The sequence below is a fragment of the Primulina eburnea genome, chromosome 7, assembly GCF_022965805.1.
Source record: "Primulina eburnea isolate SZY01 chromosome 7, ASM2296580v1, whole genome shotgun sequence".
Lineage (NCBI taxonomy): Eukaryota > Viridiplantae > Streptophyta > Magnoliopsida > Lamiales > Gesneriaceae > Primulina > Primulina eburnea.
Window position 1 is genome coordinate 29,674,661 of NC_133107.1, and position 72,089 is coordinate 29,746,749.

Genomic DNA, 72,089 nt, shown 5'->3' on the forward strand with positions numbered 1-72,089 from the left:
ACTTACATCAAGTTCTAACATCTCCACGAGTTCTTTCCTTTCTTGGTTGATCACTTTTTTCTATTTACTCCATCAGATTTCATCTGTATGCCCTTTTTTTAAAGCATAAGATTTTTTTCCCAAATAACTTCATTTGTCTTCTTACTTTTCTTACTATTGCTCATTCTCATGCTAAAACCGGATTCTCGAGCATATTGGTTATAGAACGAAATTGCAACCTCTAATAATTCTGATTTAATCCCATTTTTTGGCTTTCAACCGTCTCCAACATGAGGGATGTATGACTGATCATCGCTGTTATTTTCTTCCATTTCTATAAAATATGAAAATCACATATATTTATATAATAATTTTTAATCAAAAATAGAAAACAAATAATAAATCACTCAGAATCATAATTGATACAAACCTGACGTCATTGAATGCAAGTGATTACAATTCTTGGAATTCAAACGAAGCACTTGTTTTTAATTTTTGAATTTACTTGCGCATACTAACTTCAAAAATTGACAAATAAACTTATCAATAAAGGAAAAATCATATAGTAATAGTAACTTCTTTTTTTTAAAAATCTAGTGGAGAAAAGGACTCCCAATATTTATGTGATAATCATGATAATAGTAACCATTTCTATTAATTTCTCTCCACATTAGAATATACTGATCATCACCAAAGTCCATTAAATTTTTCGAAAAATATAGTGATCATCATCACCAAAGTCCATCATTTATCAACCGAGTAGGTGAAATTTTTTTAAGCTCTAATTGTTAACATTTCAAAAACTTCTCTGTTGTCCCGAAAAATCATCCGACGATTTTAATGTAATCAATCAAGAAATTTTCAAAGTGATCCTTAATTCTAGAAATACTAAAAAAAACTTTGAATGTGATACGGAGAACAAGGTCACTGGTCAGTGTATCGTCTGGAAAAAGACACGGCTGAGAGTGGCAATGGCAGATGATGGATTTTTTCTTGAAATCCGTTTTTCCTACTCATGTTCCCCTTTGGAGACGAGCTGGCGGTGACGCATCCCTCTTGCACCCATTCACGTGGTTATCTTCTTGTTTACAGGTCACCACTAGTCTTTCTCAGAAGAAAAATCATCTGGTTTGGACACATCTCACTAGGCTCACATTCTTCATCATTTTCACAACCCGACCCGGTGAAATGCCCACGCATTTTGCACCCATTTTTACCTGGTCACATCATTGGCGTCGTCTGTGGAATTTGAGTTCAAGGCGTGGATATGGCTCCTACCAGAAGAACAAACCAAGAAAACTCTCGGGTTCCTGGAGACCCACCTCTCTCTGGTCAAGGTCCTCCAGTCAAGGGTCCTCATCCTACTGTTACCTTGTCACCCGAGGAATTGGCCCGGATTATATTCGACGTCGTCAAGAAGGCCATGGCAAAGGAGGCCCCTTCCCATCATTCTATCCACACCGAACGTGAGCAGGGGCAGGAACGAGGGGGCAGAGTAAAAGATGGAGGAGCGAAGGAAAGAGAGTCGAATGATGGTTCTAAATCCCCCACTGTAGCAGAAGAACTGGAAGAGTTAAGGAGGAAAGTGAAGGTCTTGAAGGGGCAAGTTGGGGCTTGGCACAACACTCGGGTGATGGCTAAGGGATGCCCCTTTTCTGATGTCATCATTCGGGATCCACTGTCAGGGCATTTCAAATCTACAATGATAAAATACTATGACGGGGTTTTGACCTGGAAGAACACCTCACCCGATTCGAGAATATGGCTATGTTGCATTGTTATGAAGATAGCATCAAGTGCAAGGTGTTCTTGACTACTCTGGTCGACTCAGCCTAGAGATGGTTTGAAGGACAGTGCCCTCGGAGCATTCAGTCTTTCGAGGATTTCCAGAAGTTATTCTTACACCATTTTAGAAGCATCAATAAGTACATAAAAACCACTTTTAGCCTGTTCGAGGTAAAGCAGAGCCCTGAAGAAACTCTAAGGGCATACATTAGGAGATTCAATCGAGTCTCTTTGGATGTCCCCTCCTGCGCCCCTGAGACAAAAACCACCGCATTCACAGGGACTACGAGAGGGGCATTTTTTCTCTAATTAACCAAAAAGATGTCCGAGGACTTTGAGGATCTCTGGCCCAAGCAGAAAAGTATATTAGCATGGAAGAAGCTCAAAAGCATAAGCGAGATTCTTTGAAAAGAGATAGGCTATCGGTTGGTCAAACCCAAGAAGAGAGCTCATAAGAGGGTAAATCTGGGGCATTTTTCCCATCATGTGTCTTTGAAGGTTGCATGAGACAGTGATGTCCAGGAGTGTAGCTCAGATAAATCGTGGGATCCAAACCCGAATTCAAAATTTTATAGATCCGAGAAGAGAGGATTCTGCACCCTCTACAAACATGTTCTCAAGATACAAGTGAGTGTCAAATGTTGAAGAAGGAATACAATCGCCCCTCCGAACTAGAGCACAACCCATCAAATAGAAGAATAAGATTGCCACCCTAGTCAAATAAATGTCCAAGGCTAGCTCACATATTGGTTCACGAGGTGCCTCGAGTGGAAGAAGAAACCAGGAGCAAGAATGGAAGAAGGCCTCATGTAATAAAAATGATTTCTGGTGATTCCACGGATGGTTATTCTAATTGGGCTCGGAAGGCTCCAGGAAGGAGAGATTGTTTGGAAGTGAAAGGAAAAAAGATAAGTGAGTTGACCATCAGCTTTGGCTCGATGATCTTTGAGGAGTCAGCATTCCCCACAATGACGCTCTGGTGATCCAAGCCCGCGTTGCTAACTATGAAATAATGAGAATCTTTGTAGATTTGGGCAGCTCTGTTAACGTCATATTCAAGGAAGCTCTGATGCAGATGGATTTGCAGGGGCACCCCTTGGAGTCAGTAGAAACAGCTCCTTTTGGTTTCTCTTGTCATGTCGTGTACCTAGAAGGAGAAATAATTTTGTCATTAACCATGGGCACCTGGGAACTACGAAAAACTGTTATGACTACTTTCATAGTTTTTGATGCCCCGATATCGTACAATATTATCTTGGGTCGGCCAACTATGAATAAATTCAAAGTGGTAGCCTCCCCCTGCCATCAAAAGATCAAATTCCCAGTCGAAAATCGGGTTGGATAAGTAATGGGAGATCAAACATCTTCCTGTAAGTGCTATGGAGAGACGGTCAGGCTGGAGAAGAAGAAGACAAGAAGGGAAGAGGAACGAAATAATAGGGACTGGGAGGAGTTGGAGAAGGGGGAAATGCATTTTGTGGCAGAAGAAGAGCATGAAACTATGGAGATCATGCCAGGAAAGGAAATCCAGGTGGCCCCAGACATTGACTTATCCACCCTGGTTAGTCTATTGAATTGTTTAAAAGTGAACATTAATGTTTTTGCTTGGTCACAACAGGAACTGGTCGGGATTTCACCCTTGGTGGCCGAACATAGGTTGAACATCATCCCGGGAGCCCGACCTATGAAGCAGAAAATTAGACACTTTGTTATGGAAAAAGACAAGGTGATTATGTACAAGTCTGGGAAATTTTGCAAGCCGGGCACATTCAAGAGGTACAGTTCTGTACATGTCTCTCGTATGTGGTATTGGTTCCCAAAACTACGGGGACATGGAAAATGTGCATGGATTTCAGGGATCTCAATAAAGCTTGTCCCAAGGATTGTTATCCTCTCCCCTGGATCGATCAACTGGTGGATTCCACTTCTGGTTTTGAGTTTCTCAGTTCTATAGACGCCTATCAGGGTTACCACCAAATCCCTTTGGCAAAGGCGGATCAAGACAGAGCCAATTTTATTACCTCTAGAGGCACATTTTGTTATGTGGTCATGCCTTTTGGATTGAAAAATGCCGGAGCAACGTATCAGCGCCTAATGAACTAGGTCTTCATGAAGTAGTTAGGCAGGAACATTGAAGTATGTAGATTACATCCTGGCTAAGTACCGAAAGATTTCTTGTTTTATTTCCGACTTGGAAGAGACATTTGCTACGCTTCTACAGTATGGGATTAAGCTCAAACCGGTCAAATGCATTTTCGCGGTAAAAGGTGGTAAGTTTTTGGGTTTCCTAGTTACAGATCGTGGAATTGAAGTGAACTTGAAAAAATCAAGTCGGTACTCGATATGCCTTCCCCTCGATCTATCCAGGAAGTACAAAAGTTAAATGGGAGAATTGCTGCTCTTTCTTGATTAATCTTTCGGTCTGCGCACAAGAGTTATCGCTCAAAAATTTGGCTGGATGAAAAGTGTGAACGAGCATTCAGGGATCTCAAGAATCATCTAGCAGAGCTTCCAATTTTGGTAAACCTGAGCCCGGGGAGAAATTATTTTTTACTTATCCCCCACGGAGTACGCTCTCAATTTGATGCTTATCCAGGAGGAGGGCTCCGACCAGAAGCCTGTATATTATGTAAGTCATGCTCTCAGAGGAGCTGAACCCAGATACAATGAGGTAGAGTAAATATATCTAGCCTTGGTAATGACTGCTCGAAAGTTGAAGCCCTATTTTCTCTCTCATTCAATCATTGTTCTCACCAACAGCCCTCTCTGGCAGGATGGTAAAGTGGACAGTGGATCTAGGGGTGTACGATATTGAATGCAAGCCCCATATTGCCATTAAAGTGCAAGTCCTGTAGATTTCTTTCAGAAATGATTCAGACGGGCGAAGAAAAAGTATGGAGAGTTTCGTGGATGGAGCAGCAAGTCTGGCTGGATGTGGAGTCAGGGTGGTGTTGATAGCACCTCAGGATAGAAAATTAAGTTGACCTTAAGAATCGATTCTCGGGTCACCAACAATGAAGCAAAATAAGAGGCTGTCCTCGCTGGTATAAGAGCTGCCCGGGAGATTGAAGCCTCCCGAGTCATTCTTTACTCTGACTCACGGTTGGTCACTCAGCAAATAAAAGGAGTCTATAAAAAAAAAGATGAAAAGATGCTCGGATATTTGAAACTCATCATAACCCAGGCAACATCCCTAGTTGATTGGACCATTGAACAGATACCTCGAGACGAGAATAGTGAAGCACACACCCTAGAAAAGATGGATGCTTCCTCGTCAGATGTCAGTACCCGGGAGGTATTACATTTCACCCGGCTAGTTCTCTCTATCGATGAAGATGTACCACCAACCAGAGAAAGTTTGGATGACACATTTGATCGAATTCATAACCCATGACAAATTACCTGAAGACTGCGCCCAAGCCCAGAAGATCAAAAAACAGGCTCCCAGGTTTGTTCTTTTGAATAATATTTTGTTTGTACAAGATATCTTACCAAGGGCCTTTGTTAAAATGTTTAGCCAAGGAAGAAGTAGAATATGTCCTCTATAAAATACATGAGGGATGTTGCAGGGAGCATCTCGGGGGAATGGCGTTGGCTCGAAAAGCAATGCTGGCTGGATTCTGATGGCCTAGCATAAGCCAAGACTCTTCATGAGTAGTTCGAGAATGTGAAGGATGTCAGCATCATTCCAAATTTCAGCATAGCCCGACCACTCTGATGAAACCTATTTGGGCATCATGTCTTTTTGGTCAATGGGGCATATATATTGTCGGTCCTTTCATACTAGCTCGGGCTCAAATGAAATTTCTCCTGGTAGCAGTAGATTACTTCTCCAAATGGGTTGAGGCCGTACCTCTGGCTAAAATTACTGAACAAAATGTGTAAAAATTTCTATGGAAGAATATTGTGTGTCGATTTGGGATTCCCAGAAGATTAATCTTAGGCAATGGAAGGCAAGGAAAAAAGATACATCCTGGTGCCAAGTAATGAAGATCACTCAGTCTTTCACCTCAGTTGCCTACCCCCAAGCAAATGGACAGACTGAGGTGACAAACAGAATTTTTGTTCAGGCTTTAAAAACTCGACTGCAAGGAAAAGGCAAAGACTGGGTAGAAGAGCTACCTAGTGTTCTCTAGGCGTACAGGACAAAACCACGAACAGCCACTCAGGAAACTTCTTTCAATATTTTTTATGGTTCTGAGGAAGTATTACCCGTGGAGATTGAGCAATCTTTTGATCGAGTAAAATATTACCCCGGGTAATAATGATAAAACCAGGGCAATGGAGTTAGATTTGTGGGAAGAAAAGAGAAAACGAGCGGTGATCCGGATGGAGTCTTACCGGAGTCGGGTCATGAAGTCATATAATAGGCACGCCCGGGTACAAGATTTTTAGATTGAGGATTTAGTTATGAAGAAAGTAAATCTAGCCGCGAATGTGGGAAAATTAGAAGCTCGCTGGGAGAGTCCATTCAAAATTATTTGAAAAGTTAGTTCTAGAGCATTCTACTTATAAGATGATCAGGGACGCTCTCTTAAGAGACATTGGAATGTTTTTCATTTAAAGAAGTATTATGTTTGATAGATTGTTGTACTGGTATCTAAGATTCAATCAAATGAAAGAATGATTGAGAAAATTGTAGCATAAATCCAAGGATCTGTACCTTGGCCTGGAGCTGCGTACCCCAGATATCCAATAAGTCCAGGGACCCGTACCCTGGCTTAGGGTTTCGTACCCCAGCTATTCAATAAGTCCAGGGATCTGTACCCTGGCATGGGGCTCCGTACCCCAGTTATTCTATAAGTCCAGGGATCTGTACCCTGGCCTGGGGCTTCGTACCCCGGTTATCCAATAAGTCCAAGGATCTGTACCCTGGCCTGGGGCTCCGTACCTCAGCTCTTCTATAAGTCCAAGGATCTGTACCCTGGCCTGGGGCTCCGTATCCTAGCTATTCTATAAGTCCGGGGATTCGTACCCTAGCCTTAAGCTCCGTACCCCGGTTATCCTATAATTCCAGGGATCTATACTCTGGCCAGGGGCTTCGTACTCCGGCAATTCAATAAGTTCAGGGATCCGTACCCTAGCCTGGGACAATGTACCCCAGCTATTCTATAAGTCCATGGATCCGTACCCTGACCTAAGGCTTTGTACCACGGTTATCCAATAATTCCAGGGACCCGTATCCTGGCCCGAAGCTTCGTAGCCTAGTTATCCAAGAAATCCAGGGAACCGGGGCTCTGTACTCCGGTCACCTAGTAATATCGGGTATTCGTACTTTACCTAGGAGGCATTAGGCCCCGGTAATTTTTTTACAACCCGGGAGGCGTGAAGCCCCGGTATTATATTAAACCCCGGTTATTCTCCAACATAGAAAAATTTCTGAGGATTTGACATTCTATGGTAAAAAGGAACCCGTTTATTATTAAGGAATTATATTATTTTCAAATTTTCATTTAAGTTCAAATATATTTTTCAGTCTGGAGTATATCTACAATGGAAAGACAGGCTAAAGAAGATTTCATTAAATGAAAGGCCTAAGGCCAAAATTACATCAAAAGAATCGCAAAAGAAAAAGAAAAATTACAAAGCTATTCTAAATCTATTTAACTCGGGCCTAGATGTCCTTCAGCCTCCTGGTTCTCCTCTTCAGGCTCCTTGGGAAGGGACGCTATGGCTCGATCAAAATTTGGAAAGTCTTCCCAATCCTCCGAGAGAAGCCCGGCCTCTTCAAATTGCTCTTGGCATTTATCAAAGCTGGTTCGGAAGAAAGAGAAAGCCTGATCCTCAACTGTCGTCTTGAACTCAGGAGACTGGAGGAAAAAAGTTCGCCATTTCTCCTGAGAGTATGCAGAGGCCGCCAAGGCCTCTCAGCAGTATCCGCCCAGGACTGTTGCTTCTCTATCTCCTCAGACAAAGAACGATTCTCTGACTCCAAGGCAGAGATACGCCCCTGTAATGTTTCCTCCCGGGCAAGGCTGCCATCAACATCTTCTCTGTTTTCAGCCAGGTCTACTTGAGCCTTTGACATTTGCTGATTAGCTCTGTCCAAGGCAGCACGGAGGCTGATGACCGCTTCTTCATGAGCTTATCAAACCCGGGACAGTTCACCTTGAAGTTGCTCATAAATCTCTCGGGTGGCCCGAGCTCAACAACCTTCCATCGTAACCATTGCGGCTACCTCTTGAAAGGCCGAGATCATCATTTGAACATCCTGTCCAGCAGGAGTTACTTAAAACAAAAAAGAGAGGAGAAGAGAGAAAAAGTTGAACTTACGGAAAGGATCCGATTAGATCCTTCAAAGAGCTTCGGGGTCAGGAGAGAACACTTCAGATAGGCCTCCTCAACAGGAAGAAGCATCTTCTTAAGAAGCCTGGCCCCAGTGGGAGCTCCTTCTAAGAAAAGGTTGCCTCGAACTCCTTGCGGGATGGAGTGGAGGGGCTCGGTGAGAGGTTGGGTCGAAGGCAAAGGATTGGATTGGATTGGATTGGGCTGCTCGGGAGATGCCTTGGTCTCTTTTTTTCATTTTCCTCGAGGAGGATCAATTATAGGCTGGACGCCGCTTTTCTTTTCCTCTGGATGAGAAGAACGTGATCCGTCGAATCCTCCGGGGAATCAGGCCAAGTAATTGCCCCCTCCTTTGGAGTTTCTTGCCCAACCACCTTCGCCTCGGCCACAATAGGCGATCAAGCTTCGATAACTGCTGGCTGGACCAATTTTTTCTTAGTAGCAGCTTTTCGAGCTGCCAGATTTTTCTCTTCGGCCGCCTTCTCAGCTGCCCACCGTCTTGCAAAAGCTTCCTGCATATCTGAGTTTTCTGCGCAAAAGGAAAAAAGATGATAAAGACAACAATAAAGTAAAAAGTAAGAAAATATAAAGGAAGAGGTCGGAGATAAAAATTACCAGGTTGAGTACCCGAGCCAGCTACTTCGTCGATCACCCGATCAATAGGGTCCTCAGCCCAGGTACTCAACCCATAAGCTATTAGGTTTTCTTCGGTGAGGAGGGAAGAAGAAGAAAACTTTTTCCCCACCACAAGTTCTTGGCTTCTAATGTAAGGTTCCTCAAGTTTGAAGCCACGAGGAATCTCGGGCTGGGGGGAAAGAATAGGTAGGAAGCCAGTCAAGCATTGGGGAGAAGGGAGAGAAATGTAGAAGAATTTACCTTACCATCCCTTCGAAAAGGAAGGGATATCATCAAGGAACCGACTCTTCAGCCGAGCAGACAAAGAGAAAGCATTGTCACCAAAATGGCAGATGAAGAATTAATGAAGAATAAGGGGGTTTATGAAAAGATTATGCATCTTGAAAAGGATATAGGCCAAGGCTATAATTCGGAAAGAATTGAGGTGAAATTGATTTATTGGAACCGGAAGAAATGGGCCGCTTCGACGAAAAAAGAAGGGATGGGAAATCTGAGGCCACTACGAAGCTGGTCTTTGAAAATAGTAAAGAAAACCCTCCGTGGGCTAGTTAGCCCGATCGGAGGGACCGGGAATCCGGATGTGGTAAGAAGCAGGAATTGAGCCCATAACTCTGATATCCTCCTCCGTCCCAGGCCATAGAGTACTTTCCATAACAGAGAACCAGAGGGCGCTCGGAACCCCAGAGAGAGGCGGGCTGGGTTGAAACGACCTCGAATATTTTTTTATTTATACTAATCATAAATCATAAAATCGAAAATACTAAATAAAATATCTTAACATTTCTAACAATCATAATGAATTAACAATTTAAATCTCAAGTGCATAAGATAAATCATAAATCAGCAGCTAACCAAAACTTCCTAAATTGACCTTTGAAACGATCAACTAACAATAAAAATAAAGCATAAAAATATCTCTAATAAAATCATTTACAGAATCTTTAAATCCAGCAGCAGGGGGCGCTTCAGAGGCCCGGTAACTTCCCAGTGTGCCAGAAGTGCAATCGCCAGCATCCCGGACAGTGCCTATGGGGACCGGGAAATGTTTTAAATGTGGAGCTATGGACCACATGTTGAAAGAGTGCCCACACTGGAAGCAGCCAACCCAAGGGAGAGTATTCACCATTCATATCCAAGAGGCGAATCCAGACGCTAACCTTTTGACTGGTAATTTATTTAATTCAGTACAGTATTGATTTCTTTGCCTTGCATGTTTAATTTTAATTGGGAATACTAGTGCTTTAGTTGGAATTGTGGGTGTCTTTTGTTGCATGAGGTTTATGGTAGAGTTTTTGGGATATAAGTTAGTTTGTTGTGCTAACGTATCTCAGGGAATATTTTCGTTAAGAGATTAGCCACAACGGCACTGATAGATTCAGGAACCACTCACTCCTTTATCTCAGAGACTTTCGCCAATCATCTGGACATCAAGTCCATTGGCCTAGCCATAAATTTTTTGGTGACAGTCCCATCCGGGGAAGAGCTGTTAGCAACTAGCGTGATCATAGATATCAATCTGGAATTGCAGGGCCATCTAGTATATGCAGATTTGATTCTACTGCCGATGCCAGAGTTAGACATTATTTTAGGAATGGACTGGCTGACGAAGAACAGATTCTGATTGATTTTCAGAAGAGGTCGGTATTGGTTAGACCGCCGGGCATGGAGAAATTTTTTTTTGAACCAGCCAGATGGAGAAGTTTCCCTCGCATGATCTCTTGCATGCAGCCTACGAGACTGGTTTCCAAGGGGTGTCAGGCCTTCTTGGCCAACATTATTTCTGCACCTGACAAACCCACTCCGTCCTTATCAGAGGTGTCCGTAGTCAGAGAATTCCCAGACGTCTTTCCTGATGATGTCACAGGCCTTCCACCAGAGAGAGAGGTGGAGTTTGCAATCGATCTTATGCCAGGCACGGTGCCAATCTCTAAGGCGCCGTACCGATTAGCTCCAGCTGAGATGTTAGAGCTCAAGCAGCAGATTCAGGAGCTTCTCGACAAGGGATTTATCCGCCCTAGTTTCTCATCGTGGGGCGCACCAGTGCTCTTTGTAAAAAAGAAGGATGGGAGTATGAGGCTGTGCATCGATTACCGAGAGCTGAACAAGGTAACAATAAAGAATAAGTACCCACTTCCTAGGATCGAAGACTAGTTTGATCAGTTGCAGGGAGCAACGGTGTTCTCTAAGATAGATCTTCGATCAGGGTATCACCAGCTGAAGGTGAAGGATGCAGACGTTCACAAGACGGCCTTCAAAACCAGGTATGGGCATTACGAGTTCTTAGTAATGCCATTTGGATTGACGAATGCCCCAGTTATTTTCATGGACCTCATGAACCGAGTATTCCAGCCTTACTTAGACCAATTCGTCATAGTTTTCATTGATGATATTCTCATATACTCGAAGAGCCACGAGGAGCATAGCCAGCATTTGAGGAAAGTGTTGCAGGTTATGCAGAGTCGCAAGTTATTTGCGAAGTTCAGTAAGTGCGAGTTTTGGTTGCAGAAAGTAGCGTTTTTGGGTCATATAGTGTCTAGCAGTGGTATTGAAGTGGATCCAGCAAAGGTAACAGCCGTTAAGGAATGGGTTGAGCCAAAGAATGCATCGGAGATCCGCAGTTTTCTGGGTCTAGCCAGTTACTACCGTAAGTTCATTCAGGGATTTTCATCCAGTGCCACTCACCAAGAAAAATGCTAAGTTCGTGAGGAGTGAAGAATGCCAGAAGAGCTTCGACACTTTGAAGAAAGCTCTTATTTCAGCGCCGGTGTTAGCCATGCCATCAGGCCAAGGGAATTTTGTGTTATACACCGATGCATCTAAGATCGGTTTAGGCGTAGTCTTGATGCAGCAGGGTCGGGTGATAGCTTATGCTTCCAGGTAGTTGAAAGTGCATGAGAAGAACTACCCGACGCATGATCTTGAATTAGCCGCAGTTGTCTTTGCGTTGAAGATTTGGAGACACTACTTGTATGGCGAGAAGTGTCAGATTTTCACTGACCACAAAAGTCTGAAATATTTCTTCACACAGAAGGAACTGAACATGAGGCAGAGACGGTGGTTGGAACTGGTGAAAGACTATGATTGCGAGATTAGCTACCTTCCGGGAAAAGATAATGTTGTGGCAGATGCCTTGAGCAGGAAAGTTGCAGTCATAGCTCGGTAATTAGTGCAGAGACCTCTTCAGTCTGAGATTTAGAGGTTGGGTTGGAAGTTTACCGTAAGAGCAGAGCACCAAGGCTGTCTAATCTGGCAGTCCAGTCTTCCCTGCTAGATCGTATACGGGCAGGTCAGCCTTCAGACGAGCAATTGCAGAAATGGAGACTGAAGGATGAAGCCAAGGGCAGTGTTCTTTACGCAGTGGCAGATGGAATTGTGAGATAGAGAGGCAGAATATGGGTGCCTAGTGTTGATTCAATCAGACAGGATATTCTGACAGAGGCACATGCATCTCCATATTCTATCCACCTAGGAGGTACCAAGATGTATAAGGACCTACAGATTCGGTATTGTTGGCCAGGGATGAAGAGAGACATCCGCAGGTTTGTGTCTGAATGCCTCACTTGCCAGCAGGTGAAGGCAGAACATCAGAGGCCAGCGGAATTGGTTAAACCACTCCCCATACCAGAGTGGAAATGAGAGAACATCATGATGGACTTCGTCGTTGGATTGCCTAGATCAGTCAGAGGCTTTAATGCCATTGGGGTTATTGTGGATCAACTCACGAAGTTAGCGCACTTTTTTCCAGTGAAGACGATTTTCTCCATGACGCAGTATGTGGAGCTTTATATCAGGGAGATAGTCCGTTTACATGGGTTCCCAGTTTCGATTGTGTCCGACAGGGACCCGTGGTTTACGTCGTCCTTCTGGAAGAGCTTACATGCAGCCATGGGGACAAAGTTGCTGTTCAGTACAGCTTTTCACCCGCAGACAGATGGCCAGTCTGAGCGAGTGATTCAGATTTTAGAGTATTTGCTGAGAGCCTGCATGATTGATTTTCAGGGGACTTGGGAGTCTAAGATACCACTAGTGGAGTTTACCTACAACAACAGCTTCCAATCATCTATAGGTATGGCTCCCTATGAGGCGTTGTATGGACGGAAGTGCAGATCACCAGTTCATTGGGATGAAGTTGGTGAGAGAGCAGATCTTGGTCCAGAGATAGTTCAGCAGACAGCAGATGTGGTGGTCAAGATTCGAGACAGAATGAAAACTGCCAAAAGCCGTCAGAAGAGCTACGCTGATAAGAGGAGGAGAGATCTCGAGTTTGCCGTTGGTGATCATGTTTTTGTGAAGATTGCACCCATGAAGGGTGTTATGAGATTTGGGCAGAGAGGCAAGCTGAGTCCGAGGTTTATTGGACCGTTCGAGATTTTGGACAGAGTTGGGACATTAGCTTATCGTGTAGCCCTTCCGCCGAATCTGGCCGGGGTACACAATGTGTTCCATGTCTCAATGCTGAGGAAATATCTAGCTAATCCTTCGCATGTTCTGAGCTACGACCCGTTGCAGTTGGTTCCAGACCTGTCTTATGAGGAGAGACCCATCCAGATCTTAGACAGACAGGAGCGCAGACTTCGGAACAAAACAACTAAGCTGGCCAAGGTCCAGTGGCTAAACCAAGCAGTGGAAGAAGCCACTTGGGAGTCAGAGGCACATGTGAGACTTCGCTACCCGGAGTTGTTTGGTAAGACTTTATTTCGAGGACGAAATTTTTATAAGTGGGGGAGGAACTGTAGTGTCCAAATTCAGTACACGTATAACCCATGCATTTAATTAATCATTAAAGTATTTATTAAATTTTAAAATGAGTCTTAGTAGTGCATGATTTATTTAAATGCATTAGTTTAAATTAATTATGTTTATGTGATGCACGTTAAAATGTTTTTTCGAGTTTCATGTTTCACGCGATTATTCGAGGCGGGATCGAGGAAAAAATCGGGGACGATTCTTGGCAATTAAAATGCGGTATTTTTATTTTGAAAGCTAGGATGGGGCATTTTAAATATTTTATTTAGTTTAGCATTTTAAAGCCTTATTTATGTGTTTAGTGATTTAAAAATTTAAAAATTTTAAAATTAGCATTTTGTGTGCGTTATTTTAATTCAGGGATTTTATTAAAGTTTAAAGAGTGTTAGTATTTTAATTAGTTGTTAATTATTTAATTAAGCAATAACTCCCCTAATTTAACTACACAACTCACGCACTCACACACTTTTACACACACTTATTCACACCTATACACACACCTCATCTCTCTTGCACTCTCATTATTATATTTAGAGCAAAAACCTAGGGTTCTAAATTTCAGAGTAGCCGCCCCATCCCCTTCAATTTCCAGCACCTTTTCGTTGAGTTTATTTCGAGATTTTGGCTCCACGTTCGTCCCAGATCAATCCTCGCGCCATCTCCGCTTCGGTATCGTCGTTACGGTATTTTTAAATATCAAAATGCACGTATAATCTCTCTTTTCTGCGTCGATCATGTCATAGTATGTGTTGCATTGTTTTTATGCGTAAAATCCATGTGTGATGTGTAGCAGTTGGAGCAGGAAATTTATCGATGCGTTTTGCAATAGTTTTTAGATCTAAAATCCCGTTTTTCACTGTAATTTGGGTTACTGCGATTTTTCAGTCGAGAATCTGAGAAAACTTTCAACGCAACAAATGTAGAAATTTTTGATACCTTCGATTTGATATAAAATTCGAATTATTTGGATAACAATTGAGTGAGGTATGGCGTTTTTCGTGGGACTGCTCAAACTGGGACTTTTACGTAAATTGTGTTCTTGAAGTTTATTTGTTGCAGGCTTCGTTGGGGATCGACGAGCGATCGTTGCTGCATATAGGTATATTGTTATTGATGTGGGGATGGTTATTGACATTTCGTTTCCTGTCGTTAGGCATTTGGGAGATTGAATAGTCGTTTATAACCGTTTTGTTGCCAAAGATCGTGTTTACGGGTTTATTGTGTACTTGTAATTGCGTGGTTGTTTTGGAGACTTTTGGGAGGTTAGGTGGAGTCGAGTCAGTGCCATTGTATCCTAGGACGGGTCTCGAAGCGTTGTTCACTGTCGGTGTGATCGAATTTGGGGAGATTGAGTTCCTAAGTCATGGAGCACAGTGCACTCGGCGCTCGAGCGGTAATTTCTTACCGCCCGAGCGCCACCCTTCTAGTTGTAGAGTACATTTTCGTAGGCTCGGCGCCCGAGCGGTAATTTCATACCGCCCGAGCGCCACTCCTTCGGTTCAGTGTAGGCGTACAGTAGACCTGGCGCCCGATCGGTAATATATTACCGCCCGAGCGCGGACCCTGTCGCTCTAGCGGTCAAGTTTCACCGCCCGAGCGCCACCCCTTCTGTCCAAATATTTTGTTCTTTCTTCTTTTCAAGTTCTAATAGTGAGTCCATGTCTTTTATGGTTGGTAAATGTTCACACCGCATCTTAGAGTTTGTTTCGGGGTTTGATGTCCTGGTTAGTATGATTAAACGAGGTCAAGTCCCGGGTGATCTAGAATGTCATAAGCTATTTATGCACTTCGGTGGTGAGCTCGAGTACCTACGTCTAAGTTATGCAAGTTAAGTGCTGAAATTCATGTTAGTGTGCAGCAGCGGCCCCAAATGAAATCCAACGAATCCCTCAACGCCAAGTAAGTATGTTGACGTGCAAGAAAATATTTTATTTTTGAGGTATGCTAAATGTCTTGTGAGCAATTTATGAATGGGTTTGGAAGTCGGTGAACGTGGCCGAGGACCTCTCCGCCCCGTTAAATTATGAACGAGTTAGATCGTGGTTGGAAAGCGTTAAATTATGAACGGGGACCAACCAGCCCGTTAAATCATGAACGGGGATCTCATGTATGTGGCAGTGGATACGTCCCTGTCAGCCCAGTACTGTGGTTTGTCTGATCAGGCGTTTATTATGTATGGGTCACTTGCTTTGAAACATGCCTCTACGCAAAATGAAGTCATGTATATTTAAGTATAATCAACTATGCAAGCATGTTTATGAAAGCTTTTAAGTTATGGCACGTCTATGTATGTATGCAAGCTCAAGCTCATTTCAAATCCAAGCTTCAAGTATGTATGTTCTATTTTAAAGTTGCATGCGATTTTATTATGTATTATTTGCTATTCTCAGTTTATACGTGTTGAGTCTTTAGACTCACTAGACTTGATCGATGCAGGTGAGGATGTCTATGAGGAGACAGGAGGTGGGGACCAAGGATCAGGCTTGGACTGAGCGTAAGGCTAGACCCGAGGACCGCCCGTGCTGTTTTAATATTTTTATGCAAGTTTAAAATACTCTGATTTTATGTTGGATGCGAGATGTTTTGAGCAAGCTTTTCTTTTAACAAGATTTTTATTGGTGAATGGATGATGTAGTGACGACCGTATTGACTTTATTTTTGTATTCAATAAATTTTTTAATTTTTCCGCAAATTTTAAGTAGTTCAAGTACGGTTCGTTACAGTTGGTATCAGATCGGTGTTCTTGTACAGGGTTATGCCTACTGCTAGTCGCAAGAAGCTCACGAAGTCACACCTCAAGATTGTAAGTTTTAGAGTTTCAAATTTATGTCATGTAGTAAGCATTAAATTCTGATTTCAGCATGTGCATATTTTCAAGTTGTAGTACGTGCATCTTATGTCATTTATATCATGTTCATACATATGGGGTTTACGTGTTGGGTAAATTGTTGGAACAGTATGCCTCCTAGACATGTGATTGACCGGGAAGCAAGAGACGAGGATAGAGAAGCTCGTGAGGAGGGGAGAGACGCTCCTCCACCTCCACCTCCACCTCCAGACATGCAAGCACAGATGCTTGCATGTATGACGCAGTTCTTCGCGCAATTTGCGTGGAACCAGGCTACAACAGCGGGTATAGGGGAGAGGCCCCAAACGGAATCAGTGTATGAGAGGTTTAGGAGGATGAGTCCTAAGGAGTTTTCGGGATCTACTGACCCGATGGTGGCAGAGGGATGGATTAAGTCCATCGAAGTGATTTTTGAGTACATGGAGTTGCAGGATGCAGACCGAGTCCGTTGTGCCATATTCCTTTTAGCAGGCGATGCCAGACGTTGGTGGGACCGTTCATCGGTGGCAACTAATTTGCCGACTTTGTCTTGGACTGGATTCAAGGAAGCGTTCTTCGCCAAGTACTTCACTGAAGAAGTACGATCCCGTCTTATCAGATAGTTCATGTCGTACGACAGGGAGACAACAGCGTCGCAGACTTCGTCAGGAAGTTCGAGAGGGGTTATTACTTTGTGCCCCTCATAGCTAATGATGCCCAGAGTAAGCTGAGGCACTTCATGGATGGGTTGCGGCCGATCTTGCGCCGTGACGTTCGAGTTGCTGGTCCTACTACTTCGTAGTTGCCCTGTCAAGAGCATTGGCAGCAGAGCAAGATCTAAGGGACATAGAGGCTGACAGGTAGGGCAAGAGGCCCTATAAGGCACCACCACAACACCCGCAACAGCAGCATTAGAGGTCCCAGTTTAAGAGTCCATTTCAGGGGCCGCCAGGGAAGAAACCCTATCAAGTACCGCCGAAAGGAAAGGGTTCAATCCAGCAGCAGGGGGCGCTTCAGAGGCCCGGTAACTTCCCAGTGTGCCAGAAGTGCAATCGCCAGCATCCCGGACAGTGCCTATGGGGATCCGGGAAATGTTTTAAATGTGGAGCTACGGACCACATGTTGAAAGAGTGCCCACACTGGAAGCAGCCAACCCAAGGGAGAGTATTCGCCAAGCATATCCAAGAGGCGAATCCAAACACTACCCTTTTGACTGGTAATTTATTTAATTCAGTACAGTATTGATTTCTTTGCCTTGCATGTTTAATTTTAATTGGGAATACTAGTGCTTTAGTTGGAATTGTGGGTGTCTTTTGTTGCATGAGGTTTATGGTAGAGTTTTTGGGATATAAGTTAGTTTGTTGTGCTAACGTATCTCAGGGAATATTTTCGTTAAGAGATTAGCCACAACGGCACTGATAGATTCAGGAGCCACTCACTCCTTTATCTCAGAGACTTTCGCCAATCATCTGGACATCAAGTCCATTGCCCTAGACATAAATTTTTCGGTGACAGTCCCATCCGAGGAAGAGCTGTTAGCAACTAGCGTGCTCAGAGATATCGATCTGGAATTGCAGGGCCATCTAGCATATGCAGATTTGATTCTACTGCCGTTGCCAGAGTTCGACATTATTTTAGGAATGGACTGGCTGACAAAGAACAGAGTTCTGATTGATTTTCAGAAGAGGTCGGTATTGATTAGACGACCGGGCATGGAGCAATTTCTTTTTTAACAAGCCAGATGGAGAAGTTTCCCTCGCATGATCTCTTGCATGCAGGCTAGGAGACTGATTTCCAAGGGGTGTCAGGCCTTCTTGGCCATCATTATTTCTGCAGCTGACATACCCACTCCCTCTTTATCAGAGGTGTCGGTAGTCAAAGAATTACCAGACGTCTTTCCTGATGATGTCACAGGCCTTCCACCAGAGAGAGAGGTGTATTATGCAATCGATCTTATGCCAGGCCCGGTGCCAATCTCTAAGGCGCCGTACCGATTAGCTCCAGCTGAGATGTTAGAGCTCAAGCAGCAAATTCAGGAGCTTCTCAACAAGGGATTTATCCGCCCTAGTTTCTCACTGTGGGGCGCACCAGTGCTCTTTGTAAAAAAGAAGGATGGGAGTATGAGGCTGTGCATCGATTACCGAGAGCTGAACAAGGTAACGATAAAGAATAAGTACCCACTTCCTAGGATCGAAGACTTGTTTGATCAGTTGCAGGGAGCCACAGTGTTCTCTAAGATAGATCTTCTATCAGGGTATCACCAGCTGAAGGTGAAGGATGCAAACGTTCACAAGACGGCCTTCAAAACAAGGTATGGGCATTACGAGTTCTTAGTAATGCCATTTGGATTGACGAATGCCCCAGCTATTTTAATGGACCTCATGAACCGAGTATTCCAGCCTTACTTAGACCAATTCGTCATAGTTTTCATTGACGATATTCTCATATACTTGAAGAGCCATGAGGAGCATAGCCAGCATTTGAGGACAGTGTTGCAGGTTTTGCAGAGTCGCAAGTTATTTGCGAAGTTCAGTAAGTGCGAGTTTTTGTTGCAGAAAGTAGCGTTTTTGAGTCATATAGTGTCTAGCAGTGGTATTGAAGTGGATCCAGCAAAAGTAGCCGCCGTTAAGGAATGGGTTGAGCCAAAGAATGCATCGGAGATCCGCAGTTTTCTGGGTCTAGCCGGTTACTACCGTAAGTTCATTCAGGGATTTTCATCCAGTGCCACTCACTTCACTCACCAAGAAAAATGCTAAGTTCGGGTGGAGTGAAGAATGCCAGAAGAGCTTCGACACTTTGAAGCAAGCTCTTATTTCAGCAACGGTGTTAGCCATGCCATCAGGCCAAGCGAAGTTTGTGTAATACACCGATGCATATAAGCTCGGTTTAGGCGCAGTCTTGATGCAGCAGGGTCGGGTGTTAACTTATGCTTCCAGGCAGTTGAAAGTGCATGAGAAGAACTACCCGACACATGATTTTTAATTAGCCGCAGTTGTCTTTGCGTTGAAGATTTGGAGACACTACTTGTATGGCGAGAAGTGTCAGATTTTCACTGACCACAAAAGTCTGAAATATTTCTACACACGGAAGGAGCTGAACATGAGGCAGAGACGGTGGTTGGAACTGGTGAAAGACTATGATTGCGAGATTAGCTACAATCGGGGAAAAGATAATGTTGTGGCAGATGCCTTGAGCAAGAAAGTTGCAGTCATAGCTCGGTTATCAGTGCAGAGACCTCTTCAGTCTGAGATTTAGAGGTTGGGTTTGGAAGTTTACCGTAAGAGCAGAGCACCAAGGCTGTCTGGCAGTCCAGTCTTCTCTGCTAGATCGTATACGGGTGATCGAACAAAACTTGCACAGTAAAATCCCCAATAAAAATATGATTTTGTATGCTCAAAATTTATTGCAAGTGCACGATGTCAAGTAATAATATAGTGTACAAGAGTACGAATATCGTTCCACTGAAGACTGTGTTTAACAATTATTATTTTCAGTTATTTAACATTTAGCAACGAAAATTGAGTTGTGTGATTATTCCTACTATACTCAAATAAATATGCAATTAAAATGATTCAACAAGTAATGAATGATAATTTAATCTAAAATGTTGAGTTAAAATTCAATGAGAAATGGATTTGTTGGGAATCTCGGTTCACCTACCCCTCGTTTATTAATTAATTCGTTCTATCGCGATCTACGCTTCCGACAAGATTTCCTAATCTATTGAACATACTCTCTCGAGCTATGTCAAACTAATTCTACTCAATGAAGTAATTAAATATCTTTAATTATTTATCAAGAGAAAATCGCATTTCGATCTATGAAATCCCCTAGTTTTCGACCCTAAGGACTATGACTATTGGCACGTATCCAATTTCATATATCTATATAAATTGTAGATCCGCTGATTATACTACTCGATCCTATCACTCGTTATTCTCTCGAACTCACTCGTGATATGAAAAAGTCGTTAAAGTTTGCTACGCTTTAATGACACAGTAAAACAGTAGTAAAATCAAGAATAACGCACAATCGAAATATAAATTAATTCAAATCAACGTTCGGGGTAGGATCCCCTTTAATCCCAACAAATATTAAAGTTTATCTACTAAAATTCATAATTGAAAATCAACAAAACAAAGTTCAAATGATAAAACTAAATAAAAAATACTAGAGTTGACGAAAAACGCGAAGAATGACGCCCGGAAAGCTTCAAATCTTCAATCCATGCGCAAAGTGCTCTCCAAACTTGCGGCGACTCAAGAACAACGTCTGAATATCTCTCAATTCGTGCCTCCCCCCTACCATATCTTCCCTCTTCAGAATTAAGGAAAGAAATCGTCCATTATTTTTTCCAAAAATACGAATGCGCCCAGGCGGATGTAAGTTTCCGCCCAGGCGGATAACTCTCGCAGATCTTGACTTTTTATTTTTCTTTGGCGCGCCCGGGCGGATGTAAGTTTCCGCCCGGGCGGGTGGTCTTCGCAATTTCATCTTTTTTTCTGTTCTTCGGCGCGCCCGAGCGGGCATGAATGTGCGCCCGGGCGCATGTCTCTCGAATTTCCCGCTTTGATTTTCATTTTTTTCACGAATCTCCTGCATTTTCGTCAACTAAACACATGAGCAACACGAAGATATAAATTACTCTAAAATAACACACAATGCATGCAGTCTAAATGATAAATGCAACACAATGCGACATAACATGGTACGAAAAACACGTAAAATCCACCTCTATCAACCCCCCAATACTAACCTTTTGCTCGCCCTCGAGCAAAACAGGTGACAAGACAAAACTGGAACGTGACACAAAGTAACCCGACAGTGAACTCATAATCATCAACTAGCCTCAGCGAAACTCAACATATTCCCTTGTCGATCAATACAAACATAAAATCTTCGCACTTCCTTAGGTCTAGACATGGTTTCAAATAAAACATGAACGTTTGTGTGTGTTTTGTTAGTCCTAGCAGCGCACATGACAGAGAGATCCATTTCCAACCATTGTAAGAGAATTAAATCAGCCTGTTAGTGTAAATCTTACTCTCCTTTATTCCTCTGCACTCGGTATCCATCAGCATGCAACTATTTTCCTAATTTTTTCTTTTTTTTTCTGAATAGGAATGCAGCAATGAAAGGACTATATTAGAACTTTTCATTTCAGATTCAAATCCATGTTTTACATTTGTAGCCAGGAATAGGATTTCATTCCTTTATTCGGCTCCCTCAACACCTTACATCTCCAACTTTAGCCAGGAATAGGATTTCATTCCTTTATTCGGCTCCCCCACACCTTACATCTCCAACTTTCTCCCTTTTTTTTTCGCTGCTGATAGTTACCTCGATTCAAGAGAATATAGTCAAGCTCAATTCACACCGTCGAACATCTTTGTTCCCCACTTTAGTTTAAAATTTTCACCATCTTATCATGCATGCTGTTAGTTCTAACATTCGTGTAAAGAGAGTTCAATGCTCGAAATAAAACTTCATGTCTCTACCACAGTAAGTGCTAAAGAAATGCGAGTAGACGATCAACATGGCATGTCTCATCACTTCTCTATCATCCTTGGCTAACAAGTACTATATCGAATACTGTCGGCTGACACACAAACATATGCAAAACAACTAAAGCACAATACAACAAAGACGAGACAACACCCATCCACCCCCCAATACTAAAGTCGAGCATTGTCCCCAATGCAACAGACGATAGACTAAGGACAGATAGGCACAACAAAATGAATGGACTATGACCTAAACATGCAACAGAAATAGCAATAAACGAAAAAAAATAAACTGAACGAAACGAAATGCGATAAAGAAAAGAAGGGATAGAAGTGACTCCCCTCTCACTGATCCTCCTCCTCGTGCTCCTCCGGGGGGCGACGCCAGCATCTGGCTCTGGTGCATCGGCATAGTGAAAATGGAACGGCGGCGGGAACGCTGGCATGGGTGGTGGGAGAAGGGCTGGGTCGACACCACTGTCACTCAGCGATAGGCGAAGCATGGCATCAGCAGCCGTCTGGTACGTCTGACTCACGACCTGCCACTGTAGCTGATGGTCTGCAAAGGCAGCGAATTCGTCCATCCGGTCCTGCAGTAGGCGACGGCGAGGTCGCGGGGCCAGTGGTGGGGGCTGCTGTGGCATGGGATCAAAAGTGTAGCCGTCCCAGATGGGGCCAAACTGCGGTAAAGCCTTCCGCCACACTGCTAATTTCTGTAACCAGCTGGCGTCATCGAGTGCCTTGGTCGGTGGTAGCCACTCATCGTCATCCTGAAAAATGACTCCAGCGCTCGCACATAGCTCTGTGATAACGTGGGGAAAGAACAATGCCACATTCGGATTATGAATGCTCAGCTGGATCTGCGAATGGATTATCCTGCCCACATTGAGTGGCAATTGAGTGACCAAAGCATAAAGCAGTAGCCCTCGCTCCCTCTGGACTTCGCTCGTGTGCCCGACTGGCATCAAACGTGTGGCCAGGAATGCATACCACAACGAGGCCGGGATCAGCAGATATTTTTCGGCAAAACAGGTGTGTGAGCCCGGTGTCTTCCACGGAGACCCCGGATAACATATTCGCTGCATCATCAAGTTCAAATCCGGTTCGGCCGCCCATGCCATATAAACTGAGTCGTCTACCGCCGGTGTCTCAAGCACCCTATTAAGCTCCGCTGAACTAAAATCAACCAACCTCCCTCTCACAAAAGCCTTACCGTCACTCCTCTCAGCAGCATTGGCAAAGAATTCCCTCACCACTGGCACCACCGCGGCTTGCGGTTGACGGCAAAATTTACCCCAACTTCTTTTCTCAATTTGATTGTTGATATCTATATATTGCTCAAATTGGAAACCTCATTCACGAAGCGGAGCTCTATGTATTTTTGCATGCTCATATCGTTCCCTAGCCGCAGGATTCACAAATAATTGAGCATTATGAGATGACGAAGAAGAAGCACCGTGACTTACCCGAGCCTTTTTAGGTGCCATTGTGGAAGATTGTAGAAGAGCACAAGTAGTCCGTAGTAGGGGGATGTTTTCCGGAACTTGGTGGCGGTCGGGAACGGAAGGGGCGGCCGGAAAAGAGGCGGCGGCGGCCGAAAATCGCTTGGGTTCGCCGGAGATTTGAGTTCTTGAACGGAAAAATCGCGTCTTGACACTCGGTGAAGGTAAAGGTGCACGATTGTACCTGAAATTGGGTGAGAATAGATGAATTGAGTGAGATGGAGAGGGTAGGGGCGAACAAAATCGGAAAGGGGGCGAGGGTTTGGAATGGGGAGAGGAAAAAAAACAGCAGATTTTTAAATCTGCGCGATCCGCCCGGGCGGAAGCTTCACGACATTTTTTTAAAAAAAATTGCGCCCGGGCGGATGTAAATTCCCGCCCGGGCAAAAGCTTCACGGCTGTTTTTTTTTTTTTAAAAAAAATAATAATAAGAGCACAACTGAAAATCGAAATAAATGCAAGGAAGGGAAAAGAGGTAGTTCTCAATTTATAGTCGAGAGCTGGACTGTCGGTCCATTTCAGTTTAGATTGTCTTGGAACCGGGTGATTCCAAGTTGCGGCTCAATTGTGCCACCCATGTAGTGCTTCAATCGTTGTGCATTGACCGTAAAGGTCCCATCCTTTCCATCTTTCAATTCTACAGCTCCCGATGAGTAAACTTTGGAAATCACGAATGGACCAGACCATCGTGACTTCAATTTTCCGGGAAACAGTCGCAACCAGGAGTTGCAGAGTAGGACACTTTCACCCTCTTTAAATTCTCTTTCGATGATCCGCCTATCATGAGCCTTCTTTGTCTTTTCTTTGTATGACAGTGCTAGGTCATAGGCCAGATTCCGGAATTCCTCCAACTGATCTAGTTGAAGCAAACGCTGTTCACCTGCATCAGTAAAATTAAAGTTCAGTGCTTTTGTGGCCCAGTATGCGCGATGCTCTAACTCTACAGGTAGATGACATGCTTTACCAAACAAAAGCCTATACGGTGTAGTGCCTATAGGTGTTTTAAAAGCAGTCCTATATGCCCAAAGAGCATCATCTAATCTCACCGACCAATCCTTCCTACTGACACCTACCACTTTCTCCAAAATTCGCTTTATCTCACGGTTAGACACTTCCACTTGACCACTCGTCTGGGGGTGATAGGGGGTAGATATCTTATGTGTGACACCATATTTGCTCAAAAGTTTTTCAAAGAGTTTGTTGCAAAAATGAGTGCCACCATCACTAATTAATGATTGCTCGGGGTGTTCCAAATCGGTTAAAAATGTTTTTCTTCAAAAATTTCAAGACCACTTGAGCATCATTAGTGGCGTACGCTTCCGCCTCTACCCACTTAGACACATAATCCACCGCAACCAAGATGTATTTTTTCGTGAAAGAACTAGGAAACGGTCCCATGAAGTCTATCCCCTACACATCAAAAACCTCACACTCAATGATATTATTTAAAGGCATTTCATGACGGTTAGAGATGTTACCTGACCTCTGTCATTTATCACAATGTAGCACATAAGAACGAGCATCTTTAAAGAGAGTTGGCCAATAAAATCCACATTCAAGTACCTTGGATGCCGTCCTTGTTGGTCCGAAATGACCACCTACCTCACGGTCATGGCAATGGTTGAGAATTTGATCAAACTTTTCCTCCGCAACACACCGTCTTATCATGGAATATGCACAAATTTTAAACAAAAATGGTTCATCCCAAAAATAGTATTCACGTCAGAAAAGAATTTCTTTCGTTGGTGAAACGATAGGTTTGGTGGAGGTGTGCCTGTGACAAGAAAGTTACCGAAATTTGCATACCATGGACAATGTTTCATCTCAAACAGTTGCTCGCCAGGAAACCAATCATTAATAGCTTGATCTACACAGCCATTACTAACAAGCTCTAGTCTAGATAAATGATCCGCCACCACATTCTCAACACCTTTCTTATCTTTTATTTCCAAATCAAACTTTTGTAACAGTAAGATCCACCGAAGTAAGCGTGGCTTTGCATCTTTTTTAGCAAGCAAATATTTCAGTGCAGAGTGGTCTATGTAAATAATGACTTTTGACAAAACAAGATATGCATTAAATTTATCAAGTGCAAACACTACTGCAAGTAACTCTTTTTCAGTGGTGGCATAATTTAATTGTGCTTCATCTAGAGTCTTACTTGCATAGTATATAGTGTGGAATACCTTGTTCCGTCTTTGGCCGAGGACAGCACCAACCGCAGCATCACTGGCATTGCACATGATCTCGAAGGGCAGATCCCAATCCGGTGCCACCAAGACAGGAGCCATCACCAAGCGCTCCTTTAAATCCTCGTATGCCTGCAAACAATTAGAATTAAAATCAAAGGGCATATCTTTCATAATTAGAGAAGATAGAGGTTTGGCAACTTTAGAAAATTCTTTGATGAACCGCCGATAGAAATCGGCGTGGCCTAAAAAACTTCTAACTCCCTTTACTGAGGCTGGTGGTGGTAGGTTCTTTATGACTTCAATTTTTGCCTTGTCCACCTCAATTCCTTGCTCCGAAACCTTGTGCCCTAAAACAATTCTCTCTTGTACCATGAAATGGCACTTTTCCCAATTGAGCACCAAGTTCGTCTCCTCGCATCTTCTCAACACGGATCTCAAATTCTGCAAGCACTCATCCAACGTTGTACCAAAGATAGAAAAATCATCCATAAATATTTCAAAAAAGGTTTCAATCATATCATGGAATATAGCACTCATACAGCGCTGAAATGTAGCAGGTGCATTACAAAGACCAAAAGGCATTCGGCGAAAAGCAAACGTGCCATAAGGACAAGTGAAAGTGGTTTTCTCTTGGTCCTCAGGTGCAATTGTGATTTGATTATACCCCGAATACCCATCTAGAAAATAATAAAATTCATGCCCCGCTAATCTCTCCAACATTTGATCAATAAAGGGAAGGGGGAAATGGTCCTTACGGGTGGCATCATTCAACTTCCTATAGTCAATACAAACTCTCCACCCCGTAACAGTTCTCGTGGGAATAAGTTCATTCTTTTCATTGGTGATCACCGTAATCCCACCTTTCTTAGGCACACATTGAACCGGACTTACCCAAGCACTATCGGAAATGGGGTAGATAATACCTGAATCGAAAAGCTTAATAGTTTCAGCTTTCACTACCTCTTGCATCTTTGGATTTAGTCGTCTTTGAGGTTGCACGAGAGGTGAGTACTTTTCTTCCATCAAGATTTTATGCATGCATATCGAAGGACTGATTCCCTTGATGTCTGCCACCTTCCAAGCGAATGCACTTTTGTGCTCTTTGAGAACTTGAAACAATTTGTCCTCCATAGCATCTGTCAAAGCAGCAGAAATAATGACAGGCAACGTGTTATTCTTACCTAGGAATACGTACTTTAAGTGCGGAGGTAAGGGTTTGAGTTCAAGCGTCGGTGGCTCCTCGATGCTCGACTTTGGAGGGATCAAATCTCTGCGCTCTCCTAGATCTTCCAGTTTCATCCTCATCGGCCTTCTCCATGGATGGTTGTCATTGAAGTATGCTACTATTTCATCTTTTTCTTCATCCAATTCCTCTTCTCCCAATTTAGTAGTGATGGTGGCCTCCAAAGGGTCCCTAAAAACATCCTGCACATAGTGAGACACAAGAGAGTCAAAAGCATCAATTCTAAAACAACTATCAGAATGCAGTGTGTGCTTAAGTGCATTAAAAACATCAAAAGTAATGTCTTCCTCGCCCACTCTCAATCTCAACTTCCCTTCTTGTACATCAATTAGTGCCTTGCCAGTTGCAAAGAACGGTCTCCCCAAGATCAGAGGCATCTCTGTATCCTCCTCCATGTCGAGAACCACGAAATCCGCAGGAAAAATGAATTTGTCCACTTTCACTAGCACATCCTCAATCACTCCGCGGGGGTACTTGACAGATCTGTCAGCCAGTTGCAAGGACATCCTCGTCGGCTTAGGCTCTCCCAACCCAAGTTTTCTAAACACAGACAATGGCATAAGATTAATACTTGCACCAAAATCACATAATGCCTTATGAAAAACAACATCACCAATCATGCAAGGAATAGAGAAACTCCCTGGGTCTTTGAGTTTCGGTGGGATTTTGATTTGCACCAAAGCGGAGCAATTTTCAGTTAAGTTCACTGTCATGTGATCCTCCAACTTCCTCTTATTGGCTAAAATATCCTTAAAAAATTTAGCATAACTAGGCATTTGCATTAAAGCATTGGCGAAGGGAATATTGATATGCAATTTTTTTAAACACCTCGAGAAACTTACCGAATTGTGCATCTAGTTTTGCTTTTTTCAATGCTGCGGGGAAAGGTGGAGGAATAAAAATTTTAGGTTGTGTAGTGGGTGCTAGTGTAGAGTTAGAAGACTTACCTTTAGATGTCGCAGTTTGCTCATCTACGGTTTGAGTTTTCTCTTTTTCCCTTGACTCCAAAACTTTCCCACTCTTCAACTCGATGGCCTTCACTTGCTCTTTTGGATTAGTCTCTGTGTTACTTGACAAGGTGCCTGGCTCTCTACTTGCTATCATCTTTGCTAACTGACCAATCTGATTTTCAAGCCCCTTTATCGACACATCCTGATTTTGAAGTCTAGTTTCAGTGGATGAAATAAACTTAGACATCATTTGCTCCAAGTTGGAATTTTCTTCTCTAGGAGGATCGGATCTGTACATCGGTTGTTTCCCATATTGTTGTCCTCCTTGCGGTCTATTCTGACTGTTTTGACCGCCCCATGAGAAGTTGGGATGTTGCCTCCACCCAGGATTGTATGTGTTCGAATAAGGGTCATGCCTTGGGCGGTTTTGGACTCCCACTTGGTTCACTGGTGCCTCATTTTGCACATAGAATGGATTGTCATCTTGACAGTCCTTCGCATAGTGTTCCCCTCCACACTTTTCATAGAATATCTCTTGAAGACGCATCGCCGTGCCACCCACATTCAGGCCGTCTATTTTCCTGTTTAAAGCATCAAGTTATGCAGTAATAGCAGAAAAATCAATTACCTGGTGCACTCCTGCACTCTTCCGCTGGTAGTTTCTTTCAGATTGAGGATGATAGCTGCTAGCAGCCATCTCCTCTAACAATTCATATCCTTCCTCCGCGGTCTTTCTCAACAGGTTTCCACAAGCAGCCGCATCTTTCATAGTACGGTTAGGAGTAAGCAAACCATAATAAAATGTTTGAACGACTAACCCAAGTGGTAACTTGTGATGTGGGCATCTTCGTAGTAGATCCTTGAAGCGTTCTCATGCCTCATATAGAGATTCCTGATCAAATTGAGCAAATGTTGTAATGTCTGCCCGCAGCTGCATGGTCTTGGAGGGAGGGAGGGAAGTATTTGATGAGAAAAGCTTTCGCCATGTCGTCCCACGTAGCGATCGAACCTACAGGCAAACAATTTAACCATGCTTTAGCTTTATCACGTAAGGAGAAAGGAAATAAACGCAACCTAACAGCATCATCAGAAACTCCATTGAATTTAAAAGTATCGCAAATTTCAAGAAAATCCGCGATGTGCGTGTTTGGGTCATCCATTGCAGTTCCTCCAAATTGGACCGTGTTCTGAATCATCTGGATTATGGCTGGCTTGATTTCGAAGTGATTTGCCCACACGATAGGCCTCACAATGCTAGGGCGTGCACCCTCCAAAGAAGGCTGGGCATACTCCAGCATTGGTATGCGACGCGGTATCTCAACTTGTCTATTGTCACGCTGTTCCTCTCCACGTTCTTGCTCGTGTCTTTCCATCAGTTCTTTAAGTCTTTGTTGTTGTCTTCGCCTTCGGAAAGTTCTTTCAATTTCAGGATCAAACTCAAGCTCCACGTCAAGTGACTTTGGCATGCACTAGAAGGGATATCTGTAATAAAATATGGAGTGTTAGCTCAAGACAAATAAAATAATGCTAAAGAAAATAACCAAAAAAAAAATAAAATTGTAGATTAACAGTCCCCGACAACGGCGCCAAAAACTTGATCGAACAAAACTTGCACAGTAAAATCCCCAATAAAAATATGATTTTATATGCTCAAAATTAATCGCAAGTGCACGATGTCAAGTAATAATATAGTGTACAAGAGTACGAATATCGTTCCACTGAAGACTGTGTTTAACAATTATTATTTTCAGTTATTTAACATTTAGCAACGAAAATTGAGTTGTGTGATTATTCCTACTATACTCAAATAAATATGAAATTAAAATGATTCAACAAGTAATGAATGAGAATTTAATATAAAATGTTGAGTTAAAATTCAATGAGAAATGGATTTGTTGGGAATCTCGGTTCACCTACCCCTCGTTTATTAATTAATTCGTTCGATCGCGATCTACGCTTCCGACAAGATTTCCTAATCTATTGAACATACTCTCTCGAGCTATGTCAAACTAATTCTACTCAATGAAGTAATTAAATATCTTTAATTATTTATCAAGAGAAAATCGCATTTCGATCTATGAAATCCCCTAGTTTTCGACCCTAAGGACTATGACTATTGGCACGTATCCAATTTCATATATCTATGTAAATTGTAGATCCGCGGATTATACTACTCGATCCTATCACTCGTTCTTCTCTCGAACTCACTCGTGATATGAAAACGTCGTTAAAGTTAGCTACGCTTTAATGACACAGTAAAACAGTAGTAAAATCAAGAATAACGCACAATCGAAATATAAATTAATTCAAATCAACGTTCGGGGTAGGATCCCCTTTAATCCCAACAAATATTAAATTTAAGCTACTAAAATTCATAATTGAAAATCAACAAAACAAAGTTCAAATGATAAAACTAAATAAGAAATACTAGAGTTGACGAAAAACGCGAAGAACGACGCCCGGAAAGCTTCAAATCTTCAATCCATGCGCAAAGTGCTCTCCAAACTTGCGGCGGCTCAAGAACAACGTCTGAATATCTCTCAATTCGTGCCTCCCCCCCACCATATCTTCCCTTTTCAGAATTAAGGGAAGAAATCGTCCATTATTTTTTCCAAAAATACGAATGCGCCCGGGCGGATGTAAGTTTCCGCCCGGGCGGATAACTCTCGCAGATCTTGCCTTTTTATTTTTCTTTGGCGCACCCGGGCGGATGTAAGTTTCCGACCGGGCGGGTGGTCTTCGCAAATTCATCTTTTTTTCTGTTCTTGGGCGCGCCCGGGCGGGCATGAATGTGTGCCCGGGCGCATGTCTCTCGAATTTCCCGCTTTGATTTTCATTTTTTTCACGAATCTCCTGCATTTTCTTCAACTAAACACATGAGCAACACGAAGATATAAATTACTCTAAAATAACACACAATGCATGCAGTCTAAGTGATAAATGCAACACAATGCGACATAACATGGTACGAAAAACACGTAAAATCCACCTCTATCAACGGGCAGGTCAGCCTTCAGACGAGCAATTTCAGAAATGGAGACTGAAGGATGAAGCCAAGGGCAGTGTTCTTTACGCAGTGGCAGATGGCATTGTGAGATACAGAGGCAGAATATGGGTGCCTAGTGTTGATTCGATCAGACAGGATATTCTGACAGAGGCACATACATCTCCATATTCTATCCAGCCAGGAGGTACAAAGATGTATAAGGACCTACAGATTCTGTATTGGTGGCCAGGGATGAATAGAGACATCTGCAGGTTTGTGTCTCAATGCCTCACTTGCCAGCAGGTGAAGGCAGAACATCAGAGGCCAGTGGGATTGGTTAAACCACTCCCCATCCCAGAGTGGAAATGGGAGAACATCACAATGGACTTCGTCGTTGGATTGCCTAGATCAGTCAGAGGCTTTAATGCCATTTGGGTTATTGTGGATCGACTCACGAAGTCAGCGCACTTTTTTCCAGTGAAGACGACTTTCTCCATGACGCAGTATGCGGAGCTTTATATCAGGGAGATAGTCCGTTTACATGGGTTCCTAGTTTCGATTGTGTCTGACAGGGACCCGAGGTTTACGTCGTCCTTCTGGAAGAGCTTACATGCAGCCATGGGGACAAAGTTGCTGTTCAGTACAGCTTTTCACCCGCAGAAAAATGGCCAGTCTGAGCGAGTGATTTAGATTTTAGAGGATTTGCTGAGAGCCTGCATGATTGATTTTCAGGGGACTTGGGAGTCTAAGATACCACTAGTGGAGTTTACCTACAACAAACAGCTTCCAATCATCTATAGGTATGGATCCCTATGAGGCGTTGTATGGACGGAAGTGCAGATCACCAGTTCATTGGGACGAATTCAGTGAGAGAGCAGATCTTGGTCCAGAGATAGTTCAGCAGACAGCAGATGTGGTGGTCAAGATTCGAGACAGAATGAAGACTGCCCAAAGCCGTCAGAAGAGCTACGCTGATAAGAGGAGGAGAGATCTCGAGTTTGCCGTTGGTGATCACGTTTTTGTGAAGATTGCACCCATGAAGGGTGTTATGAGATTTGGGAAGAGAGGCAAGCTGAGTCCGAGGTTTGTTGGACCGTTCAAGATTTTGGAAAGAGTTGGGACATTAGCTTATCGTGTAGCCTTTCCGCCGAATCTGGCCGGGGTACACAATGTATTCCATGTCTCAATGCTGAGGAAATATCTAGCTAATCCTTCGCATGTTCTGAGCTACGAGCCGTTGCAGTTGGCTCCAGACCTGTCTTATGAGGAGAGAACCATCCAGATCTTAGACAGACAGGAGCACAGACTTCGGAACAAAACAACTAAGCTGGTCAAGGTCCAGTGGCTAAACCAAGCAGTGGAAGAAGCCACTTAGGATTCAGAGGCAGATGTGAGACTTCGCTACCCGAAGTTGTTTGGTAAGACTTAATTTCGAGGACGAAATTTTTATAAGTGGGGAGGAACTGTAGTGCCCAAAATCAGTACACATATAACCCATGCATTTAATTAATTCATTAAAGTATTTATTAAATTTTAAAATGAGTCTTAGTAGTGCATGATTTATTTAAATGCATTAGTTTAAATTAATTATGTTTATGTGATGCACGTTAAAATGTTTTTTCGAGTTTCATGTTTCAGGCGATTATTCGAGGCGGGATCGAGGAACAAAACCGGGGACAATTCTTGGCAATTAAAATGCGGTATTTTTATTTTGAAAGCTAGGAAGGGCATTCTAAATAATTTATTTAGTTTAGCATTTTAAAGCCTTATTTATGTGTTTAGTAATTTAAGAGTTTAAAACTTTTAAAATTAGCATTTTGTGTGCGTTATTTTAATTGAAGGATTTTATTAAAGTTTAAAGAGTGTTATTATTTTAATTAGTTGTTAATTATTTAATTAAGCAATAATTCTCCTAATTTAACTACACAACTCACGCACTCACACACTTTTACACACACTTATTCACGCCTATACACACACCTCTTCTCCCTTGCACTCTCATTATTATATTTAGAGCAAAAACCTAGGGTTCTAAATTTCAGAGTAGCCGCCCTATCCCTTCAATTTCCAGCACCTTTTCGTTGAGTTTATTTCGAGATTCTAGCTCCACGTTCGTCCCAGATCAATCCTCGTGCCATCTCGGCTTCGGTATCGTCGTTACGGTATTTTTAAATATCAATATGCACGTATAATCTCTCTTTTCTGCGTCGATCATGTCATAGTATGTGTTGCGTTGTTTTTATGCGTAAAATCCATGTGAGATGTGTAGTAGTTGGAGCAGGAAATTAATCGATGCGTTTTGCAATAGGTTTTAGATCTAAAATCCCGTTTTTCACTTTAATTTGGGTTACTGCGATTTTTCAGTCGAGAATCTGAGAAAACTTTCAAAGCAAAAAATGTAGAACTTTTTGGTACCTTCAATTTGATATAAAATTCGAATTATTTGGATAATAATTGAGTGAGTTATGGGGTTTTTCGTGGGACTGCTCAAACTGGGACTTTTACGTAAATTGTGTTCCTGAAGTTTATTTGTTGCAGGCTTCGTTGGGGATCGATAGGCGATCGTTGCTGCGTATAGGTATATTGTTATTGATGTGGGGATGGTTATTGACATTTTGTTTCGTGTCGTTAGGCATTTGGGAGATTGAATAGTCGTTTATAACAGTTTTGTTGCCAAAGATCGTGTTTACGGGTTTATTGTGTACTTGTAATTGCGTGGTTGTTTTGGAGACTTTTGGGAGGTTAGGTGGAGTCGAGTCAGTGCCATAGTATCCTAGGACAGGTCTCGAAGCATTGTTCACTGTCGGTGTGATCGAATTTGGGGAGATTAAGTTTCTAAGTCGTGGAGCACAGTGCACTCGGCGCTCGAGCGGTAATTTCTTACCGCCCGAGCGCCACCCTTTCTGTTCTAGAGTTCATTTTCGTAGGCTCGGTGCCCCGAGTGGTAATTTCTTACCGCTCGAGCGCCACTCCTTCGGTTCAGTGTACGCGTACAGTAGACCTGGCGCCCGAGCGGTAATATATTACCGCCCGAGCGCGGACCCTGTCGCTCGGGCGATCATGTTTCACTGCCCGAGCGCCACCCCTTCCGTCCAAATATTTTGTTCTTTCTTCTTTTCAAGTTCTAATAGTGAGTTCATGTCTTTTATGGTTGGGAAATGTTCACACCGCATCTTAGAGTTTGTTTCGGGGTTTGATGTCCTGGTTAGTATGATTAAACGAGGTCAAGTCCCGGGTGATCTAGAATGTCATAAGCTATTTATGCACTTCGGTGGTGAGCTCGAGTACCTACGTCTAAGTTATGCAAGTTAAGTGTTGAAATTCATGTTAGTGTGCAGCAGCGGCCCCAAATGAAATCCAACGAATCCCTCAACGCCAAGTAAGTATGTTGACGTTCAAGAAAATGTTTTATTTTTTAGGTATGCTAAATGTCTTGTGACCAATTTATGAATGGGTTTGGAAGTCGGTGAACGTGGCCGAGGACCTCTCCACTCCGTTAAATTATGAACGGGTTAGATCGTGGTTGGAAAACGTTAAATTATGAACGGGGACCAACCAGCCCGTTAAATCATGAATGGGGATCTCATGTATGTGGCAGTGGATACGTCCCTGTCAGCCCAGTACTGTGGTTTGTCTGATCAGACGTATATTATGTATGGGTCACTTGCTTTGAAACATGTCTCTACGCAAAATGAAGTCATGTATGTTTAAGTATGATCAAGTATGCAAGCATGTTTATGAAAGCTTTTAAGTTATGGCACGTCTATGTATGTATGCAAGCTCAAGCTCATTTCAAATCTAAACTTCAAGTATGTATGTTCTATTTTAAAGTTGCATGCGATTTTATTATGTATTACTTGCTATTCTCAGTTTATACGTGTTGAGTCTTTAGACTCACTAGACTTGATCTATGCAGGCGAGGATGTCTATGAGGAGACAGGACGTGGGGACCAAGGAGCAGGCATGGACTGAGCGGAAGACTAGACCCGAGGACCGCCCACGCTGTTTTAATATTTTTATGCAAGTTTAAAATACTCTGATTTTATGTTGGATGCGAGATGTTTTGAGCAAGCTTTTCTTTTAACAAGATTTTTATTGGTGAATGGATGATGTAGTGACGACCGTATTGACTTTATTTTTGTATTCAAGAAATTTTTTAATTTTTCCGCAAATTTTAAGTAGTTCAAGTACGGTTCGTTACATGAGACCTCGGCACCTTATCTTAAATCCGGGATGCATGAGGCCCTAACGCTTTTATAGCAAGAATTAATTATCTTTCCGGTGGAGTCCAAGCTTGACTAATCAGGACAACGACTATGAATCTAGCCCGACTCTTTAGAGAGGGAGTGCTGATACCCCTGGGGACGCTCTGGTCAGGTTATGATAATTTTTGGGCTAATCCGAAAAATATCTGGGCAAGTATATGCTCGAACCATTATCTCCCCGGGCTACTAGCAGTCGTGCATATACCTTCAAGCTACGAGCAGCCGGGCTTCGAGACAAGTTACGGGTGAGGGCTTTCTACCCAGGTTACCTTGATAGTAGCACCGCACTCGAGTGCACAAGTATGTGATACCTTATCTTGGTAATCATTACTGTCAAAAACACGTGGATTTGACAAGGCAATAGGCTCAGAAAATTTGATGTCAGAAAGTAGGGTATGAGCAACCATCTTACCATAATTAGTAAGTGGGCACTGAAAACAAAGTCATCATTGACTTTCTTGCTATAAATCTCAGGTTTGCTCAAATTTGAAACAATCATTCACACATATATATCTTGCCCACGTCATTTTACTCTAAAAAATATACATCATTTCTACAGCATTTCTCTTTGCTACATGGCTTTTTCCTCACCCACCTACTAACTTTAGTATCGGAGTGGCCACGATAGACATCCTTCTGGCACCCATTCACGTGGTTATCTTTGTATTTACATGTCATTACTGGTCTTTCTTGGAAGAAAAAGTCTCTAGTTTGGAAACATCTCGCTAGACTTTCATTCCTCATCATTTTCACAACCCGACCCGATGAAATTGTCCATGCATCTCGCACCCATTTTTATCCAGTCGCATCAATATATATTGTTGAAGTAAGTGTCTCGAAAGCTTGGGCCGTCGTTGGCAAACATGAGTCGGTATAATAATTGTGGAATACAAAGTCAATGGTTGATACTCGTTACAAGTCTCGATAGGTCGAGGACTCCTGTGGGATACACACACTTCACGGCAAAAACACCTCAAGGCAATTAGACTTGATTGCGAATCTTGCGAAGATTCTTGTCGATTATAGCTTGTATTGAATTCTAAAGGAATTAAATAACAGTTGATTGTTTCTCCCCTGGACATAGATATTAACAAGATCGAACCACGTAAATCTTTCTTGTATCTATAGATTTATACTTACAAACACAATACAATAACTATAAACCCATAAGAATTTTGCGTGTTTTAGTACATATATTATATATATTTATTTTATTTTAGTATGTTTTGAAAAAACCAAAAGCCGAAGTTCCGATGAACACATTAAATTCAAGGAAAGTAGAGTAGGTGCATTGAATTAGATTGTGTACAATTTGGGCTCACAGAATATATATGGTACAATTCATTGAATTTGTGATCAATCTCATTCGGGGCGATTTCATTTATTCATATATTATACGACCTCTATATAATCTAAATTCATTAATAATTATTTTTAATACATCGGTTTATGTCCATGCGTTTATTCTCAAAGGTGTTTTGGCAACGCATCTCTATTGCTGAAATGAACGTCTTAGTACTTACTATGATAACGTCGAGTGCCAAAATCACTGAATGTGTAAGGTTTTTACGAGAAGATTTTAAAAAATTTACCTCTTCGAAAGTGTTTTGAAAATTTAAGCACATGATCCCAAAAAGTGGTATATTAGGCAATTAGCAAAATAATTTTGGTCGAATATTTTCTAAAGAAAATGACCTTTTCGTGTTTCAAATACACTTGGGGAACGTCATTTTTCAAAAATGAATTTTGACCAATGTAATTCTCTCACAAATTTCTCGTGTTCTTTTTTATCTTAACGAGGTCATTTTTCAAAAAACTACGGTGCGAATTTTACTTTTCAAATTGATTATATTTTCCAAATTTTTTTAGGTGACGTTGATATGACACTACGAAGAACATATAACTCATTTGGTAAAGAAAATCGACAACATTTCTCGATTCTCTATCGAATTTATACCAATTACAAGAACTCGATCGAATCATTGATTACTTGTTACTTTAATTTATTAAAAAAAATTAATATGTCACGCGTACAAACATTCAATAAATTAAATTTCCGTAATTGTTCTAACCCTCAACCCAACTGCTCAAGGTATAGAAGAGTTGATTTAATAAAAATTTAAAAAAAAATAAATTTTTTTAAAAATTATTAAATTGTTTTAGTCACCCTCACCAAAGAAAATAAGAAAATAAATAAATGGAAAATGATGGAAGTTGTACCATGCTAGATATAAATTAGACATATTATATTAAAACTAGTACTATATCTCTTGTAAGACGGTTTCACGAATCTTTATCTGTGAAACTAGTCAACTCTACCAATATTCACAATAAAAAGTAATACTCTTAACATAAAAAATAATATTTTTTCATGGATGACCCAAATAAAATATTCGACCCACGAAATTGATCCGTGAAACTGTATCACAAAATTTTTTTTCTCTTTGTAGAACTAGTCACAAAATATGAGATATTTGCATTAAGTCAACCGGAATCATATATACAGTTGTTTCTTCTGTTATTTTCTCCTTGGAAAAGGACATATCTTATTTCCATTTTTATGGACTTTTAATAAATATTTTTCTATCACCGACAGAATGGTATTATTCCATTGCAATAGTCGAAGGTAGATATTTACCCATGAGCATGTCACCGTCACAAAGTTTCAGACAAGAAAAGTCAAATAATATTAATTTAACTCAAAATCTCCAAATTCTCAATTTTCAGTTGCAAAAAATTCCAATTTTTATGGCTACTTACCAAATGATCAAGCTTCATTGATTTAGCTCAAATCGTTCACTTTGATAAAAAAATTTATCCACCCAAATACGTATTAATTTTGCATTGATTTCCTATCTATTGGCCCGACACTTTGTTTGCAGAATTACAAGCATGCGAGAGATCAAGTATACGAAAATTATATAAATGCCTTCATTTATATATAGGTGGTATATCTATTATGCACAGTTATATAAGCATTGAAAGGAATATTTTATTCTTTATTTATTTTTGTTAAAATTGTTAATATCAATTTAAGATTTTGTCTTTCTAGATTAATATATCTTGCTTGATTTATTTCTAGATTTTAATATTTTGCTTGATTTATTTTCTAGATGATAAGATCTTGGTTGATTTATCTCTTGATATTATAGGATTGTTTTTAATATTATTTTTATCTCCAATATATTTTATCCTTGTTAAAAAGAGTTTTATATCTAATGAAAATCTTGTTTCCATATTTTCTAGGACTCTTTTTCAATGTCAAGCATTAAATATAAATAAGGGAGCTTCACAACCGTACAAGGGTTCTTAGAGAGATAATGGGCTTTTGAGAGAAAAGAAGTTTTGAGAGAGAAAAGATTTTCGTGAGGTTCCAGAAAGAGAAAAGGCTTTTGTGTGAGAGAAGATGCCTTAGAGAGAGAAGAGCTTTGGAGAGAGAGTGAAGCTAGACTCTTCATGGAGATCTTTTTGTGATCTTTTGAGTGATCTTTTGGAGAGTCACCTTTCGTGGTTTTGAAGAGTGTTTTTTTGTGTCTTCGTGAGCTTTCTCGTGTGTGATCTCTGCATGGTTTTCATGGACTTAGTGCATAGTCCTTTTACAGAGATTACTAAAGAATATTTTAATGTTGAAGACTTTGTGTGATTGAATCAAAGACTTTGTTGTCGCTGATTTGTGTTGTCAACACTCGAAAAACAACACTGACGCAGAGTGTTGATCGAAGAGTGGTTTCATTTGGTTTTAAGCAATACGTTTTTATTTTATGCATCTAGTTTTAGTATTGGTTTATTTTTATGCATGTTAATTCCTTGGAGTGTCAAGGAATTTAGTTTTGTTATTTTCACTAGTATTGTTTTGGTGTAAACGATTTACATATTTTTCTAGTGAATTTTTGCCATTAGGCATCGCACAAGTATTCGTACTTGTGCATGATTTAAAACTGGTGTTTATTTATTAAAATCATATTTGTGTGTTAATAATTAATTTCCGCTGCCGTGTTGTGTGCTGGTGTTGACAACACCCGAGCACAACACTAACTACTGATATACACAAATCTATGTATTTCATGTACAACAATTCCTTACAAATGGTATCAGAGCCAACGCTTGATACACTAAGTGATTGATTCTAGTTTATTGTTGTTTTTGTTTGCAGGAAATTTTATAGGATCTCAATGGATGTATTGTCTACAAACACTGCTGTTTTGAAAGAAAAATGCTGGCTGCAATTCAACCCCCACGGTGTTGCCTCTGGTGCTGCAACACGGGGCCACAACACCACCTCAAAATCCTTGTGTCTCAATGCTAAATTTCACAATGACTTAGGTAATCATGAAATCCAGGATACTGATTCTGATGAACTCACATTTGAATGTGTGCAAGCTATGTATGAGGAGCTCTACGAAGATTGGATCAAAAGAAATGAAACAAATTCTATTCTCTCAAAGGAAAATACTGAGTTAAAAGTAGCATGTCTCGACTGAAAGTCTTGTTGAGTAAGAAGGACCTCGAACTGTGCAAAGTCGAGGATGATAATGAGAAGACCTCAAAGACTATTGCTAAATTTAGCTCAAGTTCATCAAAACTTGACTCAATGCTAACTATGGGAAAGGACAACAGAACTGGTCTTGGATATGTTGAAAGCACACATGAACATGTGAAACCTCCCATGAAGACTCTGCCAATCTCAAAGCAAGCCTCGGAACCATTGCTGAAACAAAACAGAGCTTCCTCTTCTCATTTGAAAGTTGACCCGCCAGTGAAGATGCCACAAACCAAGAAGCCAGTGTCAACTTCTAAATCAAAGCAAAGAAAACGACATTTAGTTTGCCACTAATGTTATAAGCCAGGTCACATCAAACCTTTCTGTTTTAAACTGAAAAATGACTATATGAACTGGCATGAAAATCTGGTGTTGCCCAACACCAGACGCAACACAACAATCAAGAAACCTCCTGTGAAGAAAGTTTGGGTACCAAAAGCTGTTATTCATTGCAATGTCATTTATACTTCTTTAAAAACACACATTGCAGGTGCATGGTACTTTGACAGTTGGTGCTCACACCACATGACATGATCTAAATAACACCTTACGGATTATGCTGAAGTAAAAAGTGGGTGTGTAACATATGGTGGTGGTGCCAAAGGAAAAATTGTAGGCAAACGAACCCTAAATGTTGATGGGCTTCCTGAACTTCATAATGTTCTACACGTTGAAGGACTTAACTCAAACCTAATAAGCATAAGTCAACTTTGTGATGATGATTTACATGTTAAGTTCAATAGAAATAATTGTGAAGTTTTTAATGGTGCCAATGTTTGTGTAATGTCAGGTACTCGTTCAGCTGACAATTGTTATCAATTGGGAGAAGGTGATGGTTGCCGAAGTGCCAAGGTGAGTGATTTATACGTATGGCATCAAAAACTAGGACATGTGAGTTTCAAGACTTTGAAGAATCTGAGTAAGTTTGATGCTGTGAGAGGTATCCCAAATTTGAGTTCAAGTAATGATTATGTCTATGACCCATGTCAGAAAGGTAAACAAACCCGTGTTGCGCACCCGGTGTTGCAACACTTTGAGACAACACGGTGCCTTGAACTCTTGCATATGGATCTAATGGGTCCGATGGAAGTTGAGAGCTTGGGTAATAAGAAATATTCATTTGTTTGTGTTGATGCTTTTTCGCATTTTACTTGGGTAAGTTTTATTAGAGAAAAATCTGATACATTTGATGCTTTTAAGAATTTGCATGCTAGGATAACAAATCTGTATGATGTGAGGGTGGTTAAAATAAGAACCGATCATGGTGAGGAGTTCGAAAACTCTCATTTTATTTCTTTGCGCCATAAGAAAGGTATCACTCATGAATATTCATCTCCGAAGACCCCTCAAAAAATCGGCATAGCTGAAAGGAAAAATCGAACCTTCCAAGAAATGGCTCGGGTCATGCTTAGTTCTAAGAATGTGTCAAAATGTTTTTGGGCCGAAACTTTAAATACGGCATGTCACATTTCAAACCGTGTTTATTTAAGGAGTGGTTCTACAATGACTTCATATGAGATTATCATGGGTAGAAAACCAAACCTTAAATATTTTCATATTTTTGGATGTTAGGTTATGTATTGAATGATAGAAATCTTCTAGCTAAATTTGATTCCAAAAGTGATAAATGTCTTTTTCTTGTATATTCTACTAATGGTCGTGCTTATCGTGCATTTAATCTGAGAACTAGGACTACAATGGAATCAATTAACGTTGTGTTTGATGATCTTGCAGATCTGACAGTTAAAACACCGGAGGACGATGTAGAAGAATTGTTATATATAAGTGAGCCACTGACCAAAAACAGTGTTGAGTCTGGTGTTGAGACAGTGAGGCAACACCAAGCACAACACCGCCTATGAACTGAACAAAAACTGTGGATAATGATAACAATGATAATGATGATGTGGTGATCAATTGTGAAAAAGAAATTCCCAGCAAGATTCAGAAGAATCATCCATCATCACAAATCATTGGTGAATTACATGATCATGTGCAAACAAGAAAGAAAGAAAAGGTGGACTACCACAAAATGATTGGTTTAATCTGCATGAGCTCCACGTTTTCTCAGGTAAGTCACTCGTGTTTTTTGTCTCAAATTGAACCCAAGAATATTAATGATGCACTAAAAGATGAATTATGGGTCAATACAATGCATGAAGAACTGGAACAATTTGTGCGCAATGATGTATGGGATTTAGTTCCTAGACCTTCGAATACCTATATTATTGGAACAAAATGGATTTTAAAAAATAAAACAGATGAATCCGTTAACATTATTCGAAATAAAAGCTCGGTTGGAATCTCAAGGGTATACGCAGGTTGAGGGAGTGGATTTTGATGAAACCTTCACTCATGTAGCCTGAATTGACTCAGTCCGACTGCTACTTGTTGTTGCTTGCCATATGCATATTAAATTGTATCAAATGGATGTAAAGAGTGCCTTCTTGAATGACATTTTGAATGAGAAAGCCTATGTTAGTCAACCTAAGGGATTTGAAGATCCTCACCACTCGGACCATGTCTACAAACTGAAGAAGGCCCTGTATGGACTGAAACAGGCTCCACGGGCATGGTATGGTAGGTTAGCTGACTATCTAATAAACTTGGGCTTCAAACGAGGTGAGGTTGACAAAAACCTTTTCATTCAAAAACTGAAATATGATATTTTGATCTATCAAGTGTATGTAGATGATATTATTTTTGGCTCTTCATCTCAAATGCTTGTGAATAACTTTGTGGATTGCATGTCATCACAATTCGAAATGAGCATGGTAGGAGAACTAACTTTCTTCCTTGGATTGCAAGTTAAACAACTGCATGGTAGTATATTGTGACAACTCTAGTTGTAGTGCCCAAATTCAGTACACGTATAACTCGTGCATTCATTTGATTATTAAATCATTTAATTAATTTTAAATGAGTTTTAGCCATGCATAATTTATGAAAATGCATTATTTTAAATTAATTACGTTTATGTGATGCACGTTATAATGTTTTTCGAGTTTCGTGTTTTAGGCGATTATTCGAAGCGGGATCGAGGAAAAGACCGGTGACGATGTTGGCAATTTTAATGTGGTATTTTATTTTAAGTTAAGGTGGGCATTTTAAATAATTTATTTAGCTTAGCATTTTAAAGCTTTATTTATGTATTTAGCAATTTAAGAGTTTAGAACTTTTAAAATTAGTGTGTAATTATTTTAAATAAGGAGTTTGATTAAAGTAGTGTGTGTTAACTTTTAATTAGTATTTTAATTAGTTAATTTAGCACTAATTTATCCCTAAGTAAAACACAGACACACGTTTTATACACCCACACACACTTACATGTTTTTACACACACTAGAAACCTTTAACACACACACACACACACACACCTATTCATTCACATTTTTATTATTTTTAAAAGTGAAAACCTAGGGTTCTTGAGTAGGTCAGCAGCCGCCCCCTCCCTCTGAATTTCCAGCATTGTTTCGTCGAGTTTTCTTCAAAGAAAATCGTTCCACGATCGTCCCGGATCAATCCTCACACCATCTCCGCTTCGGTATCGTCGTTACGGTATTTTTAAATATCAAAAGGCACGTATATTCTGTTCTTGATGCATCGATCATGTCATATTATGCGTGCGTTGTTATTTATGCGGAAAACCATGTGTATGTGGTGTGGAAGTTTGAGCAATCATGTTTAAATCGCTTTTGAAACCCTTTTAAGATCTGAAATTTACGTTTTTAATATTCTGGTTAAAACTGCGACTTTTCTGTCGGGATTTTTAGAAAACTTTCAACTAGAAAATTGTAGAACTTTTTGATGCCTTCGATTTGATATAAAATTAGAGATTTTTAAATGAAAATTGAGTGAGTTATGACGTTTTTCGTGGAACTGCTCAAACTGCGACTTTTACGAAAATTGTGTTCTTGAAGTTTTTATGTTGTAGGCTTTGTTGGGGATCGACGGGTGATCGTTGCTGCATCTAGGTATGATTAGTATGATGTTGGGATGGTAATTGATACGTTGTTTAGTGTCGATGGGTACTCGAGCACTTTAGTAGTCGTAGGAATCGAGTTGGTGTCAATTACCACGTTTTTGACTCGTATATACCATAGGGTGAACATCGTTGCTTGGGATGTTGCACGGAAGCGATTTGATGTTATAGTATGCTAGGATGGGTCTCGGTGTGTCGATTCATAGTCCGTGCAACCGAGTCTAGAAAGTTGAGCGAAGCATGTACATAATTTCCGTAAGTTCGCGATCAGAGTAGGTACACGGACCCTGACACGGGGTCCGTGCCTTTGTTTCTCCTTGGTGTCTTTTTCCAGAGTTTACACGGACCCCCACACGGACCCTGACACGGGGTCCGTGTCCACCCTTCTTTCCGAACCTTTTCACCCGAGCCTACACGGACCCCTACACGGATGTAGGCACGGGGTCCGTGTCCTTCATATTTTGGGAATAAAATTATAACATGTTTGAGGTTCGATGTCTTGTTCTAGTGCAAAGATTTACAAGGTCGAGCCATGGGAATTTTAGAACGTCCTAGGTAAATGAACTAACTCGTAAGTAAGCATGATTACCTACGTCTAAGTTATGCAAGTTACGTATGTGAGTTCATGTTAGTATGTGCAGCAACGGCCCCGATCGAAGTCCAACGAATCCCTCAACGCCAAGTAAGTATGTATGACGTGCAAGAAAATATTTTAAGTTTTTGGGGTAGGCTAAATGTCTTGTGACCAAATTATGAATGGGTTTGAAAGTCGGTGAACGTGGCCGAGGACCTCTCCACCCTGTTAAATTATGAACGGGTTAGATCGTGGTTGAGAAGCGTTAAATTATGAACGGGGACCAACCAGCCCGTTAAATTATGAACGGGGATCTCATGTATGTGGCAGTGGATACGTCCCTGTCAGCCCAGTACTGTGGTTTGTCTGATCAGGCGTTTATTATGTATGGGTCACTTGCTTTGAAACATGCCCTACGAAAATGATGAAGTTACGTATGTTCAAGTACGCAGTATGTTTATGAAAGTTTATGTTGATGGCACGTCTAGTTATGTACGTACGTATGTACAAGTTTATTATGCAAGTTCAAGCCTCAAGTTATGTATGTCCTATTTTTAAAGTTGCATGCGATTTTATTACGTAGTACTCGTTATCCCAGTTTATACGTGTTGAGTCTTTAGACTCACTAGACTTGATCGATGCAGGTGACTATGTTGGGGAGACAGGAGGTGGCGACCAAGGGGCAGGCTTGGACTGAGTGGAAGGCTAGACCCGAGGACCGCAATGCTTACGTTTTATGCAAAGTTTCAAAATACTCTGATTTTTAAATATCTGGATGCGAAATATTTTGAGACAGTTTCTTTTAGCAAAATTTTATTGGTGACGGATGATTTTGAGATTTATTTTTATGAATGTTGAGTGACGACCGTATGGATGTTTACATTTAAGAAAATTTTTATTTTTTCCGCAAATTTTTAAGTATGAAAATACGGTACGTTACAGTTGGTATCAGAGCCGTGTTCTTGTAAAGGGTTATGCCTACTGCCAGTCGCAAGAAGCTCACGAAGTCACACCTCAAGTCTGTAAGTTTAAAGTTTTGCATTATGTTATGTAGTAAGCATCAAGTTATGATTTCAGTATGTGCATGTTTTAAGTTTGATTTACGTGCATCATAAAATATTGATATATGTTCATGCATATTGGGTTTACGTGTTGGGTAATTTATTGGAACAGTATGCCTCCTAGACGTGTGATCGACCGTGAAACAAGGGAGGAGGACAGAGAGCCTCGAGTTGAGGAGAGGGCCAATCCTCCACCACCACCAGCTCCAAATATGCAGGCGCAGATGCTTGCGGGTATGACGCGTTCTTCGCACAGTTTGCGGGGAACCAGGCTGCAGCGGTAGTTGCAGGGGCGAGGCCCCAACCAGAGGCAGTATATGAAAGGTTTAGGAGGATGAGTCCTAAGGAGTTTTCGGGTACCACTGACCCGATGGTAGCAGAGGGATGGATTAAGTCTATAGAGGTAATCTTTGACTTTATGGAACTGACCGACGCAGATAGGGTCAGATGTGCCACGTTCATTCTGACAGGGGACGCCAAATTATGGTGGGAGAGTGCATCAGTGGCAGTCAACTTGCAGGTGCTGCCTTGGAATGGTTTCAAGGAGGTCTTTTACTCCAAGTACTTCACTGAGGAAGTACGCTCTCGCCTAACCAGCGAGTTTATGACACTGTGTCAGGGTGACAATAGTGTTGCAGAATTTGTAAGGAAGTTTGAGAGAGGGTGTCACTTCGTACCCCTTATTGCGAATGATGTCCAGGCAAAGTTGAGGCATTTCCTGAATGGTTTGAGGCCGATCTTGCGCTGTGACGTCCGAGTAGCTGGCCCTACTAGCTATGCAGTCGCAGTAGTTAGAGCATTGGCTGCAGAGCAAGATCTGAGAGATATCGAGATGGACAGGCAGGGAAAGAGGCCCTATCAGGCACCACCGCAACACCAGCAGCAACAACAGCAGAGACCCCAGTTTAAGAGGCCGTTTCAGGGGCCGCCTGGGAAAAAGCCATATCCAGGACTGCCAAAGGGCAAGGGTCCAATTCAGCAGCAAGGGGCGCCTCAGAAGCCCGGTAACTTCCCAGTGTGCCAGAAGTGCAATCGCCAGCATCCTGGACAGTGCCTATGGGGATCTGGGAAATGTTTTAAATGTGGGGCTACAGATCACGTGCTGAAAGAGTGCCCACAGTGGAAGCAGCCAACCCAGGGCAGGTTATTCGCCATGCATGCACAGGAGGCGGACCCAGACACCACCTTACTGACTGGTAAACTTTTCTACCTAAGCTCAGTATTATTTTGCCTTGCATGTGGAATTTTTACTTGGGATTATTAGCGTGCTAGTAATATTTTGTGTGCCTAGGGTTATTGAGTTCTATTGTGCTTAATGTTTATGTTAGTAATTTTGGGGATATAAGTTAGTTTGTGTGCTAACGTCTCTCAGGAAACATTTTTATTAAGAGATTATCCACAACTGCACTGATAGACTCAGGAGCCACTCACTCCTTCATGTCGGAGACATTTGCTGATCATTTGGACCTCAAGTCCATTGGCCTAGACGTGAACTTTTCAGTGACAGTCCCATCAGGGGAAGAGCTGTTAGCTACCAGCGTGGTCAGAGATATCGATCTAGAATTGCACGGCCACCTAGTATATACCGACTTGATCGTCTTGCCGATGCCAGAGTTCGATATTATATTGGGAATGGACTGGCTGACTAAGAACAGAGTTCTTATCGACTTTCAGAAGAGATCAGTGTTAGTCAAACCTTTGGGCATGGAGCAGTTTCTTTTTGAGCTAGCCAGATGGAGGTGTTTCCCGCGCATGACTCTTGCCTGCAAGCGAGGAGACTAATTTCTAAGGGGTGTCAATCTTTCTTGGCTAGTGTCATCTCGACACCGGACGTGCCCACTCCTTCTATATCAGGGGTGCCAATAGTCAGAGATTTCCCAGACGTCTTTCCAGACGACGTCGCAGGCCTTCCACCAGATAGAGAAGTGGAGTTTACAATCGGTCTCATGCCAGGTACAGTGCCAATCTCTAAGGCACCATACAGATTAGCTCCAGCAGAGATGTTAGAACTTAAGCAGCAGATTCATGAGCTCTTAGACAAGGAGTTTATCCGCCCGAGTTGCTCACTGTGGGGCGCACCAGTGCTCTTTGTGAAAAAGAAAGACGGAAGCATGAGACTGTGCATCGATTACCGTGAGCTGAACAAGGTAACGATCAAGAATAAGTACCCGTTGCCTAGAATCGAAGACTTGTTCGATCAGTTGCAGGGAGCTACCGTGTTCTCTAAGATAGATCTTCGATCAGGGTATCATCAGCTGAAAGTGAAGGATGCAGATGTCCACAAGACAGCTTTCAGGACTAGATACGGGCATTACGAATTCCTAGTGATGCCGTTTGGGTTGACAAATGCTCCAGCTATTTTCATGGACCTCATGAACCGAGTATTTCAGCCGTTCCTCGACAAGTTCGTCGTAGTGTTCATTGACGATATTCTTGTATACTCGAAGAGCCATGAGGAGCACAACCAGCACCTAAGGACAATTTTACAGACCTTGCAGAACCGGAAGTTGTTTGCAAAGTTCAGTAAGTGTGAATTTTGGTTACAGAAAGTTGCTTTTTTGGGACATATAGTATCAAGCAGTGGTGTTGAGGTGGACCCAGCGAAGGTAGCAGCCGTTAATGAATGGGTTGAGCCAAAGAATGCATCAGAAATCCGTAGCTTTTTGGGTTTAGCAGGCTACTACCGTAAGTTCATTAAGGGATTTTCGTCCATAGCAGTGCCACTCACTTCACTAACCAAGAAAAATGCTAAATTCGTGTGGAGTGATGAATGTCAGAAGAGTTTTGATACTCTGAAGCAAGCTCTTATTTCAGCGCCAGTGCTAGCCATGCCGACAGGGCAAGGTGAGTTTGTGCTTTATACCGATGCATCTAAGCTCGGTTTAGGCGCAGTCTTGATGCAGCAGGGTCGGGTGATAGCTTATGCTTCTAGACAGTTAAAGGTGCACGAGAAGAACTACCCGCCGCACGATCTTGAGTTAGCCGCCGTTATCTTCGCACTGAAAATTTGGAGACACTACCTATACGGCGAGAAATGTCAGATTTTCACCGACCACAAGAGTCTCAAATATTTCTTCACGCAGAAAGAGCTGAATATGAGACAGAGGCGGTGGTTGGAACTTGTGAAAGATTACGACTGTGAAATTAGCTACCATCCGGGGAAGGCTAATGTTGTCGCAGACGCTTTGAGTAGAAAAGTGGCAGTTGTCACTCAGTTGTCTGCTCAGAGACCGCTTCAGTCGGAGATTCAGAGATTTGGTCTAGAGATTTATCGAGAGGGCAGAGCTCCTAGACTGTCTAATCTGATAGTCAAATCTGTTTTGCTAGACCGTATCCGAGCAGGTCAGTCTTCAGATGAGCAGTTACAGAAATGAAGACTGAAAGATGAAGCCAAGGTCAGTGTGTTGTACACAGTTTCAGACGGCATTGTGAGATACAGAGGCAGAATGTGGGTGTCTAGTGTTGGTTCGATCAGACAGGATATTTTGACAGAGGCACACGCATGTCCGTATTCCATTCACCCAGGAGGCACCAAGATGTACAAAGACCTACAGTTATTGTATTGGTGGCCAGGGATGAAGCGAGACATCCGTAGATTCGTATCAGAATGTCTCACTTGTCAGCAAGTAAAAGCTGAACATCAGAGACCAGCAGGATTGGTTAAGCCACTCCCCATTCCCGACTGGAAGTGGGAGAACATTACTATGGATTTTGTGGTTGGTTTACCGAGATCAGTCAGAGGATCCAATTCTATTTGTGTTATAGTGGACCGACTCACTAAATCAGCGCATTTTCTACCAATGAAGATGACTTTCTCCATGACGCAGTATGCGGAGCTTTATCTCAGGGAGATAGTTCGTTTACATGGATTCCCGGTTTCAATTGTGTCCGACAGGGACCCAAGGTTCACCTCGTCCTTCTGGAAGAGCTTGCATGCAGCTATGGGGACAAAGTTGTTTTTCAGTACAGCTTTTCACCCGCAGACAGATGGACAGTCTGAGCGAGTGATTCAGATTTTAGAGGATTTGCTGAGAGACTGCATGATTGATTTTCAAGGAACTTGGGAGTTTAGACAACCTCTAGTGGAGTTCACATACAACAACAGCTTCCAAGCATCTATTGGTATGGCTCCCTATGAGGCGTTGTACGGGAGGAAGTGCAGATCACCAGTTCATTGGGATGAAGTCGGTGAGAGAGCAGAACTTGGTCCAGAGATAGTTCAGCAGACTGCAGACGTGGTGGTCAAGATTCGTGACAGAATGAAGACTGCCCAAAGCCGTCAGAAGAGCTATGCTGATAAGAGGAGGAGAGATCTCGAGTTTGCCATTGGTGATCACGTTTTCGTTGAGATAGCACCTAGAAGGGTGTTATGAGATTCGGAAAAAGAGGCAAACTGAGTCCGAGGTTCATTGGGCCTTTTGAGATTTTGGACAGAGTTGGGACACTAGCCGATCGTGTTGCCCTTCCGCCGAATCTGGCCGGGGTGCACAATGTGTTCCATGTCTCAATGCTGAGGAAATATCTGGCTAATCCTTCGCATATTCTGAGTTTTGAGCCGTTGCAGCTAACTCCAGACTTGTCTTACGAGGAAAAACCAGTCCAAATCCTAGACAGGCAAGAGCGTAGGCTCCGGAACAAAGTGACTAAGCTAGTCAAAGTCCGGTGGCTAAACCAATCCGTGGAAGAGGCCACATGGGAGTCCGAAGCAGATATGAGACTTCGCTACCCAGAGTTGTTCGGTAAGATTTAATTTCGAGGACGAAATTTTTATAAGTGGGGAGGAACTGTAGTGCCCAAATTCAGTACACGTATAACCCTTGCATACATTTGATTATTAAATCATTTAATTAATTTTAAATGAGTTTTAGCCATGCATAATTTATGAAAATGCATTATTTTAAATTAATTACTTTATGTGATGCACGTTATAATGTTTTTCGAGTTTCGTGTTTTAGGCGATTATTCGAAGCGGGATCGAGGAAAAGACCGGTGACGATGTTGGCAATTTTAATGTGGTATTTTATTTTAAGTTAAGGTGGGAATTTTAAATAATTTATTTAGCTTAGCATTTTAAAGCTTTATTTATGTATTAGCAATTTAAGAGTTTAGAACTTTTAAAATTAGTGTGTAATTATTTTAAATAAGGAGTTTGATTAAAGTAGTGTGTGTTAACTTTTAATTAGTATTTTAATTAGTTAATTTAGCACTAATTTATCTCTAAGTAAAACACACACACGTTTTATACACCCACACACACTTACACGTTTTTACACACACTAGAAAGCCTTAACACACACACACACACACACCTATTCATTCAGATTTTTATTATTTTTAAAAGTGAAAACCTAGGGTTCTTGAGTAGGTCAGCAGCCGCCCCCTCCCTCTGAATTTCCAGCATAGTTTCATCGAGTTTTTCTTCAAAGAAAATCGTTCCACGATCGTCCCGGATCAATCCTCACGCCATCTCCGCTTCGGTATCGTCGTTACGGTATTTTTAAATATCAAAAGGCACGTATATTCTGTTCTTGATGCATCGATCATGTCATATTAAGCGTGCGTTGTTATTTATGCGTAAAACCATGTGTATGTGGTGTAGAAGTTAGAGCAATCATGTTTAAATCGCTTTTGAAACCCTTTTAAGATCTGAAATTTACGTTTTTACTGTTCTGGTTAAAACTGCGACTTTTCTGTCGGGATTTTTAGAAAACTTTCAACTAAAAAATTGTATAACTTTTCGATGCCTTCGATTTGATATAAAATTCGAGATTTTTAGATGAAAATTGAGTGAGTTATGACGTTTTTCGAGGGACTGCTCAAACTGCGACTTTTACGAAAATTGTGTTCTTGAAGTTTTTATCTTGCAGGCATCATTGGGGATCGACGGGTGATTGTTGCTGCGTCTAGGTATGATTAGTATGATGTTGGGATAGTAATTGATACGTCGTTTAGTGTCGATGGGTACTCGAGCACTTTAGTAGTCGTAGGATTCGAGTTGGTGTCAATTACCACGTTTTTGACTCGTATATACCATAGGGTGAACATCGTTGCTTGGGATGTTGCACGGAAGCGATTTGATGTTATAGTATGCTAGGATGGGTCTCGGGGTGTCGATTCATAGTCCGTGCAACCGAGTCTAGAAAGTTGAGCGAAGCATGTACATAATTTCCGTAAGTTCGCGATCAGAGTAGGTACACGGACCCTGACACGGGGTCCGTGCCTTTGTTTCTCCTTGGTGTCTTTTTCCGGAGTCTACACGGACCCCCACACCGACCCTGACACGGGGTCCGTGTCCACCCTTCTTTCCGAACCTTTTCACCCGAGCCTACACGGACCCCTACACGGATGTAGGCACGGGGTCCGTGTCCTTCATATTTTGGGAATAAATTTATAACATGTTTGAGGTTCGATGTCTTGGTCTAGTGCAATGATTTACAAGGTCGAGCCATGGGAATTTTAGAACGTCCTAGGTAAATGAACGAACTCGTAAGTAAGCATGATTACCTACGTCTAAGTTATGCAAGTTACGTATGTGAGTTCATGTTAGTATGTGCAGCAACGGCCCCGATCGAAGTCCAACGAATCCCTCAACGCCAAGTAAGTATGTATGACGTGCAAGAAAATATTTTAAGTTTTTGGGGTATGCTAAATGTCTTGTGACCAAATTATGAATGGGTTGGGAAGTCGGTGAATGTGGCCGAGGACCTCTCCACCCTGTTAAATTATGAACGGGTTAGATCGTGGTTGAGAAGCGTTAAATTATGAACGGGGACCAACCAGCCCGTTAAATTATGAACGGGGATCTCATGTATGTGGCAGTGGATACGTCCCTGTCAGCCCAATACTGTGGTTTGTCTGATCAGACGTTTATTATGTATGGGTCACTTACTTTGAAACATGCCCTACGAAAATGATGAAGTTACGTATGTTCAAGTACGCAGTATGTTTATGAAAGTTTATGTTGATGGCACGTCTAGTTATGTACGTACGTATGTACAAGTTTATTATGCAAGTTCAAGCCTCAAGTTATGTATGTCCTATTTTTAAAGTTGCATGCGATTTTATTACGTAGTACTCGTTATCCTAGTTTGTACGTGTTTAGTCTTTAGACTCACTAGACTTGATCGATGCAGGTGACTATGTTGGGGAGACAGGAGGTAGCGACCAAGGGGCAGGCTTGGACTGAGTGGAAGGCTAGACCCGAAGACCGCAATGCTTACGTTTTATGTAAAGTTTCAAAATACTCTGATTTTTAAATATCTGGATGCGAAATATTTTGAGACAGATTCTTTTAGTAAAATTTTATTGGTGACAGATGATTTTGAGATTTATTTTTATGAATGTTGAGTGATGACCGTATGGATGTTTACATTTAAGAAAATTTTTAATTTTTCCGCAAATTTTTAAGTATGAAAATACGGTACGTTACACTAGTATTATAGACATTTATAAGAATCTTGTTCAACACTCTCGAACAAAACACATAGACATAAGACATCATTTTATTCGAGATTTGGTTGAAAAAGGAGTAATTCGACTGGAATTTGTTAGGACTGAAAACCAGCTAGCTGATATATTCACGAAACCTTTGGATTTTGAGAGATTTTCCAATCTTTGGAAGTCTCTCAGCATGTGCGTACTTTAATCATTTTTCAGTGTCGTCATTGGTGTTGCCAACACCAGTGACAACACCTGTTTTGTTCATAACTATTTTTAGGATCCTAGGCATACTGCATAATCATAACCATCCTATTTATTTGTGTAATGTCTGAACAGTGAAGGCAATTTCTGAAAGGTACTCTCTGAGTGTCCATACTTCCAATCAAATATTAAGGAGTGAATTATGCTCAATCCAAGACATCGAGTAGTTGAGGATGTTCTTGGAAATCGTGATCTTGTCCAATGTGAAAATGAGACTTGGTAAATGTGAGCATAAGGAGAAAAACAGAAAAGAGGTAAATAAAAAAAATGGTTAGAAGAAATTGGAAAAAACTACCTAGAGGAGTCCATTGAATACCGTTCTTCTAGTGTGAGAGCTACCACTTCTAAGTAAAAATAGTAAAAAAAGCTACCTAGAGGAGTCCATTGAAGACCATTCTTCTTGTGTGGGAGCTACCATTTCTGTATCAAAAGATAATTTTATGGAAGTTTGACTAAAACTCAGTGGTGTTGCCATGAGGTGTTGCCAACACCTAGTTCAGACACTGCACAATTTTTACACTGCCTGACATTTCGATAATTCATCATATTGGAGGCATATTTAGGACATGCATGTTGATGTTTGTTTCGTGAATTCATCATGTACAGTGACATATCAATATTGACTCATGACGGTTGATGAAAACCTTGATTACCTAAATTTTGAATTTATGTGACTACTTGTGTCAGTGGGTTATAATCGACGTGTGTTTCACTGGATATTCTTTTGAAATCTTCGTAACACGAGTTTGAATCAATTTTACTGCTTGATTTGGGATTAAACCATAATTAGTTTTTTGGGTAAATTTCGAAAATATTACATATACCATGTGGATGGTTCAGAACTGAAGGAGTGAATCAATGTGATTTTTTTTCCGTTGGAGCAAGAGTATATATGTTTTGTTACTGTTGAATCCCTAATAATTACTCTTGCTTATTTTCACTTACTCTCGCATCTTTCCTTACTCTCGTGATTTCTTTGTGCGTAACTCCTTATATACCTTTATAATTTTCTCTTACATTTTACAAGTGGCTAAAGATATTGCTGATGTTGAGTCCGATGTTTTCAACACCGCTGACAACACTGACTCTTTTTATTATGCTATGAGTCATTCTATCTCCATCAATTTCTACACTGAAGCTGCCTTAGTCCTATGGCTTCTCTATGTGAATAGAGAATTTATTGAAAAGAAGAACATTGACATAAAGACGTGTGGCCAACAAAATTTGATTAGATTCTTCAAAGATCAAGGACTATTTGCTATGATTGTCAAGTTATCCCCGACTGTCCTCAATGAATTTTACAATACCCCTGCAGATGAAGAAAATGAAATCACAAAAGACATCAATGATATCACTGATGTATTTGTTTTTCCTCCCTAATCTTTGGGATACTGGAGTTATAGGGGTTTCTCAAAGAAGATGATGAGACCTTTTTTATGTGAGTGAAACTCTCAAGATGGCTTCGCCTTATTTCAATGGTAACATGAAACTAGACCTACCTTGGCCAGTTACTGGTGTTGGCAACACGACGTCCAAGTCCACTTCCACTCCCCATGGATCTGTCATGCTCTATGCTTTTCACTTACAAACCCAAATTGACTTTGATCTACAGCAGATTCAAAAGGCCAAATAATCCATTGCTTACTACGTGGCTGAGTATAGTCCGCTTTAGGAAATTGGCTTACATTCTGGCAAAAAAGGAGGAGTAGGAGGACCAAAAATGCCTGGAGTTGCTGAGACTTTGGGTTGCTGTTATATATGTTTGCGTGATCATTGAATTTTTCTTTCGCGTGTCTTCTTATGTTTTCAGTTGTTCTAATGATTTTTTTGACAACACTGTCAACAACACCAATGCTTTAACATGTTTAATTCAGGGGAGATGAACTTTGACTCAGGGGGAGATACACTCTAACGCAGGGGGAGCTTAACTGATTGTGATGCTTACCAAGATTATCATTTTTGGATGTTTTGTCCAGAAAGACAAAAAGAGGGAGATTGAAAGTAATATTTTATTCCTTATTTATTTTTGTTAAAATTGATAATATCAATTTAAGATTTTGCCTTTCTAGATTATAATATCTTGCTTGATTTATTTCTATATTATAATATTTTGCTTTATTTATTTTCTAAATGATAAGATCTTGGTTGATTTATCTCTAGATATTATAAGATTGTTTTTAATATTATTTTTATCTCCATTATATTTTATCCTTGTAAAAAAGAGTTTTTTATCTAATGAAAATCTTGTTTTCATATTTTCTAGGACTCTTTTTCAATGTCAAGAATGAAATATAAATAAGGGAGCTTCACAACCGTACAAGGGTTCTTAAAGAGAGAAAAGAAGTTTTGAGAGAGAAAATATTTTCGTGGGGTTGCAGAAAGAGAAAAGGCTTTTGGGTGAGAGAAGATGCCTTAGAGAGAAAAAATCTTGGGGGAGAGAGTGAAGCTAGACTCTTCGTGGAGACCTTTTTGTGATCTTAGAGTGATATTTTGGAGAGTCTCCTTTTGTGGTTTTGAAGAGTGTTCTTTTGTATCTTCGTCAGCTTTCTCGTGTGTGATCTCTGCGTGGTTTTTCATGGACTTAGTGCATAGTCCTTTTACAGAGATTACTGGAGATTATTTTTAATGTTGAAGACTTTGTGTCATTGAGTCACAGACTTTGCCGTGTTGCTGATTTGTTTGCCAACACTCGAAGAACAACACTAAAAAAGAGTGTTGATCGAAGAGTGGTTTCGTTTGGTTTTAATCAATACTTTTTTATTTTATGCCTCTAGTTTTAGTATTGGTTTATTTTGACGCATGTTAATTCCTTGGAATGTCAAGGAATTTAGATTTGTTATTTTCACTAGTATTGTTTCGGTGTAAACGATATACATATTTTTCTAGTGAATTTTTGTCATGAGACATCGCGCAAGTATTCGTACTTGTGCATGATTTAAAACTGGTGTTTCTTTATTAAAATCATATTTATGTGTTAATAATTAATTTCCGCTGCCGTGTTGTGTGTTGGTGTTGACAACACCCGAGCACAACACTAACTACTGATATACACAATCTATTTATTTCATGTACAACAATTCCTTACAAGCATCAATGAGGTAATACTCATATATTGGATGTACAATTTTGATATGTTTCATTTCATCCAATAAATGAGTGTCACATTATCGGTGTTCACATAAGTGTTCATGGTCGTTGTGTTATATAATGTATATGTATATACATATATATTATAAAAATATCGAAATAAATTGACATTGCAAACAATTTCATGTTCTCAAATCTCAAGTGACATTCAACTTATGCATCAATAAATGTTAAAAGAAAAAAAAAAGTTGGTAATGCAATTTTCATATTTTTCATCTTATAATAATTTTAGTCCGCTAATTTGCATAATTTTTTCAATTTTAAATCACTTTCATCATAGTTTAGATGTGAAATATACATAATATGATCATATGACACTGAAAATTAGTGACGTGATATCGGACATTACTTACGCGTCTAATGTCACATTAGAAATCCGGTGAAAATGATTGATTAAAGTTGAAAAAGTTCAAATTAGTAGATTTAGATCGTAAATTAATCATTGATTAATAACATGACTAAAATTGAAAAATGTGTAAGTTACACAACCGAATCTTTTTTTATCATTTTAAGAAATAATAGCATAGAGAATGTTATCCAATCTGCTAAAATCGAAAATATGAATACCACAGATAAAGTACAGTGAAAGACAACAGTCTCGTCTATGTAAAGACAAAACACGAAACAAAATTTGTATACACTTGGAAGTATAAATGTTGCGTATATAAAAACAAGAAGAAAAAGTAAACCAAACCGAGTCCTGTAACAAATACAATTTCCTTAAAACAAATTTTTTCCCTCCAGTATGTGCTACGAGGATCAAAATGGACGATTGTTTCCCAGGATACAATAGGCAGACCTGTAACGATGTTAGCAGAAATCACTACGTTGGAAAAATGAATTAGTAAGCAGATTACACAGAACCACGTGCAATTTGTGCAGAACAAGAACATGAGAAAGAAAGTAGGAATGATGGATGAGTTGATGTGTCTAGTGTGTTTGACAGCTTGGGTCAACCTCTATTGAAGGATCGTTTGTTGGGCACTTTGAGGTGCATCAAAAAAAATATTCTCCAATGAGCTACAATAGCTCGTGTTCTAAGAATGTTAACACCGATAAATTAAATCGAGTTTGGTTTTAAAACCAAGCGGAAGAAACTCGAAGTAATCCTTCGTGAAGAAAGCTGTTATATTTGAAAGCTTTTTAACTTATGTATACTGAATAACTGAAAAGCATATGATCAGTTCTTGGATGTATCAGTTCAGTTATGGTAAGAGCTGAACTGATAACACCTCGAACTGATCAAATCAGTATCAAATCAGTTTGAAAACAACAGTTAATCAGCTAAGTACACAAGATATATTTATGGATGTTCGGAGACTTCAAATGCTCCTATGTCACCCCTTCTACCACCTCGGGTAGTATCCAGTAGAAGACTTTGATCTATACAACACCTTGTACAAATCCACTCAACTTAGGACTTACACTACTGCCTATCTGAACTCCTAGCCTAGACTGAAGGCAGCACCTTTCACCCAACACTTCTTTAATGTCTGTGTCAAAGACTACATACACAAGTTTAATGTCTTTGTGCAAGACTATATTTGAGTGGTGGTGTGTGTGCGTGTGTGAAAACTGAACAAGAAATGCACCACAAAGGTGTTCTCACACACTAAAGGAAGTAAGCTTCTAAACTAAGCTGATATGACTTGAGTATTCCCTCTGGTAAGCAAATAAGTGTGTCCTTTATTTTTCCACACTCTTGTGTTGTATTTTTTATGATGGTCTTGAGCTTATATTTATAGAGGCATTGAGACCGTACTTTAAGACTCATTACATGTGATCGTTGCAGCATGAACGTGTTCCTTGATATATGTGTCTCGACTTTTCTGACATGCCTCCAGGAGTCTCTCGACTTTAATCATTGTTGCAACGTCCATTATTGTACCTTTGATCTTACAGATGCTTTTGTATCTTTGTACGTAGCTGGAATCCATTTAGGTAGGCTTGTCTTGATCAGCAACTGATTGATTCCTAACTTATTCTCTTAACTAGTCATCTGAACGGATCTTCATTTGAGCTGGTGAAATCAGTTGACTCGTCAGTTGAACTGATTTCACTTTTTCGGTTGAACTGGTCAGCTGTGCTCTTCATCAGTTGAGCACTTCATCAGCTGACCGGGCTTCTGAACTTCTACTGATGAACCACCTATCAGCTGGACAATCAGTTGGGCTGTTCTTTGATAAATTAGTTGAGCTGATTTAGTTTGGTCTATCAGTTGGTGTTTTCAGTTTATGTATTGATAGCTTCAATTTTGTCTCGTTTAACTGATCAGTTCGAAGTTTGATCAGTTCTACCTTCTTGCACATTTAGGTAAATCATTAGAAACAAAGTAACAAATTTTGTTTATGTAAGTTAAGTTATACTTCACACATGACTCTTTTTGATATTATTCAGTTCTCATGATTATATTCATTTTGTCCATGAACACATAGCTAGTTCTGTAAGAGAGTCTAGAATTGAGCTTTGCAATTCTTTCGAAGTAGTCTCATTTTTCTCTCACATAGGTGATTTTATATTGCTTCTCATCAGAATCATTAAAATCCATAATCTTATCCTCAATATTCAGTGTTTCATAATAATTGAGGAATAGGGATAACTCCCACAGTGTTCCACCAAATCAGTGCGATTGAGTTATCCCATTGAACCTAGTTCTTGGAATCTCCAATCAGTGTAGTTTGTGTTTTCCTTCGCACTAATTTATTCTATAGGCTTAAGTCTCATTCTCCTTGATGATTTTGAAACTAACTCTCTGTTTGATCTTTTCGTTAGTGGATCCGCTATATTATCCTTTGAATTTATGTAGTCGATAGAGATAACTCCAGTTGAGAGTAGTTGTATGATAGTATTGTGTCAACTATTTATATTCCTAGATTTACCATTGTACATATTGTTTTGTACCTTTCTAATCGCATATTGGTTATCACAATACATACATATGGTCAGCACATGTTTTTCCCATCCTGGAAGATCTTCTAAGAATTGACGCAATCATTCAGCCTCTTCAGTACATTTTTTGAGAGCTATAAACTCATATTTCATTGTGGATCTACCTATTACATTTTGTTTAGAATATTTTCACGCAATTGTTGTACTTCATAAATTGAATACAAATCAACTTGCAGATTTTGAGTCTTTCGTATCAGATATCCAGTTTGCATCAATTTATCTTTCAATAACGATGTGATATCAAGTATAATGTAGTCCATTTTCACGAGTGTACCTTAAGTACCTTATAAATCTGATAATTGCTTTCCAATGTTCAACTCTTGGATTACTCATTAATCTACTCAATTTTTTTACTACATAAGCTATATCTGGTCTTATACAACTCATTAAGTACATCAGACTTCCAATTACTCGAGAGTATTCTAATTGAGATATTTTCTCACTTCGATTATTTGATAGATGTTGACTTGTATCTACCGGGTTTCTAGCCAATTCATAGTCATCCTTATTAAATTTCGCAAGGATTTTTCAAAATAATGTGACTGGCTTAAAACTAGCCCTTTTGATATTATATGAATTTTAATTCCAATTATCACATCGTCTAAGCCAAAATCTTTCATGTCGAATCTTGAGTTTAACACCTTCTTATTGGATTTAATCATCTTATCATTGCTACCAATAAAAAGTATGTCATCTACATAAAGACATAAATGACGTAACCATTTTTAGCGTACTTTACATATATATATTTGTCGTATTCACTGAATTTAAATTCACTTTCTATCATGGTTTATCAAATTTTTCGTGTCAATACTTTAGAGCTTGTTTTAAACGATATAGAGACTTCACCAGTTTACAAACATTATTTTCTTATTTATTCACAGAAAATCCCTCGGGTTTTTTCATGTATATTTCTTCTTCTAAATCTTCATTTAGAAAAATTTTCTTCACATCCATTTAGTGTACTTCAAGATTCCGCAAGGTGGCAATCTCAAATATCATATAAATAGAGGTTATTTTTGTTACAAGATAATATGAATCAAAGTAATCAAGCTCTTCACGTTGATAATAACCTTTGATTATCAATCTGGCTTTATACTTATATATGGTTTCATCATATTTCATTTTCCGTTTGAAAATTCATTTACAGTCTAGTGATTTGCTTCCCGGAAGAAGATCCAATAATTCTCATGTATAGTTTTGTAAAATGAATTTCATTTCGGAATCGATAGCCTTTTTTCCATAAAATCCTCTTAGATGAATTCACTGCTTCTTTAAAGCTTTGAGGTTAATTTTCCATCATGAAAATTATGAAATTCAGACCAAATGATTTCTCTGTCCTAGCTCTCTTACTACGTCTAGGTTCAATACCATGGTTAACATCTTTTTCTTTTTCAATTGTCTCATGTAATATTTTGGATGAACTTAGTTCTTACTTAGATTTTCACGGAAACACGTGTTCAAATAACAAAAAATTTCTTGATTTCATTATTGTATTCTTGTGAATATCATGTATTTGATATTCATGTATAAAAAAAGATATCATCCTTAGATTACTCAATATTTGCAAACATGTCCTTGGGTTTGATCCACCATTTCCTTGGGTTTGAGTACACGAGATTAGCTTCAGTTATTACAACACATAGATTCATGTTTGAAACTTCCTGATATATGTTCTCTACCACATTCATCTTTCAGTTTTTCTTCGGCTTCTTATACCCAGAGGCTTTGTGACCCGTGCTATCACAATTATAAAAATTTCTAGGGAACTTCTTCTTAGAAATGCCTTATTTTGGTCTCAGGTTCATTCTTTTGCCAGAAATTGAAAAGTTTCTCTATTTCGAACTTTGACCATGTTCAACCACATTTTCCTTGGCAGCAACTGTAGAAAACAATGATCTTTCAGAACTCTTGTAGTCTTCCTCATTGCAAAGTCGAGCAATGAGCTCTTCGACATTAATCTCCTTACACTAGTGTTTCAAATAATTTTTGAAATCATTCCAAGCTGGTGATAGTTTCTCAACAATAGCAGGAACTTGGAACGATTTGCTCAAAATCATCTCAATAGCATAAATCTCGTGAATAGTCACTTGGATTTCTTGAAATTGACTGAAATATCTTAAAATCCACCATTTTAAAATCCAGAAAGTGGCCTACAAAAACTTCTTGGACCCCGAATCTCGTATGTGTAAAAACCTTTTACCTTTTATTTGCATCCTACGTATGTGTAAAAACTAAATCAATATGGAATTCCTCATTTTAATTTGATATGATTATATAATTCCGCAGAATATGTTATGATATCTATTCCATTACAAATAAAATGATTTTATGGGACTTTTTACATATCATCGTGTATATGCTTGATGGGAAGTGATAATAGCACATTTAATCAAGAAATTGATCTGAAATATAGCTTTTAAATTGTTGTAGGGTTTAAAATTTTTAAATTACGCGGTTAACCACGACTATAATTTTTTTATAGAAGGACGAGCTCTCAACCCTAAAATGTTAATACTAAAAAAAAGGCGATGGGACTATATTTACGTTTGAAGGAAGGCGACCTTCTATTAGGAAGGCAACCTTCTATTGTGCATTCGCCATTCAATATGTGTATCCATCCGGATTACGATCTTTAGTTTTTCTTGAACTTTAGACTAAAAAATAATTAGTTTTTCACCCAAATTTTTTAACATAGTTTTTCTTGAATTTTACAATAAAAAGTAATTAGTTTTTCACCCAAACTTTTTAACATAGTTTTTCTTGAATTTTTCACGTTTAAATAGAAAGAAAATTATTATAGTACAGTTCTTGCATAGTCAGTGTGCAGCAGTCATGAAACACACAATTTTGTTGTGTCGGCAGAAAATTTTGAAATAATAAAGACGATTGTGATAGTTTTATTTCAAAATACCAACTACATATCGATTTAACGTTTGATAATATCATACACATACGTGTAGTGCACGTATGTGTATGATCTTATCAAACGTTAAATCGATATGTAGTTGGTATTTTGAAATAAAACTATATATATATATATATATATATATATATATATTCACACAAATTCAACAATAATGCATCTAGGGATGTAAACGATCCAAATCAAACCAAACAGTATCAGTCTTGAGCTTGGTTTGTTTAAAATTGTTTGAGGCTCGAGCTCGAGCTCGATTCGAGCTTCTATTATCAGGCTCGAGCTTGGTTTGTATTGAAATTACTGAGCTCGTTAAAAGCTCGAGCTCAGCTCGTTAAAAGCTCGTTTAGCATGTTAATCAAGCAAGGCTCGAGCTTGATTAATTATTAGCTCGTTTAGCATATTTAACAAGCCTAGTTTGAGCTCGTCTCGTTTTCGAGCTCCATAAGCATAGAATGGAGCTCGAGTTGAGTTTGAATCGAGCTTGTTAAAAATTAAATATATCTATAAACTAATTTTAAATCAGACATAAAAATGTAAATTCATTCATAAATAACCAAAACGACACAAATAAGAGCAAAAAAAAAAAACATAAATAAGTATATTATTGAACATTCCAAAATCATGTTTGCGAGCCACCTAAACGAGCCGAGCTCGAGCTCGAGTACGAGCCACCTAAACAAGCCGAGCTCGAGCTCGAGCTCACAAGCCTATTATCGAACATGTTTGCGAGCTCACGAGCCGAATATCCTTAGGCTTGAGCTTGGTTTGATTAAATTTTCGAGCTCAAAATCGAGTTTGAGTTTGGTTTGATATGATTAACAAACAAACGCAAACGAGCTTTTTATCGAGCCGAGCTTCGAATAGCTCACAAACCGTTTGGTTCATTTACGTCCCTAAATGCATCAGAAATCAAGGAGGAAGGAGGCACATCTCTCCGCTCTGGATCAAATATAGAATCAATTAATATATTGGCTAAGATATGATCGTGAACTAGAAATATCTAGGAGTAAAGGAAAAAGTATATTAAAAACTCATATGTTTCTTTCAAAGTAGGTCTATTGATTTCACGAATTTTTACTCGTGAGACTGTATATTTCTTCTGTTTTTTTTTAGCTACATTAACATTGGGTGAAAATATTTTAGCAGCTTATTGTAAGAGTATCGGACAATACAAAAGATATTTAAATATAAAATTATTTTTACATAATAAAAAACACACACAAATATGTATGAATACATGTTATTAAAAATACATCAATAATTCAATATATAGCAAACTCGACTTTGCGCAATATTAACTAAATAAAGTTAACATTATAAATTGATTGATAAATTTTCGGTAGTATATAAAATGATATATTTATTGAATTAATTATATATGGGTAAATTGAGCAAAAGTACCCAATCCAAACTAAACTTTAAATCTACTGCCTATACTAAAAAACATTGTTTCCACTACCTAAAAAGTATTTAAAAAGACAAAAATACCCTTATTTGTTCTCACATGTGAAAATTTCAAATGGTTGATATTCTGGGCCATAAATGGTATCAGAGGAGGAGAATTTTCTCAATTAACATGAATCCAAACACAGGTTCGAGATTAACTATTTACAGGATTTATTCCAGAACACTGGAATATTTGCAACATGAAATCTAACCAAAGTTAGATATCAAGAAGGAACTTATCGGAATCCTAAGGTAAACTTATTAGTCAAAATAACCGGTTCTTAGATATAGTACCGGATTCCTCTAAACTCTCCAGAGATCTTAGAGAAATTCAAAAAAAAAGTATAAAATTACGGCAATATATTGTATTATGTACCACAGAATGTGGAGAAAATCCTTGAAAACCATGAAGAAATTCTTGTAATATTAAAAGATATTCGAACAAAATTTCTAAATCTAGAAAAACAACCAAATTCTAGTAAAAGAACTTCAGAAGAAAGTTTACCACCATCTTTTGTTACTGAACCCTTATTACATCAAAGAGAAAAGGCCAAAATAATGCCAAAACCTTTAACTGAAGAAGAAAAGATGATTAATCTAATCAAAACAGTCTCAGAAAAGAAATTAATCTGATGACAACTTTAGAAAGGATTGGTCTAGAGGATCTACAAGAGCTTGCAGAATTATTTTGAAAATATCAAGGTTGTAGATCTAAAGATAAACACAAGTGGAGGTGAACAACCTACCATAAATTGGTCATCTTCGCAAGAACCACCAAGAGAAAGTATGGGATAGCAGAATATAAATATGAGAGAATCCCAACCAGAGTTTAATACTGGTGGAGAATCACGCCCATCAGGAACAAGGTCAAGGAAGAATCAAACACCCTATGGCAAAATTTGTTCTAGAACCAATAAATCCTTATGAGGTTATGATTAACCTAGATGTATTATATTTCAAAAACAGAGAATATCTCATAGATGATTGAAGATCTGCTATGAGAATCGCAGCAAGTACACTGGATCTCAACAGAGAAGGATTCATTAAACTTCTGGATATGAGTCTTATGGGATCAGTTAAAATTGCTTGAGACACGACTTCGGTAGAAACCAAAGAATTAGTCCTAGCCAGAGACTCTCTTAGCGAGATAGCCGTTAGAATGGCACCCTCTTTAAAGCACAATTTATAGGGATAGACTATTTTAACAGTCAAGATATAGAGAAGAAAAATAAATATACTCATGCTCTGTATAGTCTTGAATTACATTGCATATGTTTAGTGAATGAATACATTGTGTAATTCACTAAATATAGATGGAACTCAGGGGTCGAAGAAGATATAGCAATGCAACTTTTCTTTACCAAAATGCCAAGTCCCTAGAGAGAAATGTTAATAAGGGAATATGTCCCTGGCAATCCAGATATATTGGCACGAAGAGTCTCTTTTCTCAAAGGGAAATTAGCAGATGGTGTCATCTGTAAGCATTACAAATGAATTACAAACAACTAAGGAGTATTTACAAACATACTCCTTTGTTGTAAGGCCGGAGAATTAAGTTATTATAATCGGGCATGATTTGCTGATAAATTGACGTGATTATAGACGCATTGTATCGAACCAGAAGAGACGAGAAAATATACAAAATAAGTGGGAAAGACAAAATATGTAGTGCAGAAATGTGCATCTATGCGCGAGGTGTCCAGAAGACCTCGCGCATATGCGCGGGATAGGGCGCGCATATGCGCGAGGAGGTGTGTTTCAAAATGTTAAGTCCAGAGGACCTCGCGCATATGCACAAAAGAGGGGTGCGCATATGCGCGAGCTGTCACAAAAGAAAAATGCCGACACAGTAGGTCTCGCGCATATGCGCCGGTTGGTGTCGCGCATATGCGCGAGACGTGCAGACCAAAGAACAAGACACTTGTTTTTGCCATGCATATATAATGAGTTGTATTCATTTCCAGCTTCATATGGTCGAGAAAGAAAAAAGAAAAGCTTCAGAATTCCTCAAGTTCTTCATAGCTTAGATTTGTGGTTTTGGAGCAATCCGGCCAACCGATTTTCGATCCGAGACTAGATTTACGCTCTTCTTGTTTCAAGCTACCAAAGGATGTAAGTATTATCACCTTTCAGTATGTTTTGGAGTTGAGATGATTGGGGAAATCAGATTTTGATTGTTATTATTTGTTCTTAGGATTATTGTGAATGTTTATTCGCAACCAGATCGAAGAACGGATATGATATGCGATCTTTTTCATGTTTCAGCATGTATTGAATTGGGTATATGCAGATTTCAACATGGTAGATTGTTTTATGTAAGAATTTTTGAGTTATGATTATTGAGAATTGATGTTTGAGTTGATCGGTATCGAGAGTTTACGCCGTTATGCCGTCGAAATGTACCGAGATTGAATATTAATCCGTATGTGTATTATGATGAGTTAGAGATTGATATGGTACATTGTATATATGTCATTTCAGATTGGTATTGACAGATTGGACATCGAAATTTCAAGATTTTGACTTGTGCAATCGAGACTACGACAAGAAAGGTATAATTCATGTTGATTCGGGAGAATACAACTCGAATTAGATTTGATTCGAGTTTCCCAAAATCACATACTAGATTTCTATGCTTTGCTATGTTTGTATTTGATATTGATTTATATACAAGCATTGAGTTAGGAGAGTCATTGGCAGATTTGCCAAGTTCTAGATGTTCGGTGGTATCGAGGCATAGCAGAAGATCGACTCTGATTGTAGATATTCGATACAGACAGGACCAAAGTCTAGGAATAAGACGTACCCCCACCACGATTGGGAGAGTAGGTGGGAGACTTGTTACGTCTTATTCACACCGGGAACCCTATATTTAGATACGAGTCGAGTCAAGATATGAGTTTGAATTATTTGAATTATGTCTCATAGACTATGGGACGTATTGCTATTGACTATGTGCATGAATGTTTTATCTGTCTTCACTTATGTGTCATAATTACTGATTCATGTATTATGATTTTGTATTCAATCGCATGACATGCATGTATACATGTTTTATACTGAGATTTGTTCTCACCGGAGTTTCCGGCTGTTGTTGTGTCTGTATGTGTGTATAACAACAGGGGGGACAGGATCAGGGTCCGGAAGAACTTGACAAGATGAGAGATCGAGATAGCGTGGTGATTTCGAGCATAGAAGATTACTAGTGATTTTACATATGATCTGTAGTTTTTTTGAACACTAGTTTGTATGAATGTACTGAAACAAGACATGTATTTAAGTTTGGTGAAATAAAATAGAGCAAGATCTTGTACTTGATTTTATATATACTTGATTAAATGTTAAAAGCAAAATTTTGACCCACATTTTCTAGCAAAGATCCAATTAATCCCAAAAAGAATTGAGTTAGAGCCCGGGTCCCCACATTTGTGTTGTAAGAAAAATGATCTTCCAACAATTATTGGAAGTAAACCACAGAGGAATAAGAAAACTTTCAGAAGAGCTCATACTCGAGCTGTTGAAAGTTTTAAAGATTGTAATTGCTAGACATGTGGAGCAAAATGTCATATCTCAACCAAATGTCCAGAAAATCAAAAAAGAGGTATTAAACGCTTCGATCCAACCCGGATATAGAAGAAGCAGTTAATTACAAGGATATTATTCAAGTATACCAGTTTGAGGATATTACCAGTTTGAGGATATTGCCTCAAAAGAAAGTATATATGAAGAAGAAGAAGTCTTAAATCAAGAAGAATTTGATGGAACTAAATCGGAATCTGACTGAGGACAAGGTGTTTTGACATGAAACACATGAAGATTTGTCTGGTTTCTTAAGCCAGACAACAATATCTCATAACATGGTCCAACGGATCAAGAAAGAAAAACATTAGCCTACAAAGATATCAGGGATTCTCTGCAGGACATGTAGAAAAGTTCTTAATAAGCCTTGGCCTAAGAAATAGAAAGCATCATCTAATCTATAAAGATTCCAGAAGGAAAATGGCAATCCCAATGGAACTTACAGGAAATAGAATTGAGATTTAACGAATTCCTTCCGAAAAAATTAAGGAAGAATTACAAAAACTCAAGATAGAAGTAGCACGGATGAAAGATCGTGAGCCGGTGCCTTTGAAGGCATTTCAAACACAATATTCTCCAATGAGCTGCAATAGATCGTGTTCTAAGAATGTTAACACCGATGAATTAAATCAAGTTTGGTTAAAAACCAAGCGGAAGAAACTCGAAGTAATCTTTTGTATAGAAGACTATTAAATTAGAAAACATTTTAACTTATGTAAATTGAATAACTAAAAAGCAGAGGATCAGTTTTCGCATATACCAGTTTATGGCAAGAACTGAATCGACAGATGCTCTAACTGATCAAGTCAATTTGAAAACAGCAATTAATCAGTTAAATACACAAGATATGTTTACAGATGTTCGGAGATTTCAACTGCTCCTACGTCACCCCTTCTAAAACCTCGGGTAGGATCCACTAGAAAAATTTGATTTATACAACTACTTGTACAAATTCACTCAGCTTAGGATTTACACTACTGCCTCAACTGAACTCCTATCCTAGACTGAAGGCAACACCTTTCGGCCAACACTTATTTAAAATCTGTGTCAAAGACTACATACCCAAGTTTAACGTCTTTGTGTAAGACTATATTTGGGTAGAGGTGGTGAATGTGTGTGTGTGTGGAAACTGAACAAAGAATACACCGGAAAGGTGTTCCCACACACTGAGGAAAATATGCTTCTAAAATAAGCTGATAACACGTTGAAGTGTCCCTCTGGGCTGATTGCTTCTTGTAAGCTAATATGCAATATGCGATCCCTTTTTCTTTGTATCTTCACACACTCTATATGTTATTGGTCTTCACTTATCTTCTATTTATAGACGGAAAACTGATTGTATAGTGAGACTCAATTATTGTATCTGTTGCATCTTGAATTTGTTCCTTGGATTCTGTGTCTCGACTTTTCGACTGCCCTTCTGAAATGTTTTTCTTTAATGCTCTGATGCAACGTTCATTATTGTCCTTCGACTGGACAATTGATTTGTACCTTTTTGTATAGCAGAAATCCACTGAATGAATTTGTCTTCACCTACAACTGAAAGATTCTTAGCTGACGCTCCGAACTAGTCAGCTGAACTAATCTTCAATTGGGCTGGTGAAATCAGTTGACTCGTCAGTTGAACTGATTTCACTCTCGTTCAGTTGAACTGATCAGCTGGGTTTCTTTATCAGTTGAACACTCCTTCGGATGGCCGAGCTTCTGAGGTTCTCCTGCTGAGCTACCTATCAACTGGACAGTCAGTTGAACTACTCATTTGATGTATCAGTTCACCTGATCTAGTTGGGTCTTCAGTTTGCGATGTAAACTGTGGGGCCCTTAACTCATAATCGTTATTACAACACAATCTTATTAGGGTTAATTAATTACAGCAGAAAACGAGTTTAAATTTTCTTTACAATGAGCCCAAAATATCTCTTCTATAATTTGAATACTAAAAATAGTATTTAATCTCATATCATAAAACACGCCCACACATAATCAAACCAACCACATACAAACAAATCATATCCTCGCGACATGCCCCGGTATATATAAAGACATATACATATATACTGGGAAACAAAATATAAAACCTCATCCCAAACTGTGACTCCCTCCAGAAGTACCCTCTCCGGCCTCCTGATATCCTGGAGTACTTGCCATTGTCCACACACAAAGACATCAGCTCCCCTTGGGGGTGAGCAAAGCTCCGTATGGAACAACCAACATATATACCACAAGTATCTAAACAATGATATATGATATGCAATGCATATATGCCGTGGAGGTATCATGTAATATGCCCATCCACAGAGCACATGTCAGAATCAAACGAACCGCTATCAAATCAATGCTCGAGCCGGCACACCGGCCTCAATAAGAGATACTCGTATGATAGCGTCGACGAAGCGTCATCAAATCCCAAATCTCAAATCAATCGTCGGGGCCACAAATGTCTATGTTTCAAAGGTCATATAATACCAAACATAGCATTGTGTTCACAAACCCCAGAATCCAATCAAATCATATCAGGGTATCCAAGGATCATAGCTCAACGTGCATGTCATGTATCGATGTATGCATCAAACGATGTGTGTTAACAAAACATTTATTTTATACATCGATATTAAAATCTCAATGTCATGTATGCCACATAAACTCACCAAATAAGGCATATAGACACATATTCTCAATCCAATCAGTCAAATCAATCCAACATATATCATATAATACAGATACATGTCGTATGTTACCCAGTCGCAACATACCTCAATTCTTCGTTCCAATTGATGTAGTTTGAAGATATCGGTATAATACTTTATCTACATCAACAACACACTCATTCCAATCAATAAAATCATTCAATAACAACAATATAAGTTTCAAATATCTTTTGAAACTTCAAAAATTCATATCAAATCGAAATCAGAACATAATTCAATTCCGATTTCAAAACTTAGTTTCTTGTCAGTTATTCTACCGCATATATAACCGACACATAATTCTTCAATCTCAATCCAACGATTAAAATTCTCTAATTATAATAAATTGAGAATAATTCAAAACAACATCACTATATCATCTCTTCTTCGTTAAAATCATACATTATTCAACATTCTTCAATTCTAGTATAATTTAACAATTTATCGGATTTTTTCCAAAAATCGACGAATTTCAAACATCTCCAAAAACATAAAATTTATACCTCAAATCGAATACTTCATGCCAACGATGCCAGAACTGAAGTCGGTTCGTCGATTGGATAAACCGATAAGTCGCACGATCGAAAAGAAAATCTGAATCCCTTCTCACTCTCTTTTCTCTATCCGCGACTTTCTGTAACTTTCTGAAGAAAGTTACGTTTCCTTCCATTTTATCCTTTTTTTTCTTTTTTTTAATATTATATTATATTATATTAATAATATAATATAATATAACATATACTATTTAAAATTTTAACGTCGGTATATCCTTTTGGACCAGTCAAACGATCCATTCTTTTCAAAACTCAAAACATGAAACTTCTCTATCTTTGATTTTTCTACGTCATATCCAAATCTCAAATCATTTGGGCTAATATTCGGACAATTATTTTAAAATTCATAACATAATTACCATTTTGCCCTTAAAATTAATTCATTATTTTTCAAATTATTTATGAAAATGCCATCAAAATAAATTGAATATTTTTCAACTTATTTACCAAAATGCAATTGAAGCTATTTTATCTTCGGGGTCTCACATTTCTCCCCAACTTAAAAGATTTTGTCCTCGAAATCTCAAATATCTCTATATACATAACCTTGGCAAACATATATATGTCACCAGTTATAGTACATATCAAAACTAAAATCAGTAAAGGGATCATAATACATCGAATACAATGGAACAGATGACATAGAATCAAACAAATGCGGATATGAATCTCACATTTTGCTTTCTAATTCCCACGTCGACTCTTCAACACCATGTCGTGTCCATTGCACTCGAACTAGAGGAATCGATTTATTTCTCAATATCTTTTCCTTTCGATCCATAATACGAACATGTTGTTCGACATAGGAAAGAGAAGGATCCAGTTCAACCTCGTCAGGTGCAAGTACATGTGATGGATCGGGTTCATATTTCCTCAACATAGAAACATGAAACACATCGTGAATGGCAGATAGAGATGGTGGCAATGCCAATCGATACGCAAGATCACCAACTCGATCAAGAATTTCGTATGGACCAACATATCGAGGAGATAATTTCCCTCGCATGCCAAATCGAACAGTGCCTCTGAAGGGAGATATTTTCAAAAATACTCTGTCACCTTTCTTGAATTCCAAGGGTCGTCTTCGTTAGTTCGCATAACTCGTTTGACGATCTTGAGCAGCTTTCATCCGCTGTCAAATCAACTAAACCTTATCGTTCATTTCCTGTATCATTTCAGGTCCAGTCAATTGTCTCTCACCAATCTCATCCCAGAATAACGGTGATCTACATCGTCTCCCATATAGAGCTTCAAACGGTGCCATACTGATACTCATCTGAAAGCTATTATTATAAGAAAATTCAACCAATGGTAAGGCATCTTGCCATCCCATTCTGAAATTCATCACAATCGCTCATAACAAATCTTCTAACGTTTGAATTGTACGCTCAGTCAGGCCATCAGTTTGAGGATGATAAGCAGTACTCATAGCCAAACTCGTACCCATCGCTTCCTGAAAACTACCCCAGAATTTAGAAGCAAACCTGGTATCACGATCAGATACAATTGAGACTGGCACACCGTGTAGTATCACTATATTCTCGATGTATAAACGGGCCATTCTTTTATAAGGATAAATCCGCTCATATGGAATGAAATGTGCAGATTTCGAAAGCCGGTCAATAATGACCCAAATAGCATCACATCCCTTGGGCGAACGAGGTAAATGAGTCACAAAATCCATAGCAATATGTTCCCAATTCCATTTTGGGATTTCGAGACTATGGAGTAATCCTCCAGGTTTCATTCTCTCGGCTTTCACTTGCTGGCAGACAAGACATTTCGAAATAAACTCAGCAATGTCCTTTTTCATACGTTTCCACCAGAATTGAGGTCTCAATGTCAAATACATCTTTCGACCTCCAGGGGGAATATTGTATTTGCTACAATGTGCTTCTCGAAGAAGGGCAGATTTCAAATCAGAATCATCAAGAACTACCAGCCGACCATTAAGTCGTAAAGAACCATCAGAAGAAATCTGAAAATCAAGACTGATGTCCTACAGATACAAGTTCCTTCGACTTTTGGATCTGAGCATCGCTTCGT

General features: G+C 39.7%; 1 non-coding gene across 1 annotated transcript; it reads left to right on the top strand.

Annotated features, from left to right (window-relative positions):
• The first annotated feature begins 28,476 nt into the window (after positions 1-28,476).
• Positions 28,477-28,582, top strand: LOC140837538 (small nucleolar RNA R71). Its single transcript, XR_012119368.1, has one exon. It is a non-coding gene; the product is annotated as a small nucleolar RNA R71 (small nucleolar RNA).
• Positions 28,583-72,089: the final 43,507 nt, after the last annotated feature.